The sequence below is a fragment of the Leptonychotes weddellii genome, chromosome 4, assembly GCF_054177405.1.
Source record: "Leptonychotes weddellii isolate Sample4059 chromosome 4, ASM5417740v2, whole genome shotgun sequence".
Lineage (NCBI taxonomy): Eukaryota > Metazoa > Chordata > Mammalia > Carnivora > Phocidae > Leptonychotes > Leptonychotes weddellii.
The window spans coordinates 56982351-57044121 of NC_138372.1; the positions used below are offsets into that span (position 1 = coordinate 56982351).

General features: G+C 38.2%; 1 protein-coding gene and 1 long non-coding RNA gene across 2 annotated transcripts in view; one reads left to right on the forward strand and one right to left on the reverse strand.

Moving 5' to 3' along the window:
• The window catches only part of LOC145721108 (uncharacterized), a 253522-nt gene extending 231326 nt beyond the window's left edge, over nt 1-22196 (reverse strand). Inside the window, exon 1 of the long non-coding RNA XR_014144573.1 lies at nt 21859-22196. This is a non-coding gene — a long non-coding RNA (uncharacterized LOC145721108). The remainder of the gene's footprint in view (nt 1-21858) is intronic.
• A 9507-nt stretch (nt 22197-31703) lies between these two features.
• Nucleotides 31704-56203, forward strand: LHX8 (LIM homeobox 8). The gene is made up of 9 exons (XM_031028490.2): nt 31704-31794; nt 33524-33610; nt 34013-34174; nt 37961-38082; nt 40094-40314; nt 40822-40925; nt 45394-45489; nt 51175-51358; nt 55536-56203. Exons 2-9 carry the CDS (start codon nt 33536-33538, stop codon nt 55610-55612), a joined length of 1041 nt encoding a protein of 346 aa, XP_030884350.1. The 5' UTR covers nt 31704-31794; nt 33524-33535; the 3' UTR covers nt 55613-56203.
• Nucleotides 56204-61771: the final 5568 nt, after the last annotated feature.

Here is a 61771-nt window from a genome sequence, read left to right on the forward strand (position 1 = left end):
ATACACTTGCTAGAAATTACATTTAAAACTACTAAAAACAGTGGTGAAAGAGTAAATCTAAGAGCAAATTTCCAGGTCATAGAATTGATTTGACCAAAATGTTAGAGGAAATCTATTCCTAGTTGTCCAATTAATAAAATAAATTTAAAGACTAATACTTGTTATGTCAAGGGCAGGCAGAGAGAAAAAAAAAGAAAACTAGCCTAGAGGGATTGAGTCCTCTTCTTTTTCTAGCCCCCTTTTAGTTATTTGTGGGAGTCCATTACATCCTAGATTTTGTTTGAGTTTGTCTCAGCTTGCTTCATTCAGTATATTTCCAAGTCCTTCCTTGATAATAATTTTATTCCCCTGTCTGCCTTCTCTTGGCAACAGCTGACCTGGCTATAAGCCCAAAACATGGTAAATGACAAATCACTACCAGATGAATCTCCAAGTTTTACATACAGTGTTTCCTCCAGGCTCAGAACACTTTGAGGCCCAATAAAATTACTGGAATGATTCAGAATCACAGTGAGATCCATTTTTTTGTGGAAATCCTCTAGTTCTGCTAGACAATAAAGCACTAATGAAGAGTCCCATTAATTTTCAAAATCAGAATATAGAAAATAAGTTATGACAGGCCAAGAAAAATTGTAATGGTGACTAGAAAGAAAGTTACTAAACAAATGATATCATGATAAATCCTCAGCGTTTATTTTCCTAAGCAGTTTGGTTTTGATTAAAAAAAAAAATCACTGTAAAAAATTATGCACAATTTTTTATTGAAACAGTAGAAACCAACTTCTCAAAAAAATCACACAATTTGACCATTAAAGTGTTTGTGTATATATATACATATATATATATATATATGGTTATATATATGTTTTAAATATTTGTGATGATACAGCATTGGTATATGATATTACTTTTTAGTTGTTTTTTTTTTTTAAGATTTTATCTATTTATTTGACAGAGAGAGAGAGACAGCAAGAGAGAGAACACAAGCAGGGGGAGTGGGAGAAGGAGAAGCAGGCTTCCCGCTGAGCAGGGAGCCCAATGAGATGTGGGGCTCGATCCCAGGACCCTAGGATCATGACCTGAGCCGAAGGCAGATGCTTAACGACTGAGCCACCCAGGCACCCCACTTTTTAGTTTTTTAATTTATTTTTTCATGATACTACTTTTTAAAGTTTTACTTTTTAAGACATCATTATTGGGTTTATGGATGAGTTTTTAAGGAAAATTTTTCTAGGATGTAATGAATTAAAAATAAATAGAAAATTCAGTCTATAACTGAATCCACAATAAAACCTACCCATTCAAATCACAAGGTAACTCATTTGAATATTTATAATATGTAATTCTTCATTTTTTAGGAATCTTAAGAATCTACCTTTCTCAGTCCCCAACCACAAATTTCAGATTTAAAAATCTTATTTTATTCACATGCCACAAAACTTGTTCTGAAAATAGTTGGAAACCACCTCTTAAATATATGTGATATAATTTGGGGGGAATGTTTATGACATATTAATGGTCATGTATACAAGTAAAAATGGCAAGATTTATCAAAACTGAACACCTATAAAATGCTTTGTAAAAGAATATTTAAAAAAAAGTTATAAATCAATTTGTGGGTGTTTAAAACAATGCTTATTTGCCCTGTGCTTCGCAGATTTGATTTATTCTCAAACTTGATGCTTACAACAGGTTTAGCCTTTGGCAGATCTCAAGAAACCAAATTACTCTATAATTTCCTTCTCACTGAGATACCCTCCTTAAATTTTGGTCTACTGGCAAGATCCTGCCATCAGAAGGCCTAGGTTTTAATCCTTGCCCTTTACTTAACTATGCACATTAAGAATGTTAGTAAGCAGGGGACGCCTGGGTGGCTCAGTCGGTTAAGCGTCTGCCTTCGGCTCAGGTCATGATCCCAGGGTCCTGGGATCGAGTCCCGCATTGGGCTCCGTGCTCCACGGGGAGCCTGCTTCTCCCTCTGCCTCTGTCTCTCTCTCTCTCTCTCTGTCTCTCATGAATAAATAAATAAAATCTTTAAAAAAAAAAAAAATGTTAGTAAGCAGGGCACCTGGGTGGCTCAGTCGGTTAAGTGTCTGCCTTCAGCTCAGGTCATGATCCGAGGGTCCTGGGATGGAGTCCTGTGTCAGGCTCCCTGCTCAGTGGGGAGCCTGCTTCTCCCTCACCTCCCCACTCATGTTCTCTGTCACTATTTCTCTCTCTCTCTCTCTCTCAAATAAATAAAATCTTTAAAAAAACAACAAAAAGAACGTTAGTAAGCAGGAGTCTCAGCTTCTATACCTTGAAAAATGGAAATTTGGTAATGGCTACTTATGATAGCCTATTTAAGAAGGATTATTTTTAGGATAAAAATTGAAGTGAGATTATATATAGGCAAAATGCTGTTTTAAACTACACAGTACTCCATATGATAAGGAGTACTATTCCTCGGACTGTTCTCTCTGGCCTAGCAATATTTATGCTGTACCATCTGTTCCGTTTTCACTCCCCTTTGACAGGAGTCAGTCCAAAATATCATCCTTCTAAATCTTGGGACTCAATTCAATTATGTGATCATAAGAGACCTAGAGCACTAGGTCTGAGAAATGTAGGTGCATTTCTTGGGGCTTTCTAAAATCCCTGCTCCCACCATGTTGTCTAACTTATTAGAAAGCTTCCCCCATTGGAATTAAGGCCTTGGCAGAAGAACTGGAGAGCCCTACTTACAAAAGACTTCTGCAAACAGACCAATTCCGTATCTTCCCTGAAACTATAACTCAGACAAAGCAGATGTGAATTTAAAGTGAATAGGCCTTTTTCCTACAGCCGGAGGAACAAATGTAGGGGGGTTACTGACATTAAAACAACCAAAGGGGCACGTAAAGTGAAACACTGAAGTTTATCCTAGTATCAGTAAAAGAAAAAATCTAGAATTATAATGCCACTCCAACTCTACCCCATCTCCTCTCAAAAACTAGTTTGGCTGTGAGACTAACTCCTGAAAGTTGTCACTTTTTTCTAGGTGAAAGTCTGAAGGAGTTTCAGGGTTTTTTAAAGGTTATCATTTCTTTAATGTCCTACTCACAATGAACAAGCCAAAGATGATATTAAACACAGAAATATCAACCCCTTATCCACGATCTACTATATCCATTGGAAGGAGTGGGGTACATTACAGGGGATGAGCAACTTTCCTAAAGCGACAATCTTTTTTGAAACTTTGCCCAATGTACCAATATCAAGGGAATTTAACTATATTGATTTATGGGGGCAATGTAAAAAGAATAAAACCAAAATAATGCACGCTTTTTAAATTAGTTAAGAAACTGGCTGAAGCATCCTTTCTTTTCTGTCACTATTGATTATTACCAGTTTTAAACTGCAAATTTGCAATGAATGCTCTATTCCTCAGAAAAACAAAACAAAAAATTACTATTGCATGACTGAGATAAACTCCCTTGGCCCTTCCCGATTTGCAAAGTTCTCTTCCTAGCTTCTCCCCATCTTCCTCCTTGGCTTGAAGCCATTGCCTGGGTAAGGGCCAGCCAGGGCTGACACCGAATGAATTCCAGGCAAATTTCATAGGCCAGCCTGACTTTTCCTCCAATACAGAGTACTAGAGTAAATGGTTATAATAACTAAAGCAGCACCATCCACAGGCTCTGAGTGTTTAAGGTTGATGACCCTACAAAATGAAATTTCAGTGAGCTGAAGATGGAAGTAAAAGAAACTTCAAAGGGTCACGTCTAGACAACACCTTCCTGTCTCAGGGAATTGCCTGCAACCTCCACTCAGATGCAGATGAGAGAGAAGGAAAGCCTGTCAATCCTCATTGACCACAGGTAATGGTACAGGGTAATTTCTTCTGATAATGTCACCCAAAAAGGAAATCCTACAGACTAAACCGATTAAGACCTCAAGGGAAATATCATATGAACAAAATTGTTTTTTGTTTTTCACTTTTGGGGGATTATGGGGAGGCAAAAGGGGTTATGGATGGGATTTTTAAAATTTTGACTCAAGTCTTTTTGTGTAGTCGGAAAGAAAATGGAACTAAATTTGAGAAAAATAATATTGTGGTATGTAAAACAAATATGTCTTTTACAAGTTTCCTCATTAGATATTTATGAACTCTTAAATCTTTGGTTCCCTACAATCAGAAACCATGTGCCTTTTTTAAGATAGTTATTACTTTTAAAAGAAATAAAGTTGATTTTGGTAAGATGGGTAATTTAAGTCTAATGTGTGTTTCTGAGATGAGATAGGAAGATATGACTTGTGATTGAACTGGTTTTATGTGAATATATATTTAATATGAACACGTTTATAGTATACATGCATTCATCTATAAACAGAGTGACTAAATAAGCAGGAATATGGAACGCCTGGGTGGCTCAGTCGGTTAAATGCCTGCCTTCAGCTCAGGTCATGATCCCAGAATCCTGGGATCAAGTCCCACATCAGGCTTCTTGCTCAGGAGGGAGACTGCTTCTCCATCTGCCTGCCACTTCCCCCCTGCTTGTGCGCTCTCTCTCTGATAAAAAAATAAATAAAATCATTTTTAAAAAAAGTAGGAACAATTTAATTCTAGTATTTTCAAATTATGAAGTCTTATGTGAGTAGATGTCTTAGCTTATTATGGTACTACATATTTTTATGTGATAATTGATTTTTTAAAAGAAGACAAAAACTTTGTTTTAAATTTTATATTCTCCTTTTGTCCAAATTTCCCTTTTAAAAATAGTTGTGACTATCATATCTAAGTCTTATTTTGCAGAAAAGTACAGTCTCCTGGGAGAACTGTAGAGGTGGCTATTTCACGGTCCTAGGATATCACATGGACAGTACCTACTGCAGTGTCAAACTGAGTGAGAAGAGAGGTCCACCAAAGTCTGTTTTCAAACAAGGCAGGATAGTGTGGGGCCCACCCTGGGAAACAGTTAGGAAAATAGACCCACTTGACTATCTACCATAGGTTGTAGCTAGCTACAGAGTCTGAAAAATGTAGATGACACTGGAACTGTGATGTAGTGAGAAGCATGAATCCATACCATCAGGCACATTTGCTAGCCTTTTTGATCTGGTTTTCGGCTCTTCTTTGAGTATGTTTTAGAACAGTGTGACTCAGGTATCAACATTTTAATAGACCATCAGTTATTTGTTACTAATGAAATTACACACTTAACCTCCCTAATTCAGGTTAAAAGAAGAGCTATCGCCACTGATAAAAGTCTGATTGGAAACTTCAAAGCTGTATTATTTTTAAGTTACTACTTTTCAAGTTATTATTTAAGTTATAATAATATGTTATTAAGTAATTACTTTAAGGTTAACAAATTTTACCCACGAGAAATCTTTTAAAAATTGGCTTATTAAAAATTCCTATTTTCCTGATTATAAAAATTGATGACACATTTTGAAAAAATTTGAAAAATGGAAAAACATTTGAAGAAGAAAATAAAAATCCAACATCTGACACATTTTATTCTATTCTTATTTTCTTTCCATATATTATTTTGCATATGGTTGAGATCATACTTTATATACATTTTTAAACTTAATTATATCACAAAATTTTCTCACTTGAAAATCTCTTCAGAAAAATAACTTTAATAATGATATAATAGACTATTCTAGATATATACTATATCTTAATGATTTACCTATTTTTAACATCTTGCTTGTTCCAAATAGCATGTTTTTAAAAACAACAAAAAAAGTTGCACTCCTTTTACACAAATCTGCATAAATATTTAGGAATATTTCCTCAGGATACATTTCTAGACAGACAGCTGAGGCAAAGGGTATGGATTTTTTTTAAAGTCCCTCCTCCCTAATTTAAAGATAGGCTCTTTGGTCAGTAATAGTAAATAAAAAAGCAGTAGGAAAAAATACCTATAACTTTCCCCCTTGTGCAACCACATTCCTGGCACATTAGCCATATTTCCTTCTAGTCTTTTTTCTTTCATTTTAACATACTTTAAATTATTTTGTATATATACTTTTGTATCTAGCTCTTCTCATCTAATGTATCAGAAGCATTTTCAAATAGCATTAAAATCATTTACACTTATTATTAATGACTGCATTATGCTCCATCATTTGAGTGAAGCATCATTTACACATACCACCTGAGAATGTAGATTATTTACAATTTTTCCTTGTTATAACAAAGGTCATGCCAAACACCTTCGAGTATAAACCTTAGTGAAAATTTTATATTATTTCCTTGCTTAGATTATTTAAAAAGAAATGCTGCCTTATAAACAATTTTAAAGTCTTTTTGCTACATATTATTAAAAGCTGAACCAGTACTCTGAGAAACAAACTGAGGGTTCTAGAGGGGAGGGGGATAGGGGGTTGGGTTAGCCTGGTGATGGGTATTAAAGAGGGCACGTATTGAATGGAGCACTGGGTGTTATATGAAAACAATGAATCATGGAACACTACATCAAAAACTAATGATGTAATGTATGGTGATTAACATAACATAATAAAATAAAATTTAAAAAAAGAAATTAGAAAAAAAAAAGCTGAACCAGCTTTTTCACTCGGCAAGGGTGTAGATGACACTCACCCTCACCAGCCATTAGCATCTTTTACAATTTGCTAATCTAATTTGAGTAATGAATAATCTCATTACTCTGTTATTTATATTTTTTCAGAAACTATTGTGGTTGAAAAATCTTTTCATATGTTTCTTAACCATTTGTAATTCCCCTTTTATAAAATAGTCAAGCTTTTTGCCCATTTATTTATGAGATTTCATATTTATCTGAGTTGTATGAGCTCTTTAAGAACAAAGTTATCAATTTTTTGTCACATTTACTGCAAATTTATTTCATCCTGTTACGAAATTTATTGTTTAAATAATGCACAAGACAATTTTATTTAACATTTCATAGTTTATATATAAATAATACATAAAAATTCTCTGAAATATTTTAAATATTACTAAAATAATATTAAGCAAATTACTCATGCGCATTCTTTTCTAAGAAAAGCTAACTTCCATTTACATGATTATCAACTCTAAATTAGCAGTGTTTAAATTAATAAGGCTTTTCTGGGCACCTGGGTGGCTCAGTTGGTTAAGCTACTGCCTTCGGCTCAGGTCATGATCCTGGAGTCTCAGGATCCCTGCTCAGCAGGGAGTCTGCTTCTCCCTCTGACCCTCCCCCCTCTCATGCTCTCTCTATCTCATTCTCGCTCTCTCAAATAAATAAATAAATCTTTAAAAAAAATTAATAAGGCTTTTCTGAAAGTAGGTTAAGTGTACTACCTATCTTTTGTCACTTTAAAGACCAGGGATGACTGTAAATAAATGATAATTTACATGTTTGTTTGTTTTTCCACATAGGAAAGCCTGTGAATGTAGAGAGATACTACCAAATCTGAACACTCCTACAGGGATTTCTTTTACAGATATTCCTTTACCTTTTTTTTTTTTTTATTTTGGAAATGTTAGATTTGGGTAATCAAATAAAATCAATTTCTGAGGGAAAAAAATAAAAACTACAATAGGAAAAAAAAAGTTAACACTCTTTGTTTCATAATGGAACCCAGATATTATATTCTTTTAATTGAAAAATTCTAGGTGCTTCATAATTGGCCTTTTGATACAAAATGACCTATTCAATTAGCAATTTGTGGTTCTTGGCATTGAGGTCCATAGGACAAACTAGGAAGGAGGATAAAAGTATTTCTATAAGGTAAGAAGAAATGTATATATAGCATCAACTTCAGGTTCTCCATAGCATCCTTAATTATGAAAGCGTAAAATAAGCAAACAAGTTTTCATATAATGATCTTTTTAAGTGGAGAAAAATCTAAACAAATTTGGCAAAGTTCTTCCTTTCATTACATTAAAAGTAGGAAATAAATTTCACAAAAACACTATTTAATTCACTCAAGATTATAAAGAAAGTTATTTTAATCAAAAACATAGATATTAGGTCAATATAGGCATTTATCATGATTCAACTAAATTCTCAAGTAACAGATTGGTTTTCTAGCTTCACAAAAAAAAATACTTTTTTGAATACCTGTACTGAATTGTATTATACATTTTGAAAATTATTTTGTAAATTCTAGAGAGCTAATCAAATTAAGTTATTATTCATTCTTCTTATTTTGATGCTTCTGGGGGGTTAGCAAATTTTGAGTAAAAAATTAAATTTAAAATCTACTTGGGAAAGGAGTTTGAATCATTCATTTTATAAGTAAAATATATTTATTTCATTTTATTAGGAACCAAGCTGGCCAATAAATAAGTTTAACCAAGCATAAGCATTAGAATGCATTAGGTAAAACCTTGCCAAAATAATCCAGATTATATTCAGAAATAAAGCAATTCCAAATTGATTTACATCCTTTTCCTGGTTAAAAAAAAATAAGATGCAAATTAAAGCTAATTCAGATATTCCCTATCAGTAATAAATTAGAGGAAGGGGAATGGTAAAAGGTCAGCACACATATAATCTAATTTCAAGATATGGGTTTCCCTAATTTCTTCATTAAAGATTGGAAAACTTCCATGTTTTTCCCTCAGAAATATGCTCATATATTAACAATTTACTGACTGAAAGCACAGCCATTTTTCTCAACAATGAAATGAACAATATGCATTTTAAGAATCTATACTTTTTCCATTGGATACAACAAAGGAAATAATCTACTTTTATTATTTAAAATGCAACCCAGTCTGCATGTGTGAGATACTGTGTGGGTTTTTTTATTTGTATGTTTAATATTTTAATTTTACAATGAAAATATATATTTGTAGTTAGAAAAATAATATTAATTTTTAATTAGCCCCAAAACATTTTTTTTTCTGATGTAGCTTCATGAAAAGATAAATAAATAAAAGTTTTCTTAACACAACACTACATGTTTATATTTATTAGGGGAGAAAATGTTACTAGTCCTAAAAACGAAGCCATGAAGTCATCATATCTACTGTTATAATTAATCAAATCAAATAGTTAACAAATGACAAATAATCTGGCTCAAAATTATACTTTTTTTAAACAATTACTATAACTAGGGATCCATGTATGGCTTTCTCTTCAAGCATATTTGAATCATCTAAGCACTTCATGATCATTGCTGTTCTTTCCTCCAAAGTAAGTCAAACATAAAACAAATCTATCCGGATTCACATACATACAAGAGCTTTGTGTCTAATGATTTGGATATCATGAAACTGCTGGAGCCATGCCTTTGACAAAACAGATGGAATGCAGCTAAGAAAATAAAAAGTAGTTTCCAACTCTGAATACACTGTTACTTTGTCTAAACATAACTCATTATTTCAAATTATAAAATGTAAAAATATATCTAGTGCTGGCATACCTTATGAAATGCAAAAGAAAACAAAATAACCTAGGCTCTTCATTGCAGTGTCTTTGTAGTTTGATTGAACACATCAATTATTTCAAAATGCCTTTGTCAAGGTTTTTGGGGTTTTGTTTTTCCTTGACACTGGCTTTGAACATTTTGGAGCAGATTCATTACTTATTTGTGGTCACACAGAGGAATTCATGTAAAAGTAATGCCTAAATTGTGACCCAAAATTTTAATGCCAAGATGTTGATAATGACCTATAATCTTCATTAATGAATATGTATTATATTATTTTGTTAACCAGATGTAAATATAGTTAACAAAAGATTAAAAATGTTAACTATCTTTATGATTCCACCTATATTAAATATTATATAATCTTATACAACTTAATTATAATTATTTAAGTATATTGATTATGAGGAATGAAACTGCATATTCTAATAGTTTTTAAAATATAAAGTAGTATTTTAATTTTTATTGTTACTTAAGAAAAGTTTAAATTTAAGAGCATTATTTCCTTAACTGTTTAATATGTTGCTTATCAGGAGAGAAATAAACTGTTATGATTTCTACAAAGTCTTTATTTCCTTTTATTTTTTATTTTTTGCAATTTTATTTTAATAATGACTTCAACAGTCTAAACACAAAATATCCAAAGAAATATATGACTATTCTTAAATGGTTGTTTTAATATCATTTTTTCCACAAAATATTATACTTCGCTAGTTCAGTAACAGATTAATCCTCAAGGCCTTAATACTGTATTTCCCTTAACTATAATAACAGTTTAACAGAGAATAAAGATGTTAGGAAAACAAAAAAAAATACTGAAGCCCCTTACTCTTTCATCTTGAATAAAGGCTCACTTCCCAAATTCTTTATCAAAAATAAAGAATAAGAATGCACTTGGAACAGAGTCGATTAAAATCTACCTTATTTACACTGTGATTCCGGTCAATTATTTTTATATACTCACAGATAATAAATTCAAGATATTACCAACCAATCTTCTAAAAAACACTATAATAATATATTTTCTACAATGTGGTTGTTTTGAAAACTTTTTCCAAATAGAATATCAACTCTTCATTTGGGTAATTTAAATGAAATCTTGGTTATTCCTGCTATCATTTTAATCATTCATAAATCTCTACTTAGCATTTCTCTTTGATAATTTAAGATGTTTTCTGAACAGGATTAAACATTTTCTTGTTTTCCAAGGAGAAGAGGGAAAAAAAACCTGTAAAATTAGAGATGTTTTACTTGAAATTTAAATTTTGCTGAGACTTTGGGCTTAGTGTTCTCTTAAAAATAAAACAAATCAGCCACATTTATCAACAGATACAATAGCAAGGCAGCCAAAATAAGTTATACTTCAGTATTAAGAGTGTTTTTTTATTTCCCCTTTCCCCCAGATGCCTAGAAATCCTTTCTAAAGACAAAATCCTGATTAAACTATAATATCCTAGGTGGATCTAACAGTAACATTGGCTGAAAGATATATAATGGCACTTTACCCATTACACTCTTATTGAACATAAAAGATATAAACCAAGTTCTTATGAACATTTTAAATGCATCAGATACAATATTTACTTGTAAATTGCTAGATTGGTAATGAAGCATTTTCTTACACTTAAAGATTTACAAGGAGAAAAAAAATGAAAGGATACTATAGCTCTAACCTAAAAAGATCAGCAGTAAACATGTTTAAAATTGCATGTACCATACATTAACAGCTTACTTTAAAACCACCAATATTCTGGAAAGTCTCTATTAGTAATTACTAATACATAGGTCATTAGTCAATTACCTATTGCCACCATGACTACTGACCATCAGAGAGACTAAGAGGTTACCAATTGGTAAGCCTTAGATAAGCAAAGTGAAAAGAACCTGAACCAAAAAAAAAAAAAAAGGTGCCAAGTCCAGGAAAGTCCTCTATCTTAATTGTGTGCTCTAGAACTCAGTCCTCATGCTAGAGAACTATAGACTTTTCCACTTAACCCGACCATTAAAGATTTTTCAAAACCAAAGTTCAAGTCAAAAAGAGGCAAACACCTGAAGATAGACATTTCTTGTAAAGTTTCTTAAATGTATTTCCCCCACAATTAAAATAATGAGAAACGTCTAGAGGAATGGAATATATAATTGTTAGAAAGCTTCAACTATCAGAGCTGAAGCATAACTCATTCTAAATTTTTGGCTGGCAAATATCAATAAAATATATTTACCCCCTGGATTTTACCATTTTCAAAAGCGCTCAAGTGGAGTTCTTAATTTCCTCTTGGTTCTATTTAGGGCAGAGGTACATGTTAAGACACATTCACAAAAATAAGAGATTACTATGCTTTACTTTAAAACACAAATGTCCATGACTTTTTTCTCTTTACAACACCAAAATTTATGAACACATCAAAATTTATTTTAATATAGACTTTATTTCTTAAAAACTAGGAGAAAGTAACCAATGAGGAGTGTTTGCGCCATGTAAATCCACAAACTGGAAAACATAAGCAAAACAAGTGAACAGTATCTCAATAGCGAGAGAAGAGGCGATACCCTAAAGCAAACTCCCAAAAGCATTTTGGAGACAGTTTACAGTCTAGCAAAAAAGAAAAACTAAATTCTTTATCAGACACTGAATTAACGACTGAGTTGCATACCCAACAGCTTAAAATTATTTTGTAAAGTAAAAAATGGTGGAGTTGCTGCCTTGATGAAAGTACTGTAGGAAGTACTTTCCTAAAAATGGAAGCTTCAGATGCATCATGATAAACAAGCCAGTTGGGCTATTTATTTTTCTCTGATCTAAACTACTAGATGAGCTAGTAGCCAGAAATAATTGAGAGATGTGGAAAACCTCTTTGCAAAACAGCTTCGTAAATAGCATTTTTGTGCTGAAAGTGAGATAAGTAGTAAATACTTAAAATTAAGGATTCTGAGAGTTACAACTATCAAGCCAGCAACTTCTAGTGTTTATTTGCCTTTGAGGTTTTTTTGGGTTTTTGTTTTGTTTTGTTTTTTTAAATTCTTCCTGCCCCATAGAGTATGAGGTTTTGATACTGTTGTTTGTTTTTTAAACTACACTCATCAACTCCATAGGGTCATGGCCTGTAGGAGGGAAGTAAAATTGCATCTTTTCCCCACTGTATTTCCACATTCTTCAGGATCCGACCATGAATTTATGCATTTATACAACAAATATTTATTGAGTACCTACTACAAATGAGATAAGAAGTAACAAGAAATATGTTTTAATGGACTGTTACCTTTAAAAAATCCACTAAGATTTAAATTAAAAAAATTGCAAGAGTGTTTATAGTTAAACTATCATAACTTGGTTTTGTTTAAAAAAAAAGGTAAAAAAAAATAACTTGGCTTTGTTCTTAATTCTTTTGTTTTTTAAGTATTTGCTTTATTTACTTTGAGATATTGGAGAATTTGCCCATGTCTACTTTCAGGGTTGAATTAAATTTTAAATCCTTAAATACTCAGTAGTAACCTTGAAGAAGAAAAACAAAGAAGTACTTTAAAATTTATTTTGAAGGATGTAACAAAACTCATTTGGACAGAAAAGTTTGGAAGGACTACTTTACACTAGAGAATAGGTTCATAAGTATTTTTCTATTATCATCTATTCCCAAGTATGGGAAAAATTATTTGTAAATTGTTTAATGTCTTCATCAGCAACCTGACTGTAAGCATCAAGGGATCAGGAAGGACTATGCCTGTTCTGTTCATCAGTGTGTCCCCAGTGTCTGTCACAGTGCTTGGCACACAACGGGTACTCAATAAACATATTGATAGAATATCTGCAGGCCATTTTTACCATTCTCTTGCTGCCAGAAGACAAAGTCTAGTGCTGCTCTGCTCATCACTTAGGTTATCTATACTCTATGTTTCTAAAAACAAGTTCTATCTCTCTACTCTCCCCCTTGGGAGAAGAAGAACCTTAGGTGCCACAGCTTTTTCCTTCCCCATAGAAGGGTTTTAGGCTTCACCTTCTTAAGAGCCTGGTGGTGAAGGGAAGACCAGCAATCAGCACAAATCTGGGGGCAGAAATGTAGTTAACCCCTAGGTATGTAAGCTTCTAATTCAAGAGTGTCTGAATCCATTTGCTATTCCACCAGGACTTCCTAATGAGTTTTCTCTCTTTTTTTTTTTAAAGATTTTATTTATTTATTTGACAGAGAAAGACACAGCGAAGAGAGGGAACACAAACGGGGAGTGGGAGAGGGAGAAGCAGACTCCCTGCCGAGCAGGGAGCCTGATGCGGGACTCGATCCTGGGACTCCAGGATCATGACCTGAGCCGAAGGCAGTCGCTTAACCAACTGAGCCACCCAGGCGCCCATGAGGTTTCTCTTAATAGGAAGTCTTTCTGGACCTCATCTTATAAACTCTTTGGAAAACCCCAAGCAGTTGCAAATCCCTAGGTTGCACACTAAGTACCAAAATTAAGTCATTTGAATTTAGATATGAATTACAATAGAAACCACTATCAGACTTCTTCTGTTATGTTCCCTAAGTGCCAATGAGCCCTTATCACTGTGGCTCCTTTTGTTTGTTTGCACTCAGAATGTCCCCCATAATTTATGCTTCTAGAAGTTCGTAGGGTTACCTAAGAATTGTTTATTGCTATACATTTTTTTAGAAATCTCTGATACATTATCTCATTTGATCATCACAACAACCCTATAAGTTAGTCAAAGAAGTTATTATTACCTTCATTTTCTAAATAAAAAACAGGCATAGAAAGGTCACAAGGCTAGCAAGTAGCAGAGCTGAGTCTTTTACCTGCAAGTTCAGATTTTTTTAAAAGATGACCTAATGCAGGGATCCCAAAGTAGCAATCTTCATAAGTATCTTGACACTCAGTTTTTAAAACGAAAATTAATTTGAATGTGCATAAGCAAGGTATGTCACAGGCCTCCCACTCCGTATTGTATTTTATTGGGACCCCTTCCCACTTTCATGTTACTACCTGGTCACTGAAGTTATTTGCATTGAGATCCCATCAAAAAGAATAGCCATTCATTTATTCAATGATCCATCCATTTGTTCATCACAGTACAGCCACTATTTGAAACACTGGGAATCTCAAGTTTCGTAAGACATGGTCGCTGCCCTCAAAAGTTTTCAAGCTAGTGAGGAACTCAGATAAGCCCACCTAAACAACTGGGTAGCAGACAGAGGAATGGACAAAGTGCCAGCCAAGCATGAAGATCAGGTATTTAAATCAGAATGTGGGGATCAGGGGCGCCTGGGTGGCTCAGTTGTTGAGCGTCTGCCTTCGGCTCAGGTCATGATCCCAGGATGCTGGGATCGAGCCCCGCATCGAGCCCTGCATCGAGCCCCGCATCAAGCCCCGCATTGCGCCCTGTATGGAGCCCTGCATAGGGCTCCCTGCTCTGTGGGAAGCCTGCTTCTCCCTCTCCCACTCCCTCTGCTTGTATTCCCTCTCTCGCTATGTCTCTCTCTGTCAAATAAGTAAATAAAATCTTTAAAAAAAAAAAAGAATGTGGGGATCAGATCATGGAAGGTAATCACTGTATGGCTAGTATAAGTCTCCATTATCTCTCTCACTTAGGTTTTCAAGTGGCATTCCAGACTGCAACTTTCAAAATTTAAATTGTGAGTATTTATTAACATTCTGTCATATAGAATGAAAACTACAGACATAGCTTCAGGTTAAGTTCAAATCATTACAGATTTGTGTTAAATTTTGGTAATGATGTTTTAGAGGAGAGCCTAAGGCTACAGTTCTACCATAGATTTAAGAATTTTTAAAATAGATCTTCAAAATACAATGAAAAGACAAATAAGAGACATGCCTTATTTCTGATCAATAAAGAAAAATATATTCAATATTAGTGGCTAGATTAAAGCCACCTCAAATGTTTTATTTAGCACTATGTATACCATTGTGTTCTAAGTACACATGATCTTATACTAAATTTAGGGAAGGTAAAAAGCCACATAACCAAAATTTACCTAAAAGGAACATATCCAGTTTTCTGTGTATTATTACCTAATACTTGCTAAGTTTCTGGATGTAGAAAAACTAAAATATATTTTTAAAACTATTTGTTAATTTGTTAAAAGGGCTCTGGCTCAACCACAACATGAAAACTGTTTAGATTTCACATGTCTTGGAATTTTTACCAAAAACCTTAATTCAGTCAAAGATTGTCATGTGATAGTTTTATATTCAAGTCTTTAAACTCTTAGCTTCAAGAATCAGTATATATAGGGGTGCCTGGGTGGCTCAGTCGTTAAGCGTCTGCCTTCGGCTCAGGTCATGATCCCAGGGTCCTGGGATCGAGCCCCGCATCGGGCTCTCCGCTCGGCTCATACAGCTTCTCCCTCTCCCACTTCCCCTGCTTGTGTTCCCTCTCTCGCTGTGTCTCTCTCTGTCAAATAAATAAATAAAATCTTTAAAAAAAAAAAAGAATCAGTGTATATAAAGAGCTAAAGAATGTGCTGACTGTTCTTTGCTATACACCTTGAACCTTTCTCATATCATTCTGGATGCTCTTGGTTGAACCAAAAATATCTAATTCAAGATAAACCATAGGAGTAATGTAGAGGCACAGGTTACCACAGAAGATGTTTGTCACTCATTTTCTGAGTTCTGCCCCCATTTCTCCTCCCTGTGTCAGTTTCATCCTTAGGTATTTCCTTCATGGCCACAAAATGAATACATTTGCTACATGCTTCCTTGTTTATATCTACAGAAAATAAGGACACTCCAATATCCTAAGGATCAAACAAAATTCCCAAGGATCATTTTGATCAATCTTGTTTCATTCATTCAACAAATTTTATTGATCACCTATTGTATGTCAGGTACTATTCTTGGTACTGGGTATTAGCAACGAACAAAACATACTCCCTATTCTCGTGCAGCTTAAGTTCCTGAAACCATCCCTGAATCAATCACAGTGAGGACTGGTTTACCCCCATTAGTTTGGCACTTGCAGATTTAGGGTTAGGATCAATCCTAATCAAACCACATGGCTACAACACAATGCTGTAAGGAACAGATCTTGGTAAGACAATTGCAATGTTCATCACTTGACCTGGTAATATTTTGGCAATGGATATTGATAATTACTGAGATCAATTAGTACACAATTCTATATGAATTGAAAAAATATATATATATATAGGATTATTTTATATGGAAATAACCTATACCTTGAGGAGAATGGAAGTAATCTTCTGCAGTGGTAAAATGGGTTGCAAATCTCATCCCCAGGATGATGAGACTTCTGTTTTACCCAGCTACTACCGAGATGTTGGCCACCTAAAATAAAACATTAGCCATGCCAGTGTTTTTACCACCATAATCAATGTCAGGAACTATACTGTAAAACTTTTTTAAAAAATGTATTTTTTAGAAAGTAAAATATCATATGCTCCAGACCAAGCCTGCACTGTTCTAGTTCCCCCTTCAGTTTCTTTCATGGCTACAGTCTTCATCCTTGACTGCAGTCCACTGCCTAAGGAGGCCTGAATGGAGAACGGCCAGATTCATTATAACTACCAGAAAAACAAACAAAAAATGCATGTCATATTCATGATGGGTGATAAGTCTTCTTGAAATAAAGGACACAAAGAAGAATATGTTGAGCTTATTAACAAATGACCTATCAGATCATGTTACCAGTTTTTAGCTCTGCCTTATCTGCATCATTAGCAGGGTGTATTTACACCAAACTCTAAGGCTGAATCACCAAAAATAAGATGCCAGAGCTATAACATTAGGAGAATCACATTCAGCTGTGGACATCAATTAAACAAGCTAGCAACTACCCAACTTGATGAATATGGTTGCTTAAAGAAAAATCACCTCCAGTTTGGAAGGAAATGCTTGAGGAGAAGACAGCGTTTAAGTTAGGTTTTAAAGACTGAGAGAGGAGCACTGGAAGAATGATGCCTGTTTGGGAATAATCTCATTTTGTCAGACCTGGATTCATATGCTTGGCTGGAGTCAGCTAACTTTTCTTAAGATAATTCTGCCTAGCTTTGGAGAAGAACTGCTGCTGGTGAGAGATCAGAGTTTAGTCTCAGCAAATAAACTATGATACAATGGTACTCTTAAACAGAGGTATAACCTGAAGAAAAATTTCCCTCTGGAGGACAGTCATAACTAAGATTTCAAAGCTGTTTTGAGAAAAGCTCTTGAAAATCTGTGAGCAGTGATTTACCATTAAAAACTAGAAAGATTTTCAATGATAAGTTACTCTTATGACCCTTATTCCCCCCACCCCCCAAAAAAACAAAAAACAAAACTGGTGAGACTGGGGCTCAGAAAGTTAAGTGATTTGCCCAAGGTCATCATACAGCTAAAAATCAAAGGAGCTGAAAGTGAACTATAGGCTGTAAGAGCTTTCACTTCTGCTGGAGTGGAAGCAAGGGATTGAGGAAAATGGAAAGAATCAGAAATGAAATGTGCAACAATACCCAGTAGGAATCAACTGGTCACATAAACAGATCTGTGATTATGGCAAAATGAGATGCAATATCCTCAAAAGGAAAGCATAATGCAGACTTATTCCAAAAACCATGATTAAACAGAAGACAATTAAAATACAATGTCTCTTCAAGGGTAAAAGACATTCAATTAATTCAATCATATGATTGCTCCTTTCTCTCCTGATATTTTTCATCAATGTATATAAAAGAAGAAAATTATACTCTAAAAATTAATCTCTAAAAGTATTAGAGAGAGTAATTAAATTTAACTTGGCTTTAATTCTTGTAAGTGCTAAAGAAACTTTAAATCTCCATTTTTTACTCTAAATTCCCAACAAACCTTTTTATAAACAAAACTTTTTAAAAAGTCTGCTAAACAGTTACTCCCCAATTTGTGTGAAAAAATAAACCCAGCCTTGTAGTTTTAAGATAATTAATTCTCAAAGCTAGCAAATATATGTTGGAAAAATAACAAATTGACTTAAATGATAGTCTTTATAGAGTTCTCCTTTCCTTTCCCAATCACCTATAAAAGTTTATAGAGATGAAAATATAAAATTATTTTGTCGGAGAGGGAAGTGGTAAGAGGAAAAGAACTACTTTAGATTTTAGAATTAAACAAACTAAAAAATATTTCTAGCTCAAAACAGTGTCCCACCACTATTCTTTCAGCAGATTCTACAACAGACCCAAGAAATAATTGTGATGCAAGACTCAAAATAATTGAGCAGATGTTTCAGGAACAGGAAGTTAATACTGTCCCCTTCCTATACCTGAAAATGTACAGAATATATAAGTTATCTCAGAAGCCATACAGCCTTCTGGGGATAGTTCACTTTTGTTCATTTCATTCCACACAAATATGTTTAAATTTTTTTTTTTAAAGATTTTATTTATTTATTTGAGAGAGAGAGAATGAGAGAGAGCACATGAGAGGGGGGAGGGTCAGAGGGAGAAGTAGACTCCCTGCCAAGCAGGGAGCCCGATGCGGGACTCGATCCAGAGACTCCAGGATCATGACCTGAGCCGAAGGCAGTCGCTCAACCAACTGAGCCACCCAGGCGCCCCTGTTTAAAATTTTTTAAACATATACAAAGTGTTGTGATGAGATCATCTACTTTACCAATTCAGAGCCCAAGGAGTAGATAGAGATCATTATAGAATTGCAGGGATGAGCTAGTTGTATTTTTGTCAGTCTCCTTAATGGATTGAAAATTTTCTGAGAGCAAGGACCACCCATGTCTTACTCTTCTTTATATCCCCAGCACTGGTACTTTGTCGGTGTTTGATAAATTGAACGCACAAAGATGCATACAGTGTTCTTTCAATAATTATTAACATTCATTTTGAGATCATCTCCCTTTTATACTGATGTAACTGCAAAAAAATTTTAAGAAAATACATCTAGTTAATTATTCTTCTAATCCCAGGTTTTATATGAGTATAACTATGAACTAAATATGTGTAGGAACAGGCATCAGACCTTAAAGAAGCACATAGAAAATTGGTGGTGCAACACTCCAAATTGACTAAATCAGGTTTGTTATTTTATCCAATAAATAGTATAAGCAGATTAATTGGAACCAGACATGTGAAGATTCATAAGGGTTTTTTTTGTAACATCAGTTATTAAAAACAAAATTTATAGGTTACATTTCAGCACATCTAACTTAATAGTTTAAGGAAAACATAGATCTTGATAAATAATTTTCTAGAAGTGTATGTAGGCAGAAATGTTATGAGAATGGTTCCCTTTTCTGCAACCAGATTTATCTCACAGTAACAAAGTACTGAATTCCAAGTCTTACATAAATAATGCCAATTACCTATATCACCACAGATATATTTTATATACAAATTAAATACCCCAAAACAAAGATTTGTTTTCCTATAGAAACAACTAGAAAGAGACTATACACCTCTAAGCAGTTACTTTTAATCATAGCCTCTGCAATAAAAGCAGTCTGTCCAGGTAACAACTGAAAGAATGTGCAACCTGTTTGGGGCAGATTTCAATCAAAGGAAACTTCTTTGTCAATTGAAGAATACTGATTTCCCAGAATGAATGTCAGAAGCTTATTAACCCAAATGCCAAGCCATATATTTCTGGGCTTATAACTAAAATATCATGTGAAACTATTTTTAAGGCTTTACACCAGGATATACACTTTGGATATAAACAAAATAGGTAATGTATCAACAGGAATGTTACATTTTAGAAAAGATTTTGAAAACATGCAGCCAGATTCACTTTTTCAAGCCAATTCCAGTCTTGTAGTGGTGCCATTATTAGCTATATATGCTTAGCCACCAAATTTGATACTTGAATATTTTTTGAATTGTCACAAATAGCTCTACTTTTAAGGAGTTCAGAAGTGGGTAACATTGCCTGTTAGCTTTTGAAAACACTGTGTAAAACCTGTATGAGTGGTCACAGGATAAAAAGAAAAAAATACCATTTTAGTTAGGCTCAATGATTAAGTTTATCTGCATGCGTTACACTTAATATATTTTTGATACAGTTACATTACAATGTTATTCTACTTTATTATTTAAACCAGTTTATACTCTTGGGAATAGTGTCAAGAACACAAATTCCTAGATTTAATATATGTAGTGAAACATATACAAATACATAAATCATCAAAACTATACATTAACTCTCAATAGCCACTGTGTTCAAATGTGTGTATGTGTGTGTGTGTGTGTGTGTGTGTGTGTGTGTGGCAGTTGTTTATTTGGGTGATTATTTGATTTTAATTTAATAGTTTTGTTTCCAAATACTTTTATTTTTAACATCTTTACTGTTTTAATATTGTTCTTCCTAACCAACATTTAGCTAAACTGCTGTTGACCTGCATAAATGTGTTTCTGATGTCTGTCAGCAAGTATAAAAGCATAATTTCATTAAAGTGTATTATATATGCTCAGGACTGAGAGAACATTATAAAATGTAGAAGTTTGGCTAAAGTTCAACAGGGCATCAAATAGCACTGGCAAGAACTTTCTTAAACAGATGGTGTAAAATCTTGCTAACACAATAGTGTGTACTTAACATAGGAACAATATCAGAAACAGATGTGCCGCAAATGACCAAAGTACCAAACAGAAACAATAAACATGGATATATATTAAAAACGATGCCCTTGCCAACTGAAAAAAAAAAAAGAAAAGAAAAGAGAAAGAAAAACACTGAACAAATGCATTTCCTTGTCAAATAAGAAATGCTACCGATATTTTTCCACACCAAGGCTGGCACACACATATTTTTCGCTTTGGCTTCCCCTTATGCATTGATATTTTATCTCTGTCAGGGTGGCCAAAATTAAGAACATAATTTTATTAGACACATTTAAAAAACTAATCATGTTAAAAGAAAATAAGAGAAATTTAGCAGATCTGTGGGCTTCGAGCCATCATTTGAAACTGAAAATATTCTCATCAGTCGAGAAATCTCTTTCTCTCTCCCCCTTCCACACACACACACACACACACACACACCTTTTAGAAGAGTGTATACAAGTGCCTGGTCAGTTAAAATTATTTGCCCAAGCGTTACACAACAGTATTAAAAGTACTAAGGGCCAAGCGACTACGACTGGCACAGAAACTAAAGCCAAGTAGAAGAAACTCGAATCCCTGCAGAGGCCATCTGAGGCTGTAAGCGTTTCCCCGCTGGGCTCAGGTCAGGCCTAGCGCCCCTAGGCCCTGGCTCTCCAGGGCCCGGCATGCCTGAGTAAACTCCGCTCCTGGAGGAAGACTAGTCCACCAGGCGACCTGGAATCCGCAGCAGGTCTCAGACCCGTGTGTCTCCCGCTCCAGCCTTCATTCCCCCGACTGGGCATCCTCAGCCTGTCCACTTTACTGAACAGCTCAGACACACCTTGTTCTGGCCTAGTCAGGCCTTGCCCCATTACTTTCTTTGTTGTTGGCTTGGGTTTTTGGCTTTACCTTTTCATTTAACAGCTTTCTGTGGGGTACTAGGATAAACACTCCGGGACTTTTGAAGAGTTGAGCAAGAGTTACCTACCTATTTACGGGCAGATACGGCTGAGGGGAAGGAGGGCTTGGGCCTTGGGTCTCCTCCAGACGCTGACTTTCTCAGGAAAGAAAAGTCCTAACATCCTCTGGAAGCTAGATGAGACGAATGTTTCGCATTTGAAACCTAAGCCTCCGCCCTAGGGTCGCCCACCGAAAAGGGCGCGAGGAGGCCAGTGGGCAAACCCACCAGGACGAGGAGCCTGCCTCAGAGCCCGGCCTGGGGTAGACATTCTGGCGCTCAGAGCCGCGGCCACCCTCCTCCCCGAGTTTGGGTTAGTGAGGTGGGGGTTCACGCAGGGTCCCCGCCTGCCTTTCCGACCAGAGCACGTTTCTGGGCGTTTGCCCTTTGCCGCGCGCTGCGCCCACACGCCTCGGCGCCTCCCGGAGTGCACCGCGCGGCGGGGACGTTCCCGGCTTGTCCCCGGCTGCAGCCTGGCTGGGACTGCGACCCAGAGGGCTGAAGGGCAGAGTCCTGAACGCCGTCAGGACCTGCGTGGGGAGGTCGCCTCCAAAGCCCGCCCGCGGGGAATGGCCTCACACCCACAGGAGACAGCCTGCAGGCCTCCGCCTCGGGCTGGGGAGTTACCAAGGAAATACAACAATATTTATGACCAGCAGGCGATGAGAACGTGTTTTCCCAGCACGCGATCTACCCCCATCCTCCTTCAACTTCTCAGCCCTCTAGTCCGTTTTCCCCGCGGGCTCCACACGTGTGTCCGAGCCTTACATAATTGACCACGAGCGGAGGTCAGGTCCCTCCAGCCGAGCCCCCCCTTCCCCCCCACTCCCGCTCCTAAGAGAATTCCAGCTTCCAGGACTCCAGGAGAAAGGGAGGAGCCACACATCCAACCAGCCAGGAGAGGGGACTTCACTTTATACTCTGCAAGGTTCACACAATATCCTTTATATAAAACTCAGTGGTTAAGACCTTGGAATAGGTTTACATCCGTACCGTCTTTAATTTGCCCAACAACCTGGCCCTCTGTATGAGCTTTAGGTTCCCCATCTGTGAATTGGGCATAGGAATATATACCTCATAGATAATTGTGAGGAATATACGTTACAACATATTTGAAATCTGGGCGATGTGAAACAATAAATGGTATTTCTTATTATAAAAGGGTAGTACTTGCATGCACATATTCATCTCTAAAAATGCAAAGTCTTTTTAGGAAAAAAGATAGCTGCAAGGGGAGCAGTGTAAATAATCAGATATTATGACTTTGTTTACTAACTGCTTCTTTCCCCCACCCCGACCTTTAAAAGATTTACGTGGGCTGATGCAGATATTTTTTTAATACTGGAGGTTTTTTCCCACAATATCTGTAAAATTAATTATTGAGCCAGGGCAGAAGTATTCTGAAAGCAGGAGGAGGAGGAGGAAACCTTGAAAAGAGACCATGTGTATTAAAAGCCTCCAAGAAACTGCTGCCCATTGTGTCCAGTGACTTTGAAACTCAATAATAAAGGCAAACTATAAAGCGCTGAGGCAGATAAAGGCATTATTCCTGAAAGATGGTGCAACATGAAGGCAGCCTTTTAAAAAATGCCCCTCTGAGTCCCTCCAGAGGAAGGGGTGGCACTCAAAGGAAATTGTCGGGATTACACTCTTTTGAAATGATTTTTGACACATTGGTATGCCTATGTCGCAGCTGTGACTCAGTTTGCAAACTGTTGTGGTGTGTCTGGCAAGAGACTCAAGTGTTCCCTTTCTCGCTGTCTCTCTCTCTCTCTCTGTGTATCAAATAAATAAATTAAAAAAAAAGTCTTCAAGATAAAGTCCTAGCGTTTTCCTCCCTTAGTGTCCAGGTAAATTCAAGACCAAGGGGGCTGGTGCAACCATCTCAGGTCGAGAGACCTCTTCCAGCCCTTTTCCAGGACTCTGGGCTAGTTTCTGAGTCCTGGGGCTACTGTTCCTGCTCAGGACCTGTTCCTGCTTGAAACAGGCTGGGTCTGGGGAGAGACTAGGCCAAGCCACCCAGGCACCCAAGACACATGGTTATGATCGCACAGAGACTGGATCTGTCCTGTTTAAGACTCCATCTACAGCCTACATGTCTTCTCCATGTTCTTCTGCCTTGTTGCTGACTGAAAACAGGTATGCATCTCCTTTCCAGGCCAGGGAAGTCTGAGAGCACCAGTATCTGGCTCCGCATGACCTCAGCTCCCATCCTGACTGTCCACCCAGGCCCCCTTCTGATTCTGGGGCAAGCCCAAACTTATGCTGACTTATGTCGGGACAACACGCACAGCATTCCCATGTGTGCAATCAAAATGGGGCCATGGAAGCTTACCCGGCCACTTTCACAATATTCAGAACTTTGCACAAACTGACAGGAGTCAGGGTGTCATGGAGACTTCTGAGGTTCAACACGTTCCTACTCTGACTCCCAATAGCCTCCTCTATAACTGAGGTTCAGACCTGGATGGTCTCTTAGGCACCCAGAGTAGGTTTCCAATTTAATTGAAACATTAAGGTCTGAAGGACCCTCATGAAGGGTCAAAATGAACCATTGTGCCAGAAGATCCAATGGAGGCTGCAAGTCCCTCGCCCTAAAAGAAAAGCGAAGACCAGGAATTCCTTTAATTTAAATTAGCAGGATCTCCATGCCCTTCCTTGCCTCACTCTTCTATGTGACTAAAAAATTTGAGTTCTGAACAAGAAAGTGCCAATGTGAAGAAGTAGCAAGCTCAAACCAAAAATACACAGAAAGGCTTGAAACCCTCTGTACCTGCCAGCACATACTGTCTTTCGTTCAAAAAGCCATCCTTTATTGCCCAGTGCCAGGCACTGAGCTAGGTTCCAGAGTCAGGAACAGCACAAGGTTCCTGCTTCCAGGGTCCTCGCAGCCTGCGGGAAGATCTGGTGGGGTCAACTTTATTCACCCATTTGTGTCTGGGAAAACTATTTCCCAAGACTTCTCTGAAGTGGCAAGAGAGGGTGCTGCGAGATGACCTGTGAACAGCCAGGGCTGGGCACCACGGCCTCTGCCAGACTCCATGCAGTGACCCGAACTTTGGTCCAAGCCAAAGGAAAGTTCCAGAAGTGAGCGTGGGCCTTTGCAGCACAGGAGATACGGAGAGCGGTGTTCACTTGTTTAATCCAGGCTTTGATCCACTCGCTGATGATTAGTCATTGGATTCTGTAATTTGCAAGAAGAGAGAGATTTTACCGCCAAGTTAAAGGCTCCGTTGGCTCCCTTTCCCCCTTTGTGGCTGGTTTGAGGCTCCAAATCCTTCTACGCTACGCAACCTCATTGAGGTAGGAAGGGGGCGCTCTTTCCCACGGGATACCAGATGCTTTGCATCTGGGGAAAGCCTGAAGCTCCGCTGGATGCCGGTGCCAGCAAGAGGCCTGTAGCTGGACTACCTGTGCTGGAGCTGCAACCCAGATCAACTGGACTATATAAAGACCCATCTTGAGATGGGTAAATGAATCCATTAATTGAAGGTGTCTGTTTTTGAACTGACCGCAAATAGGGCAACACTGGGGAATGGTTAAAAGGTGGCCTTGAGTCTGGCCTCTGGGCTTGAATTCCAACCCACTTTGGTGATATGGCCTCAGGCAAGTTACTGAAGTAGGGTTTTACACCTCAGCGCCGGTGGGGCATTTGACAGGTAATAAGCAACAACTATGATTACTGCCACTTTCACAATATTCAGAAGTTTGCACAAACTGACAGGAGTCAGGGTGCCAAGCATTTAAATGTGCCAGATTAACCCGCAAATGTTAAACAAGTGACAAAAGAGGAGGAAGATTTTTCATTGTGCCTCCATGGGACAAATTGCCATAGTAGAGTGGCTCCCAGTTGCCAGCTCTTCTCCAGAGTCTCTGCAGCTCTGGGAGGCTTATCTGGCATTGGCAACCGGATCTGTTGAACGCCCAGAAATAGCCGACTGGAAGCCAGGTCGGTGCTGAGGAAGAGCACTGGTCTGTCTCCTTCACCTGGGGAATGAGAGCTTTGTTGACACCTCTGCATCTAGACCTCTCAGCGCAGCACAGAAGGGCGCAGGCAGAGCCTACGATTGAGAATCTACTGCGCATCGGTGAACACATTTCAACATCATCAGTGCTGTCATCTCCATTTTCTGGATGAGAAAACCGAGGTGTTAAGTTGTTAAATTGCTCTGAAATCCATTACAGGTTTAACTAATTTCAAAATCTCATACTCGTACTCATAACAAGATGCCTAGCTTCTTAAACCTTGAGTTCCCATGAAGGCAGACAGGCAGTCAGGCTTGTAGGTAAGAAGGAAAGGAGGGAGGGAGAGGGGAAGGAGAGGAAGGAAAGGAGGAAAACATTGCCAAAGTTACAAGAACCAGTCTCCTGAAGCAGAAACCATATAAAAAGTTTTTTTAACTTTTTAAAAAATATCATGTTTCAAGATTATTCCGAAGATTTCCCCCCCCTCCTTTTTTTTTAAAGCATCATTTTACAGGATACATCGATGGGTAAAGAAACGACGGGATGTGTTAGTGTTGCCGGGAAGATGTTGTTGCCGAGATTGTGGGCTGGGAGACCCGAGTTTGCATGGGACACACTCACACCGGCTAAAAACGAGAGCTGTGTGTTCCCTTATCAAAACCGGATTGAAGCCTGAGAATAGGAGGCTCACACAACTCCCCACCACCACCACCCCTCCCCACTCCACCCGACAAACACTCTCAGGCGCCCATGTTTCTACACTCAGATCAACTTTGCCTTTTTTGCCTCCCTGTCCGGGTTTTAGTGCGCCTCTCGGGGATCCCTGGGGAAGAGGAGGGTGGAGGAGGGGAAGTCTGTGGGGCTAGGGTTCCCGTCCTCCTTCTAGATTAGTGAGTTCCACTCTAGATCCGCCCTGTGAGCCTAGTAGGATGTGTAGGAAAACCCAGGGCGGGGGAATTGGGGGTTAGAGAACTGTTGGGTTTTGAGTTGTTCTCCCCCCCCCCCACCTCCTAGTTCGGTTTTTACAGAGTTGTGTGGGCCGAGGTCTGTAGAAACAGGTTAGAATCAGGTTTCCCCTGGTCCTGCCGCTTTGCTTATTCTGAACGATAAAATGCATATAAAATTAGCAGCTGTAAACCACAAGTGTGCTTAAGGCGAAGATTGTGGGCTTGGAATGTCACAATGGGTAAATAATGTAGTGGACTTTCGCGCTTTGCGCAGTAGCATTTAGTCTGGAGCGTCCCCAGACTGCGTCTTGACTAATTTCGGGCTCCCTAGGGCTCCTAATTCTATCACTCGTATTACCCGTCCTATCAGGCGAGAAACGCTTTCCCTCTCTCCTTCCGCAGAGGACTGGGCAAGTTTACTCGCGTTCTTGGGGGACAAGCGCACCCGCTGAAAAGAGACACGGACTCCACATGCACAGCCCTCTGGGGCTCAGAACGTGGTTTTCGGTTGTTGGGTCTCTAGAACCGCTGGAGACCGCTGGCCCCAACAGGCGCGCACGACTCCAGCTAGCGCAACAGACGCCCGGCCGGCCCGGCGGCTTAGCCCAGGCGCTCCCTGCGCACCAGTGCGTTCCCGGCTGTCCCACGCGGAGCCCGGTAGCCTCGCCCGGAAGTTTAGTGAGCCTAGGCTCGGCCCGCAGTTGGGCAGAGACCAGGAGGTCCCAGACGGAGGTCCTTGCCACCTTTGGGCGTCCTCCACTGCCGTGAATAAACACGCCCCTTCTTTTCCCTCAGAAACTGAGAAGGAGCCTGGGACCGGTAAGTCCCAAGGTGAGCGCGTTTCCCGCTGCGCGATCTCTGTGGGGTGACGCGGGTCTTAGCTGCGCAAGTTGGTGGGAGAAAGTCTCTGGAAGCTATCTCCTTCAGTCTCTTTCCAAATTAGTATTAATAATGATTAGACGGGGTGGGCAAAAATCAAAGGACACACTCCTACCCCTGAACCAAGTGTGACTTTCGCAGCTTCAGGGCGAGTTTTTACCTTCATGGGTAAAGAAGTTGCCACAAGAATCAGCCAGAAGCAGCGCTTTCTTACCGGCGCGGAGGTCTCCCCTGCCTCACGCTGCGACAGGGCTCCGGGCCGGCCCCCAGCGCGGGGTCGCTGGACGGGGGAAAGCGTAGAGGTGCCATGGCCGGCACTGGCCCTGCGCCTGAGGCTCGGGAGTCTTGGGCGCGTCTGGTTTAGCCGCGTTTTCGCCCAGGCCCCAGCTGTCCTCGCCCCGGTCCCCACAAGGTCTGACCCGAGCGGGTCCTCGAAGGCTGGTGGAAGGGCCGGGAGCCAGGGCGCGCGCGGATTCAGGAAGCGAGATTCCGGAGGTTGCTTGATTAACGCGGAAACTTCAGGTTAAGTTCCCTCAAACATGTGGTTACTCACCGCGAGGAGCTCAGAGGCAAAGGGTTCAATAGTCAAGTTGGTGGGGACTTTCCCTACTTAAAGTAATAATTTGCTAATTCGGATCTATTGCTTTTAAATATCGAGTTCCAGAGACCTTTGTCAATGAAGTCTTAATTTCATCCTACTGATGAAGGATGTTTATAAACGGCTCCTGTGGAGGAAGCCGAGTGTGAAAATATCAGTTTTATGCCTTTTGATAAGAATTACCGAGGTGGAAGGCTTATTAGGCGATTACAAATTTCGCAGCTGCTCGCAGCCCAATTAGGCAGCTCTTCGCGGTGAGTGGAAACTAAAGGGGTCAGAGCGGGTTGGTGTTCCCGCTCTCCATCCCTGGACCTTCAATCAAGGCCTGGCCCCAGGGGACCCAGACCCCTTCCCTGACCCCCTCCGGCTTTCGGGAGACACACCCAGCGCCTCCCAACTTGCCAGGGCGTCCTCCCAAGTCTCTCTGGGTTTCTTCCTCGGGCCTTGCAAAGAGCCTTTGCAGTCCAGGGGTGTTGGTTAGTCCCCTGGGTGGGCTTATGGTCTCTTGATTTTCATTTAAGGAGAGATGGCCATCTAGAAATTTCAAGTTAGTAGGTAGGAATCGACCCAACGCGGGTGATTCCTCTCCCACCTGCAGAAACACAAGATGATGTTTTTTGGTATGTCCTCCTTCGACCAAAATTGGTTTCAATTGGAGTTTGGGCTAAAAACTCTTATTAGAAAGACAAAAAGAGCCCTGATTTTTAGCACAGGAACCCAACTCTGCGAAGTAGCGGGCGAACTTTTCCTTTGCCCTAGCGGAGGAGGAGCGTGAGTAAGAGGTGTGACGCGAGCTCCAAGAAGCCGGGCCACGTTCAGGTGTTCACCCCTGACAAAGGGTCAGGAGGTCCTTGGGCCCAGCACCAACAGGACGCTCAGCCCCAACATTCACAGCAAATACCTGCACACCCCCCTCCTCCCACCTCCGCACACGACCGCAGCCAAAGGCTTACAACGCCGAGGACACAGAAACAGACTCACCGGCCAGGAGGCCTACAGAGCAAGGCTGTGTGCGCACAATCACACCCCGGGAAAAGGTCCGCGTCCGGCAGTGCGTCAGCAGTAAAGCGAACGCCAGACCAGTCTTTTAGGTCTTCTGAGGTCTGACGACCATTCTTCCTCCCCATGCCCAGAAGCCAGTAAAAATGATCATTTCCTTCACTGATGCAGAGATAGGGGCTCTTAGATTAAGATTAGTATTTTGAAAACCTGATTGAGAGCCGAGCCGACTGATTAGGCGAGGGTGGGTGGAAAGACCGCATAAACGCCCGCGCCCCCGCCCTACTTCCCCAAACAGCTCCCGCGCTCTCCGGATCTCCAAACGACCCGAGCGATTAATTCTCCCGGAGAGTAGCCAAGCAGGACCCCCAGATTCATTTTGCAGACCCTAATGAATAGTAACTAAATCTCTGAACTGGACCTTTATTTATTTTTTTTTAATTCCACTTTCAATCCTGCTGTCTATGAACACCCCGATAGAGCCAATGTTCTGACGACTCTCTTTCCATTCGGAAAACACATCTTGAGACCGATGCTATTTCATGGAAAATGCATTATGTGGATTTTCCCCCCAATACTAATTTTTGCACTTGATGAAAACCACAAGACTTTCTGTTCTCCACGCACAGGTTAGCTTTTTTAGGAGAATTAGGTCCGCCCCAAGCCTTCAGTTCTGTAAGAGGGCACAGATCCCAGCGTCCTCTACCCCCCACTTCATAAATTTAAGCGAGATCTCCCAGAAAGGACCAGAAGGGGGATGGCTAATATTAACCTGTGCGCAGCTGCGCGAAAAGGAAAACAATGGCATTAGGAAAATGCTCTGGGGACCCTCGTGTTTATGGGAGAAAAATGTACTTGAGGAAAAACTAAATTTGCAGTCGTTGCTCAGTCCCAGACTGTTATACAGGCTCACTTCATTACAGGAAGGCTACCTATCTCTGCCCATTGCCCCTCCTCTAGTCTGCTGTTGACTTGTCTGGGCGAGAGCCCTTCGATCTTACTCTTCTAGACAAACAAGGCAAGGAGATACGAATATAGAAGATTATATATAGATAGATATGTAGATACATATATCCGTTTAATTGGAATATCACATGATTTTACTAAAGGCCTTTAGGAAACAGACTCCCAGGTATTCTTAAATTTTTTGCTTTGTTTCGTTTCTTAAAAAAGGGAAAATTGGAAATAAAAATATTGTTAGTCTCTTACTAAATTCCCCTTTACACACTAAATAATGAAGTAAAATTTGCACCATAAAGAAGCTATTTAAACAAACATACCCTCCAATCCTCATCAAAATTACGGTATTCTGAGAACACCACCCCCCTCCCTCCACAAACCCACAGCCAACATTTGAGGCAGGAACTGGCCCCTTCTAGGGCTTAAATTTTGTCTAGGACGAGATGAAAGAGCAATACTATTAGCAACATACTTTTTTCTTTCTTGTAGCCTTGATTTCAAATCTAGTCGCAAATCATAAGCTTTTGTGCTGCTCAGATGTTCCTTCTTTATCTTAATGAGAAAACTTTTCGCAAAGGGAGCGGGAACCGCTAGATAAGTCAGCCCCCAGGCTGCCAGGGAGCGGTCGAGTTCCTTGGCTAGACAGGAGAGCTACGTGTTTCAGGAGAATGACTAAAAAGTTTAAGTCACTCAGACCTCCGCTTCCCCTTCTGCTTGCTGCAGAAAGAGATGTAACCTGAATCTTTGTTTAGGTTTTGGTTGGGGAGCGAGAATTAAAAAGCCACGGCAAATGCAGAGAGCAGATTTTTTTTTTTTTTAAGTCAAAAGTTAACAGGCCATTCCCAGTGTTGTTTTTTTCCCCCCTCTTTAATACTAAATCTGGAGTAAGTTGGCTTGCTCTGATAAAGATCTTAACATGTACAGAAGGCGGGTTTTCCTTAAGGAGGTGAGGCTATTCCTCCAGGAGAAGACTCCCCCTGCACACACACCCCCTTCCCTCCCTTTATGTAAGGTTCCACCCTCTGGAAAACAAAACTTTTTTTTCCTTTTCCTGGAGGGACAGACCTCAGTGAAGTTGGGATAAGAATCTTAAGAACAGTCCGCCAGAGTGGTAACGGCCACAGCGGCCTCTTTGGACGAAGACTTGCTTGTAGCATTCTTCCTCTTCTCGGTGTCAGCTTTTCTTAGTGCTTTGGCGCAGGGGAGGGGGGAAGATCGGCAGACCCGGACGGCCGCTGACCCTCTGGAGTTGGTATGCGATAAGCAGCCCTAGCAGTGCCATGTATTGGAAAAGCGATCAGATGTTTGTGTGTAAACTAGAAGAAAAGGACGTGCCGGAGCTGGCAGTTCCCCCTGAGAAGGTGAGCGAGCCGACGCCTGGCCAGACGAGCTGAATTGCACTTTCCTTGAAACGCGAGCTGTTCGGGCTCCTAAACAAGGTTCAGAAATTACCTGTAACGGCCTCATCTTCAGACCTGGCAATTTTTTTTTTTCTTATTACGTAGTAGCGTTAGTCAGTAATCATTGCCTCCCCTCCCCACAAGCTCACTTAACCTGAGGCATGGAGACTGTAATTTGGGAGACGAAGCCTCGAGCCTAAGGCGTTCTCGGGTACATGTGAGTCGTGCTTTTGTTCTATTTGCCGTGTGGTGATCGTGGCGTGGGGAAGAGCGAGTCGGGAGGTCGGGGCGGCTGTCGGGGTGGGACCAGAGGCTCGGCTCCTTGCGTCCAGCCGCTCGCGGGCGCGCCTCTGGCCGCTGGACGACTCGCGGCGCCGCGGGCCCACGGTGAGACAGAGGGAGTCATGGCTCCTGGAAGGCCTCGGGGGATCCCAGGGCGGGCCAGGAGGGCCATTTCACTTAAAATACCAAAAATAAGAACAGGGCAAAACCCAGGGCAAACGAGTCACACCTTTCGTCCAGTAGATGGGGAAAACTGACAAGCGCTCACCTCACTCCGGAGGCAGGACCCGTTGGTGTCTCGCGTTTTAAGTTTGAAAATCATCTGCAGCCTGTTTGAGCGCCTCAGAGGGACCCGCTTTGGGTACCGCTGACTTTGTCGGACGTTGGCGGGGAATACCCAGCGAAAGCCGTACTTTTCTGCTTAAACTCTCTTTGTGTCTGAGAGGATGAGGCCTCCGAGCGGCGGCGCTGGGGCCAGCCTAGGGAGCGCACCCGAGGGTCCCCGCTGAGGGCCGGGCAGGGAGGGGGTCTCCCGGGTTCGGACGGTGTCTCGCCTGGCGCAGCCGGAAGTAGGGAGGTGAAGAGTCAGAAACGCAGGTGTGGGCCGCTCGAGTTCCGCACCCCTGCCCTCAAACTGGAGTTTTTGTAAACGAGGGCAGAAAAAGCCTAGAGAGGCTGCGTTTTCGTTTAAGAACAAAACTACAGCAAAGGCTTGGAAACACTTGAGTAATGCGCGCTGTTGCTTTAAAACATTTTGACCGAGGTTGGGTGAGTTTTAATGGCACAAATTAAATTCAGCTGGATATTTTCCATTATTCGTCCCGCTTTTTGCGCTGGTTAAAAATAATCCTTTAGTAGCTCAAATGTTGACTTACTGAGCTATAAGTGGCAATTTATACCTTAAAGAAACGAGTGTAAATCACTCGCAGCTCTAATTGCTGTAAGTTTACGAAAGAGCTGCTGGCTTGGTTTAATCTGAAGCATTTTCATTCAAATTGTCATCGGAACAAACACCAGGCTTCTTAAATCCCGCTGTAATTAGCTTTCAAGTATCCTATTAAACCTCTTCACCTTTTGGGCTATCCAATTCAAAAAGCTCCCTTTTAAAAATATATGTGTCTTGCTCTTTTAATTGAGGTTATTAAAGAAATCAAGTTTCTTCCCTCACCCCCTCCTCAATCCTCTTTTCTTCTCTCCCACTCGCCCCCCCGCCCCCGCCCCTTGCACCCGCTTTAGCCTGGTGATCCCGGCTCCGTCGTGATTGACGTCTAGAAAGAAAATGCTTTGTGCTGGGATGATTGTTATTAACTTGTTACCCCCGGCAGGGGGGCGGGGAACCGACTTGCTCCGGTGAGCGCTAGGGACCTGCGGCCCCGAGAGCTCCGCAGCGCGCCGGGCGAGCCCTCAGCGCTGCGGTGGCCGCCTTGCCACGCGCTCGGGCTGCGCCGCCGTGGCCGGCGGCTGACAAGGGAGGCTGCGCTCCCGCCCGCTTGCCCGCGGCGCCGGGGCCCTGGAGCCCTGACGGCTGCACGCGCGGCCTGGCGCGCTGGGGGCCTTCATTAGCCCGCTCCGCGTGCCAGAAGCCGAGGCTCAGGGCTGAGCGTGCCGGCTCTGAACTTCTGCTCTCCGTTTTTTCCCCATTTTCCCCTCCTCCCACCCCGCAGTGCCAGGGGCTCATGTCGGAGGAGTGCGGGCGGATTGCAGCCCTGGCGGCCGCGAGGACTCGGAAAGGCGCCGGGGAAGAGGGACTGGTGAGTGGGGAGGGACACGGCAGTTGGCAAGACTGGACGTGTGGAGGCGGCCCAGGACGAAGGGCCGCTGTCCCCGCGCTCCTTCCTGGGCCCAGCTGGCCCCTCGGGGAGCGGGTGGAAGGAGGGCCTGGGGCAGGGCGTGGTGGAAAGCTGAGCCGGCGGGATGGGCTGGGCCGAGCTGTAAGGCTCCCTGGGTCCTTGAGGTCACGGGTCGACAGCCCCAGCGGGTGCGTGGCGGGAGCTTGGACCCGGGGGAGAGAGCGGGAAGCAAGACCTCACGAACTGGGGGTGGCCCGGGGGAAAGGAGGGGAAGGGGGTGGGGGAGTCCCGGTGGTTCCGTGGGTTGAGGAGAGGAGGAGGGGTCTAGAACCGCCTGCGACTGCGCCTCACGGCTTCCTTCAGGTGAGCCCCGAGGGAGCGGGGGACGAGGACTCGTGCTCCTCCTCGGCCCCGCTGTCCCCGTCGTCCTCGCCCCGGTCCATGGCCTCGGGCTCTGTCTGCCCCCCTGGCAAGTGTGTGTGCAACAGCTGCGGCCTGGAGATCGTGGACAAGTACCTTCTCAAGGTAGGGTGGAGCCGCGAGGCCCAAGGGGAGCGGGGTTACCAGGGAACTTTGGGAAAAGAGAAAAGTTTTTTTCCCCCTCTTTTCCTTTCGAGTTCTCGTGCAGGTTGTAGGCTTTCTCAGCAAAACAGCCCAGTCCAGGGCAAATCGAAAGAGTGGGAGAAGAAATCGTAGAATCTCCCACGTTATTGCAAAACAGCTTGTGTATATGACACGTCGTGGTCTAGAAGAGCCGATACCCCGGGGGTGGTTGTACTAGAGTCAGCCACCGACTTGTAGAGAAGCAAAAGTGGGTTAATCCTTTTACTCATTTTGGAACAGGGTCCTGCGTGATTATTTTTACCGAGCCTGGGTAATGGTCCCTCCACCCCCAATAACACCCCTACACCTGCCTGCTTCTAAGAGTTCCTGGTCAGTATATGTTGGCTGATTCCCCTTTGCGGTGTCTCCGTTGGTAAGGACCACTGTAAAGTGCCTTAAAGGGTCTTTCTGGACAGGATTTTTACATAGTTTTATGTTTAGTAACAGTCACTTGAGGCTTTTCCAAAGTAAAAGTTTATAGGACCATGTACATAAAAACCATTTTCAGTACCTCCTCCCTCTTACTAATATTTGAAGGCCACCCAATGCTTATTTAATGTCCTCTCCAGTGCTTGTGAAAAAATGGAAATCCATATAAAGTTAGACCCCCCATCCCCCCACCCCCCAAAAAAAGGAAGGCAGGAGAGAAAGAAGGCAGGAAGGGAAGCAAAAAGAAAGAAGAAAGATAGATGGATGCCTGGGATGAAGTGCTAGTTTGAGAATTGACTGTTAATCTGTTTCACTTCTCTCAAAATACTGTGCGGGAATTTTGGAGTAGAAATTCTGGCAGGCCACAGTTAACCATGTCACTGAGTGCAGGGTCATGGTCCCATGTGTCTTAATCCTAATACCGTGGGTTTTCAACTTCAACAGCTCTTTAAAACAACTATTTAAAATAATGATCTCTCCTACACTGAATTAGTAGCAAACCAGTACACTTTCTATTCCCTCCTCATCAATCTCCCCCCACCCCCTCCCCCCATTTTTTCAGAAGGATTAATTATGGAGAGCATGAGTTCAAAAGGCACGTTATTGGGCTTTTTTAAATTTAAATTTCTACCTCAATGTATAAAGCTGTTTAATCTGTAAAGTGGGAATAACACCTTATAGATACAACCCAGATAAAGCGCCAAAAGAAGTTTTGGTGAAAAATTGAAAAGTAACTAAATTAATTTTAATTGGGGATTGAGTCTTAAAGCTGGCCAATTAACATGGCTCTCTCTTTAAATCTACATTTTTAAGATACCCTGTTTTTAGACCTGAGCTTTTTTGGATATCTCAAAATCATCTTTTGGATCAAAACTAGTTTGTTATTTTCAGTGAGCTCTCTCAATAATTAACATAATCTTTAAGAATGTTTCTAAATGGGTCTATAAAGGCTTTAATACTTCATACCAGAGAGGATTTAGAAAAAAAAGCATTATAAAATGACAACACACGTCTGAAGTAAATATTGTTTCTAGTATTCACTTTTATATGTTAAAAATACATTTGTATATTATATTTACTTACATAAAATACCTAAGTTATCTAAATAACTTACATAAAGCTATTTGTTGTAGGACTGTTGTCCTGCCAGTGAAGTCTTCTATGTACAGTCTTATTCTGTCCATTTTTGTACATATTAGTGTATTAGTATATTAGCTCTAAAGTTTGACATTATATGATTATATAAAAACTGAGTTTTTTTTTTTTTGAGTAATTATTCTAAAAGAGAAGTTTAAATTCAATTTGAGTCACTGGTGAAAAATAATTGTTAGACCTAGTAGAGTATTTGAGGGTACAACTGTTTAATATAGAAAATATAGAAACCATTTAATATAGAAAAACATCATCTCATGAGACAAGTAAAATTGAGTTAAAAAAGTAGGAGAGGAATTAGATGTGTCTTTTACCTCATCTAATATTTCAGTGCCCTGTTTGGATGGTTTTTCTGGCTTGGTCCCATATACATATACAAATTGGATCAATAACAGCCATCAGGAAAGGTCTATATTCTCTAGAATTTTCTCTCTTTACCTTACTTTCCTCCCTGGAAAAGAAATGGAAGATGAACATTCTTTTCTTTTTAAAGTAAACTTTAAAAAAGGGTGACAAACCAGGCATTAGGTTTGGTTTTAGGGAGGTAGAAGATAGCCATGACTCTGCTCTGAAGCCTGAATCTATACTTGCTTGGAGAGAGGAAAAAGAAGAGCCTGGATAAGATCAAAATGTAGAAGTTCCTATGCATTGGAATGCTAAAGGAAGCCTGTATTTTTAAACTTTAATTGTCCCATGTTAGGAAAAAAATAGAAGGAAAATACATATTTATTTCTAGGATAGTATTAACCATTGTTAATATTTTTTATTCTGATTTCCTTTGTTTGTTTCTTCCAAGTTTTCCTATGTAGTAAGCAAAACTTAAAATTTAAAAAATTTCACCAAAATGATACTCTTCATTAATGCTTTGGAAAGAGGCCTATAACTGCAATTAGAAGCAAGTGAAACTTTTTCCTTCAGCTTCAAAGTATCTTTCATATTTTGTATCACAAACATTTTGAAAAAACATTTTTGAACAGTAGTGCTAATCTGAATCATTGGACAGATAGGACTTTTGCTACACTATTTCATAATAAAGGCTATTTCACAATTTACCCTTTTCACAACTTCCTAATTACTATTTTAGACATTAGATCCATTTGTAGGGTGTAACTGGTGTTTTTGCATCATTGCTGTTCTCTTATATGAAATGAAATTATGCTTAATTGGTTAAACATAAACTCAATTCTTGTATCCATTTAACAAGAGCAAACGTTGGGAGCCTGTGTTATAAGCAAGTTCAATCCAATACACATCTTCATTCTTGAAGGCTGAAGTTGTGGTGATTATAGTATTATGGCAACAGTTTAAGGTGAGGGTTGTTATGATTTGTTCCCTGAATTGACAATATTTCATGTTCCTATTTAGAAAATATAAAGTGTTGTGATTTATTAGACACTGTTTTATGCCTTATTACTTGGAATATAAATGGCAAACAGTGCTTGGGTGCCTTTTTAGAACCACTTATAATCAGATCAATTTTTTTCTCCAATAGCCAAATCATTAGTTAGGGTTCCAATAATTTACTCCTTGATTTTATTATTTAATGTTAGAAGGTAGCCATATCAACATTTAAATCTACCTTAGCTATTTCTGTTTGGTAAGGGAAATGGATTGCCTGGCTTCTTTATAAGGGTAAGTATTTTACAAAGCTGCTTTTTCACTTTCTTTCTCTGTCACTTCAACTAGTGTAACATTTATAATTGTTTGGTCAAAAAATAGATTGAGAAGGTATGTGGCTTGACTTCTTTAGCTACCAGGTTTCCTGGTGGGAAGAATTTGGTGAAAGAAAAAATAAAACAAGCCTGTATGTAGGACTTTAAAGTGACCAAAATTTTCCGTATTCATAGAAGTTCGATTTCAAAAAGAAAAAAAAAGCACACACCCTGAATTCTTCAAAGGAATAAACAATTTAACACACAGTGTAAAATATGCTATTGTGATTTTCCTGGTTGAGGTCTGAAAGGGAATATATCTAGACACATATTTGTGTAAATTACACCTTTTAGATAGAAACATTCAGCGCATATGTTAAAATATTAAGGAGCCAGTTTTTAAAATTGCTTAGTGTACAAAACCAATGAACGATACTGTGAGTGCGGTATTAAAATTGCTTCTTTTCCATTACAGGTGAATGACCTGTGCTGGCATGTTCGGTGTCTCTCCTGCAGTGTCTGCAGGACCTCCTTAGGAAGGCATACCAGCTGTTATATTAAAGACAAAGACATTTTCTGCAAACTTGATTATTTCAGGTACACTGTGGAACATTTTTTAGTAGACACTCCAAGATAATACGCAAAGAGAATTTTGTAAACAAGCTTTCTTGTCCAGTTTTATGTATGGAAACCCAGTTTTTCTTATATAATGGATTTCAAAATGAGAATGCTTCACATTTTTGAGGTATAACTTATATCAAAACAAATACAATAAGCATGTTTATGTGTTCTAGGAATTCAGTATACAAAAACTAATTTAAAATAATTATTTCCTCTTTGGGAATGAAAGGTTTAGATATTAAAAACAGGGAAACTTCTCGCTGTGCATAGGTCAAGTATAAAATATAAGATGACTTATTGTGACAAAGTCCGTTATTTGCAGGGGATGCTAAGATGAAATGAAATAATTATGGTGGGAAAAATCAAGGTTTTGTTAAGTGTTTACCAGTTTACTATAGAATGATCCCTAGTTATACCTACAAAATGTCAGCAGTTTGGAGAATGTGTTAAACGATATAATTTAGAGGATTCCAGTATCAGAAATACACCAAGTCTGATTATTCTATCCAAAAAGCCTGTTTCTTTTTTGTCTGTTCTTTGATCTTTGTTTTGTGAGATTGTATTGGCCCAAGATATTAAATGTAACATCTTTTCTGCGATCTCTTTATAAATTGTTTAAATGCACTGTTTCTTCTAGGATATAATTCTTAATAGATAGCTGTCTAGAAATTGAAATTATTCCTAAGCATGACTTTTAAAATTACCATATTTTTTTCTTTATTTGAATTTCCAAATGAAGAAAAATGTTCACCATGAAATTGGGAAATTACTACTATATAATGAAGTTTATAATACTAATTATGTTGTTTATACTCAGTTTCAAAAACTGGTTTCAGAGAGTTTAGTGATTGATTTGAATAAAATTGCTAATTAAAAGCATTTCATAAAACCCAGACCCTTTATTTTATAAAGTCACAGAATTTTGTAATTACCAAAAACATATATTTCTCATCAGGTTTACTCTCCATTTCTTCAAAAATGATAGCAATTTGCCTCCTTTTTGATTTAAGATATGCAAATATTAATTTTTTTATGATAATTTAAAGCTTTTTGAAAGATTTAGTTTCAGCAAGTTATTGAAAGTCTAGTTCTTCAGGATTTTTTTATACTTCATATTATATTCTGAAATTTAGTTTTAGGATTCACTTTTTCAGATTAACTTAAACAAAACTGGCAATACCTCTAAAGATATGCTAATGAATAGAAACAGACACATATCTGGTTTGATGTAGATATGCAAGGCCATGACTGTGATTATGATAGGACACATAGCAAAGAATGTCCAGTTACTCAGAGCAGGAGAAAAAAAAAAATTTACATCTGGCATTTTGTTACATTTAACCTGCATTTAATGTCCAGGTTGGTCTCTGAAAGTTTTAGATAATGTATCTCCCCCTCCTGTGACTAGCAATGCAATAGCTTATTCACCAATGGAAACATATCTGAGTTTTCATTCCTCACTCTCAGGGTGAACAGTTTCTGTTCTACCCATTCTTTGATAATATCAATTTTAAATGTTTAAATATTTTAACTTAAAAAATGATATTTAAAACATTTTTTAATTATCTCAATTTGGTTTTAAGAAGTCATTATATTTTTACTGTGCTTTTGCACTTTCAGGTTTCAATCTGGAGTATATGTATGTTTGTATCTTGAATCTCTAGGAATTTATAAATGTGTTGATATTTGTTACAAAAGGGATATTGAAACTCATATTGCATTTATTTTAAAAGAAAAAATCCAGTCTTCCTTTAAAGTAACAATGAGAAGTTTTTGTTTTATAAACTGATTTGAACTATGGCCCTATCTTAAGTCTTGATTGCTTACCATATTGACTTTCAGAAAAATAATTGATGCCTGTTTCATTTTCAAAAGATGTAAATACTTAGGTTAATGCAATGAGTAATATAATGTATTAGTTTACTCAGGCTGATGAGTATCTCACCAAATATTAAAATCTTCACCTCCTGCTCTTCTGTTTATATAGAAGGTATGGAACTCGCTGCTCTCGTTGTGGGAGGCATATCCATTCTACTGACTGGGTCCGGAGGGCCAAGGGGAATGTCTATCACTTGGCATGCTTTGCCTGCTTTTCTTGCAAAAGGCAACTTTCCACGGGAGAGGAGTTTGCTTTGGTGGAAGAGAAAGTCCTCTGCAGAGTGCATTATGACTGTATGCTGGATAATTTAAAAAGAGAAGTGGAAAATGGTAAATATATACTTAAAATACTTTGGAGTCTTTTGGGACAGTGAATACAGGGAATAAAAATGATTTTTCCTTAGGTCATTTTAATGCATTATTTTGTGCAGTGTAGTTGTGGTAAAACTCATTAAGCATTCTACTGTTAGTGATGATCTCCATGTGTTTATATGCAGGAAAAGCCATGGCATGTGTATTAGCCTTGTACCATATTCTCAGGCAGCAGCCTTGAATTTAAGGCTGTGTTTTGCTTTTTGTAACCAGTTGTTTTCCTGTATTTGCCTTCTTAGGATGAACCTTAGATGTATGCTCTTCTAACTTTTTGCACTTTTGAGTAAATATACAAGCCTATATATTGTTTCCACAGAATATTTCTAGTGTGTTTTAAAACTTAACTGACAGATTTGGGCAATCTACAATTTCACACGAAGCCAAGAGATACAAGAAACATATTATTACTTGATCAGCGGACCCATTTGAGTTACCAACATGTATGCTGTTGTTTTTTAAATTCAGGCAATGGGATTAGTGTTGAAGGTGCCCTCCTCACAGAGCAAGATGTTAATCATCCAAAACCAGCAAAAAGAGCTCGGACCAGCTTTACAGCAGATCAGCTCCAGGTAGACATGACAATGAATTTATGATTTTTGAAGTCCCTCCTGACCAAAACAAACAACACAAACAAAAAAATCCCCCAACTCCCCTGCCCCCTCCCCCAAACACCCAAAACAATTTCATGCTGCCTAAGAACATTTTCATATTTTCAAAAAAGTTAGCCTGTGCGTTTAATGAATACTAACTTGGTGATTGTATGAAAATATACTTATAGCCCTAAAATGTTTGTCAGTATTTCCAGAGTCATGACCTGGTATGAACTAGTCATTCAAGCTTTATTTCCCTGGGATTTATTGGTATTAACGTCAAAGTGCAAACAAAATATTGATCAGTCCTGACTTTCTGATAAAATCAGTTTAACCAAGGCATTTATTTACATTACTACCTATAATGGGGATAGAAGACAAAATATTTTAAGACTATTAACAGAAAGAGACATACAGTATGTGGGCCTATGGGACACTAATGTGTTCACCTTTTTAACAAATTATAATGAGCCTCTTAATGGCTAAGTTTGTATAATTTTCTGTATAGGAAAGAATTGAATATGCCTTACCATAAACAACAGGAATCTAGTTATTGACTCCACAACCAAGTAAACCTTTTCGTGTTTTTAAAAGGGATAGAGGGAGCTAATTCTATAGTTTGATGCTGAAGGTTGATTATGTCCCCTGAAAGAGGAGGTATTATTTCAGTTTAGTTGCCCTAAATATAATTGTTATAAGTTCAACTCATGTCAGTTGTCAAAAAAATAATTAATTACTCATTGCTTTATCTTTAAGTCTACACATATAATGATTCTTTTTGACATTTTTTCAGATAAAGAAATCACGTTTTCTAAAAGATTAATGTGGATGAGGTATTTGTTTTATGGTAAGGTAAAGTAACATTTATTGAGCGCCTACCATGTACTACTGGGTGCTTTACACATAGGATGTATCTTAGCTCAAACTTTAAAGGACATTATACAACGTTAGCAATTGAGTAAAAGTAATATTCTGAAAATCACATATGGTATCAAAGACTTGCCAGTGTTTAAGATAAATACAGTAAAAGGGTTTTAAGAGAGAATTTTTATTTGGGAGAATGATTAAGAAAGAAACCTTAATGTGATACAAATATTTCAAGGGAACTTAGATCACATAAAGCCTAAATTAGAAGATATGAATAGCTGTGGGAGACCTGGCAGCAAAATACTAGTAGCTAAAAGATGTCTGAGTTAAAATAGAATTTCTAATATAAATATATTGTTTTTAAAATGGGCTGTTTCCATGAAGGGCTGGCTATAGTTTTAATAATTATAAGGCTGACAGTAAAAGTTTATGTGAAATTAAAGTTATTAAAATTATAATAGTGAAAACTTGAAACAACTTCAGGTAGATATACAATTTCATATAGGAAAATAATTACAGGTACTAATTAAATAAAGAGGGAATAATATTTGTGAAAGTTATGCTATGCTAGGCATTTATCTACATTCTCTCCTTTAATTCTTAACAATAATTCCTTGATGTAGGTAGCCTCATCCAAGAGGTGCAGGAACTCCCCTCAAGGCAGACTACCAAGGGAATAGCAGAGAAGAGATTTGGAAACTTCCCCAATCCTCTGGTGTTTTCATTTTGCTTGGCCACCAGATCCTGAGTGAAATAAAAGCTCCACTTAATGGCAGCAGCAGCTAAAACAAGAGTGAGATTCCAAATCTTGCATAAGTTTTTAAAGATTTATATTGGAACCACAGGTTTTAAAAAATGAAAATAGAAAAAAATGAAAATAGAAGTGATATGCCTTCAAAGCATATACTCATTTTTTTCAGTATTTATTAGTATCTGTCTTAAGCCAGGGATGGCTGAAACAAATGAGACACAATCTTTGCCCTCAAGTGTTTCTTTATACCTGAGGAATCTGGAAAACATAGCTGTAAATTTTTTAAAAACTTAAATCATTATATTTTGCTAGAACCTCTAATAAATCAGACAATGTACCCTCATTGTCAAATTGTCCTTTCAGGAAACTGGTATATTCAAATAGTACTTGAATTCAGCAGAATAACAAAATGTTACAGGTGATCAATAAGTCAAGACTGTTCATGAACTACTGCTTTGGACAGAGGAGAGTTAACATGGGAAGAATAAACAAGATAATTTCCCAAAATTATTTAGAAATTTACGGGAAGAAAAAGTTGTTTAAGGTTCACAACAGAATAACATTTTGTGTTGGCAAGAATATTTTAAATATGGTCCCATTTGTAGAAATGGTATTTAAGAAGTTCCTGCCAATGTTGTGGTTTGCATATTGTAGTTGGAAGCTCTTGCTCAATGATTATGAATATAAAACATGCCAAGGTTAGCACCTATTTTAATCCACTTTCAGATTGACTTGGTCAGCTGCTACTATGCAGATACCTGTCATTTCTGGGATTTCCTGGCCTTAAAATGATGAGTGTCTACAAAGGCTCACTCCTTGACCATGTTAAAAAGACCTCAGAAAAGAAGTGGGGTGGGTTTCAACATCATTAGTGACTGAAGAACAATGAAATTAAGTAGAAATTAAAAGGCTTTTTGTGTGTGTGTGAGAGATTAAACATTGATTAGCACATCTTACTTTCCCTTTAGCATATACTGATTCTAAACCATCAGTGTTCATTTAAGCTTTGCTTTATTCTTTGATGAGAAATTGCTTTATTAAGTATAACTTGGTTTCATTATTAAACTTGTGAATTTGAAATGCATTTGTGAAAAAGCATGCTGTTTTTTTGTTTTATAAATTATCAATAATGGCCTAACAAGCAAATTCTTAAATATCTGTTTAGCTTTTCCTCTTGAAAAATTAAAAAAACAAAGACCATTAATTTGCTCATTCTTTTTTCTCTTTGGGATAATACATGCTCAACTACATATGAACACAACTATTTGTACATGACAATATTGAAGTAACACATTTGGAATAAGAAAGGAAGAATGAGGTGAACTGAGTGAAATTATAAACTTTTAGGTCAGTTTTGCCCATTTTTAAAAGGTAAAATACATGCTGTTTACAGTGAGTGTGTGAACAAATATGGTTGGACAGGAAGCCAGGAATACCTTATTCTAGAAGTCACTAATCAGAACTGAAAAAATTATATAATTTGTAAACTTTGTAAGGTTTCCTGGAACAACATTGGTCTTTTTCTCCACACTATCTTCAACTTTTCCTCATGTTGTCAGGGTTCATTGTGTTACAAACCCTTAAGCACATATTATGTGGTGGGAAAGGGTATTAGTTCCTGGGGATATGAAGAATAAGACATTCCCTTTGCCCTCAAGAAGCTTACTTTGCTATGGAGAGCTAGACTTGCCAGTGAATTATTTAGCTGCCTTGTGATGTGTGCAGTGGCAGAAGTCTGTATTAGATGAGAAACACAGTGGAGAATGCAATTAATTTTGCCTATGGAAAATGGTGTTGAGGCCCGTGATGGCTAAGGTCTTTAGGGAGATTGGTTATCCCCATCCCACACCCATAGACATGTACAATTATGTTGGATGACAGACTCCCTCTCCCATTTTTCATAATCCTTTATATTTTATACTACTTCCCTCAGTTGATTGACTTTTAAGTAATAAAATTCAAATATCCCTCTTGATTCCCATGATTTCCTCTTCAGAAAGAATACAAAGCCCTTGGCTTATGCTTTATTCTGGTACTCCCTCCCGCTTTATGCTTCTCCCCTTACCTTGTATTGTAGTTATTGGCATGTCCATATCTTTGTCTCAAAAAGTTGAGACCAGGGACAGTTTTTTCATGTGTCACTGTCTCATGACACTTAGCACAGTGATTCTAATCCAAAGGTTCATATCAAATCACCTGAGAGCTTTTTCAATGTACAGATGTTTAGATCCCAGGAAATTCCTATTCACTGGGCTGATTGATATCTTTTTTTTTTTTTTTAAGATCCCTGATACTGTTTTGCATGGAGCAAGTGCTCAAAACAATTAATGTTGGAGTATGGAATCCATCTGTTGCACTGTATACAATTGCTGATGGATAAAAATTGTAGTATGAGCCTATTTAACTTAGTAGAGGTTGGAGATAAATTTGATAGGATTTTTGTATTTTTAAAAGTTTTCTAATGCAAGAAATTTTTAACAAAGTGGAAGAAATAGTAAATAGACATACCATTTATTCATTTCATTTGTAGAAGAATGGAAGAAGAACAAAGGTGAGCTCATTTTTAGCAGCATAGTTGAGAGACAGGTTTTATGTTGAAATAAATTTTTTTTTGAAAGATCTCAGTGTAGCGACTTGTTTGTAAATTTACAGCATATGCTTTCTTTTCATTTATATGCATTCACCCATATTGATTTTCTAGTAATAAAATACAAGTATCTTATTTTCTTGTGCATGTCTTATCTCTCCTGTCATCAAAATGCAGAAGATTGAGTTTCTTATATTTAGCTATTTACTACCTTTATTTTTTATTTTTTTAAAAAAAAACAGGTTATGCAAGCACAGTTTGCTCAGGACAACAACCCAGATGCACAGACCCTCCAGAAACTGGCAGAAAGGACAGGCTTGAGCAGACGTGTGATACAGGTGATTATTTTAAAGGTTAATCAAGAGATACTAAAAGGTCTACTCTAGGTCTTTATGAATGTGCTGTGTGTGTGTGTGAGAAATATCAAAGCATTAGCTTCCCATTTTAGGTTTACACTCTGTATCAGTTTTTTTTAAACCTGATAATTAGTCTGCTTGGGCTGGGCTATCAATTGTTAAACAACTCTGTGTACAAGTTACTTCATTCAGTGTTCGCAGCAACCCGAATAAGATCCTCAACCTAAAAAAGAGAACTGTGGTTCCAAGCTAGATCTGGTTCCAAAGCCAGTAATTTTTTTCCACTTTTCTGTGATTGTGTGTGTGTGTGTGTGTGTGTGTGTGAGTGAAGGGGGACTTGATGACCTTTGTTAAAGATCCAGGTAGAGGGAGTGGTGTGAACAAAGCTAGGGAAGGATGAATTAGAGCAAATTCATTGAAATGTTAATTTTATATCTGCAAATTGTGAGAGATGAAATTGTTGGAGCTGAACTTATAGGGGCGTGATTATAGAATTCTGTCCTGAGCAGGAGAAAGCCATGGTAGCTGGTGAGCAAATGGCAAGAATTAGGGTTGGAAGAATTAAATTAGAGATATACAGATTAGTTGGGATGCCCAGCAAAGTAGTGATTTTTTTAAGAGACTTAAATGGGGTAGTGACCTCAAATTCATTGAGAAACATTTTATTGTGTGTGTGCTGGTGGCAAAGAGGCAAGAAAAGGACCTGGACACTATAATGGGGAAGGAGAGAGAAGTGAAGGATGACTCTTAAATTTGAAATCAGAGTATCCATAGGAATAGTGCTATTGACAGGAATATTCAAGTCAAAGAAAGATGATTTGTAATTGGGAAGGAGATGAATTTCCTTTTAGCTCTGCCAATCATACAGTGATGGTGGCAGTTGGGCATATAAACAGGTATTTTAAAAGATGAACAGGACTCAAACAAAAAGATCCAATGCCATGAAATTGGGTAAGATCCTTTAGAACGAGATCATAAACAGTAAAAAGAGAAGAATGAACTTTAGGGAGAGGGGAGGGTAAGTGGTGCTATTTGAAAGGGACATAGTAACAGTCAGGATCAAGGAATGAGTCTGGTAGAAAAGCATCATGGAACCCAAAGGAATGTGTACAGGTGGAGCTGGCCAACTGTGTCAAGATCTTATAGAGAAATCAGGGAAATAGAAAATAATTTTAAATAACATTCAAGGTTCAAAAAAGTTTACGGAATTAATGCAAGTAACCATAACCAGCAAGATGAAATTTAGTTGGGGGTTGGGGGGGGAGGAGGTAAAATCCAACTTTGTATATATGTTTTCTTTCTTTTTTTTTTTTTTTTTTAAAGATTTTATTTATTTATTTGACAGAGAGACACAGCGAGAGAGGGAACACAAGCAGGGGGAGTGGGAGAGGGAGAAGCAGGCTTCCCGTGGAGCAGGGAGCCCGATGCGGGGCTCGATCCCAGAACCCTGGGACCATGACCTGAGCCGAAGGCAGACGCTTAACGACTGAGCCACCCAGGCGCCCCTATATGTTTTATTTCTTAAATTGGGTGGCTGATACTTCTTAAATAGGGTGCTCATTCTTCAATTTATTATTATTAAGCCTGAGGCATTTCATAATTAAATCATCTATACAAAGAAGCTGATGGGGAAAAACCTGATGGTACTGCAGCTTCTCTAAAGACTTAGATTCCCAGTAGATTTGTCTGACTGCAGTTTAATGAGGTTCTCTGAGGAGTTGAGTCATACGACCTCAGTGCTTTTCAAATGTCCAGGGTATTGTGTTTATTTCAGAGTGTCAAATTTTATTTATTTATTTTTTTAAAGATTTTATTTATTTGACAGAGACACAGTGAGAGAGGGAACACAAGCAGGGGGAGTGGGAGAGGGAGAAGCAGGCTTCCCACCGAGCAGGGAGCCTGATGTGGAGCTCGATCCCAGGACTCTGGGATCACGACCCGAGCCGAAGGCAGACGCTTAACGACTGAGCCACCCAGGCACCCCTGGAGTGCCAAATTTTAAAAAGGGGTCTAACAAGAAACCAATCTGAACAGACTGCTTCCTTTAGAGTCAGGCTAATAAGGTCATGAAAGAACTAGAAATCATGGGCTAATATTAACAGCAATAGGAATATTTGTCTGGAGATGAGATAGTAAGAGAAGGAATAGTATAAACAGAGTAAGTATCTTTAAATATATATGGAAGGCTGTCCTGCAGATAGCAGAATCAGGTCTTTGGGAATGAAGGAAAAGGCAGATTTCACTCATGATGAAGAACTTTCTCAGCATGAAAGTCTACAAAAATGACATGGGCTGCCATTGGAGGTAGTGAGTTTCGGGAGCCTGGAAATGGAGCTTCCTTTGTCGAGGTGGTACAGACTCAATGGGTTGAGGGTTCCTTCTAATCTAAGAGTCTGTACGTTCAATGACAATGACTGCTCCAGCTAAGTCAATTCATGACTATTATAAGTACTAGAACTTGGAGAATATATTGTTGGATGGTGGTTTTTAATATGTGAAGATTGAATTTAAATATTTTTGAGAGGATAGCAAAGGAAGGAGTACTAGCGTGCAAATATATATATTATTTGTCTATATATACATTTACTTTATTTCCAAATTTTCATTATCCTAAAAGTGCTGTAATGAATAACACTGTATGTACACCTTGCTCACTTGTTCCTTAGTTTCCATATGATAAATTTCTAGAAGTGGGGTTGTTGAGTCAAAAGATAAAACATTTTTAGGGCCTTTAACTGATTAACTGATAGTACAAAAATCACCTTCCAGAAAGTTCATACCAGTTTATTCTGCCAGGAGCTACATATGCAAGTTCCCTTTTACCAACCCATGCAAATTCTGAATACTGTCATTCTTTTACATCCCTTCCAATTTTGGTAGAAAATCGTTTTTATTTATATTTCTTTGATTATCAATGACCTTTAACATGTTTGCTTATTTTGTAATTTTAGAAATTGTATGTTTTTAGTCCACTTTTCTATTGGGTGGTGCCTTTTCTCTCCATCTTACTGATTTTTATTCTTTTTATCATGTTAAACTTCCATAGTTCATCAGTTTCTTTTCATTTATTTTCTCCATATAGAACTTATATATGTATATTTTAAATACTTTATTTTAAAGAGAGATTGAGCATGATTGGAGGGAGGGGCAGAAAGGAAGGGAGAGGGAAGGGGAAAGAATCTCAAGCAGACTTCTCCCTGAGCGTGGGGTTCCACGTGGAGGTTGATCTAACGACCCTGAGATCATGACCTGAGCCGAAACCAAGATTCAAACGCTTAAGTGACTGAAGCACCCAGGTGCCCCAGAACTTTTATATTTTTATGTATTCCAATCTCTCAATATCTTCTTCTTCTAGCTTTGGCCCTTTTTATGCTTCTTCAGCTAGAGAGTTTATCAGTATTGACTGTTGTTTCCCTTAAATGTTTATGGTTCCAATTATTTACATCTAATTTTTAATTTATCTGGAATTAACTTTTGGGGAGGATATGCAGGAACACTTGTGGGCAGAGGGCTAGCTGTGGAATTAACTTTTGGTTATTAGTGAGATAGGGATTTTACCATTTTTTTCCTCACAAATGATTAGCCAAGTTTCTCTAAATCAGTATTATGCCATGCTTTCCCAATAATTTAAAATTCCATCTTTTTTATACATAAAAATCTGATATTTGGCTCTTTGGGCTTTCTCAGAGATCCATCTTATGGATTAGTCTTTTCTTTTTCAGAATGTCTACATAGCCTGATCTTAGCTTATATAGTTTACAGTTTAGAACTCAAAAAATTTTAAAGTGTGTTGCTCAGAGAAAATTTTAACTCTTCTTGGAGGTTTGCAAAACAAGAAATTTTAAGTCAGTGAGGAGGGTCAAAATGACTTGTATTTGAATTCTGAAGTTGGGTGGCCCTCATGCCAGAAGTTATTTTCTGATGGTCTGGAATTGTCAACTATATTTTTCTGTGCAAGTTACATGACATTTGTGTTTATAAACCTCTCTCTACTTGACTACCTGTTGATGATCTTTCCGAGGAGCTATTTGAATCAGCATTAAGGTAGTTTTTCTGCTGATATGTCATGCCTTTTTCATAATATTTCCAAAGTCTGGATTTTTTTTTTTTTTAAAAAAAACAACTGAGTAGGTTCCATCCAGTATATAATTTATTGGAGATGTAAGATACTTTGGAGAAACTTTGGGAACCATAGTGCCATGTCAGTTAGGTTATACGTAGCCCACTGGGATGCATGTCTTCTGGGTACTGTTAGGGAAAGCGCTGGTGGCTGTAGTTCTCTTTTACAAGTTCAAGAACATGTGAGGATGTCTTCTTGAGTGGGTGAGTGACAGTAGTGACACCTATTATTAAGGAGCCTGTGGAGAGAACTGTGACTGAAGACTTTGGGTTCAGTCCCTGTGTAAGTGTCTAAGAGCCTAATACTCCTGAAATGGAGGAGAAGGCTATGACTCCCCACTCCTTTTCCTTGGTATAGGCCTATGTCTTGTTCCTGAAACCCCTAGAGTTTGTACTTCGCCAGCTCTCTAATTTTGAGTCCCAAGGGCAGGATGTGTCTTTGAAGTCAGGTCAGCTTTTTTGTATAAATCTTTTTGCAGATTCCTTCTGTTCTACATTATTCAGCCCGGATTCTCTTGTGCCATCAAATAACTTCCTACCAGCCTTGGGCGGGGGCTTATGCCCCTGATCTCTCCCTGGCCTTCTCCCCTGACACTAAAATGTTATCTTTATTTCCTTAAACTTTTTATTCCTTCACTTCTCTTTCTCCTCATGACAGACTTATTTGGAGTGATGGCAAATAAGTGCTATGATATTTTAATAGAGCAACACTCTATAGTCAAGTTTTATCTAACAGCAGAGAGTTAAAACACAGGCAGATTAATTACTGGGAGCATTCTGGGCAGCCTAGCCTCACTCATCCTGACCTGGATGCAAAACTATGCTTGCCTTGAATTTGTTTCCTTTATTTCTGTGATAGAGTAGACAACAGGGTGGTTATCTCTTTACATTTTGTGAACTGTTTCACCAGTGGATGTGTTTATATTTTATTCTTCTTAAGTATTACTCATTTTTTCTTATTATAAGCCTGACCTTAACATGCTTCTTAGGGAATAGTCTATGTATTCACTAAGAGAAATTGAACTCGGCAGGTTAAAATGTGATTGGAATAACTGAATCAAGAGGTTTGTAGAAAGCTTTAAGTTCTCAGTAGGGATTTAGTCATTTGGAAAAGGATTTGAAATAAGTCCAGCAGGTGTCTAAGAATACATTTAGTTGGGTTTTTTTATTGTCGTTGTTGTTAAGTTCTGATTTAAAGGGCTTTTTTTCTGTTTTTCTTTTTGTCCCAAATGCCGGTAGTTAAAGCCAAGGAAACTTTTCTGAAATTCTTGAACTTCTTCCCTCCCTTTTATTTTGGAAGATGCTAGGATAGTATAGAATTGGCTTTTAAGTAAATCACCAGATAGTTACGATATGAACAAAGAAAATGACCATTGTTATTTATACAAATGTTTCTCTTCTGTCTACAGAACTGTTTAAAAAGCTTGTTTAGATTTATACCGTGCTCATATCATAAAGAAATTGAGGATTCATTTCTTTGTAAACTGAGTTGATAAGGTACTCAGAGTTGACATGTGACATACCTACATTGCTTTTCTCCTCCCTCAGGTGTGGTTTCAGAATTGTCGAGCACGCCATAAGAAACACGTCAGTCCTAATCACTCCTCCTCTGCCCCAGTCACAGCAGTCCCGCCCTCCAGGCTGTCTCCACCCATGTTAGAAGAAATGGCTTATTCTGCCTATGTGCCCCAAGATGGGACGATGCTAACTGCGCTGCATAGTTACATGGATGGTAGGTATCCCAACCTTTAACAGCTGTTGACCAAGCACAATAACTGATAACTGCTAATATTAGCTGATTGATAGGATTCATATTTTGAAATATTACCTCAGTCGTAGCTGAAAAATTATGTGTGGGGGGTTGCAGTAGGGAGCAGAAATGTCCAAACATTCTTATTTCTGTGACTACATTTTAAGGGACAAGTTTAACACCCACTTCACAGCTAAAATACAAATATTGATAATGACTGTTAGTGCTTGATTTTTTACTTAGGAAAAAAACGTTTTTTGTTGTTTTGTTTTGTTTTCACCTGATATTTAAATAATTTATTTTCCTATGGTCAGAGAAAGTATTCACACTCAGAGTTTTATTTATTTAAAATCAATTAATTAACATACAGTGTATTATTAGTTTCAGAGGTAGAGTTCAGTGATTCATCAGTTGCATATAATACCCATTACATCATGTGTCCTCCTTAATGTCCATCACCCAGTTACCCCATCCCTCCACCCACCTCCCCTCTAGCAACCCTCAGTTTGTTTCCTACAATTAAGAATCTCTTATGGTTTGTCTCCCTCTCTGATTTCGTCTTCTTTTATTTTTTCCTCTCTTCCCCTGTGATCCTGTTTTGTTTCTTAAATTCCACATGAGTGAGATCATATGATAATTGTCTTTCTCTGATTGACTTATTTCGCTTAGCATAATACCCTCTAGTTCCATCCACCTCGTTGCAAATGGCACACTCAGAATTTTAGATCGGAGTTAGTATACTGAGTTTTGTTAAACTTTATTGAAGCAAAACATGCATATAGAAAAGTGCACACATAACAAGTATCCAGCTTGATGAATTATTAAAGTGAGAATATCCATGTAAATACCAGATGAAGTAGAACATAATTAACACCCCAGAAACCTCTTATGTCCCCTTCCAATTATTATCCTCTTCCTCCAGAGTAACGTTGCCTTGACTTCTAAAATCATGTTTTTGTTTTGCCTGTTTTTGAGCTTTATATAAACTGAACCGTATGGAATGTATTCTTGTGTATCTCACTTCTTTCAAGTACATTGTTTGTGAGATTCACTTGTATTTATTGCAAGAATCAGTGATTTGTTTTATTGTTATATGGAATTCCACTGTGGGAATATACCACAATTTAACCATTTTATGGTTGATAAACATTTGTGTTTGAGCATGTTTAGGCTTTTATGAATATGCTGCTATGGACTTTATTTTACATGCCTTTTGATGTACATTAATTCATACTTCTGTTTGGTATGTACCTGGGAGTGGAACTTAGGGTCATAGGCTACCCATACACTCAACTTCAGCTGATTCTGTCAGTTTCCCATAGTGGTTGAACCAGTTAACACTTGGCCCAGCACTATGTGAGAGTTCAAGGTGCTCCACATCCTTGCCAACACTTGGTATGGTGTGATTTCTTTTAACCAGTTTGATGGTTGGGTAGTGCTCATTATTTTAATTTGCTTTTCCCTCATGACTGATGAGATTGAGCATGTTTTCCCCGGGCATTTGTATATCCTTTTTTTTGTGAAGAGCCTATTCATGTCTTTTGTCTGTTGGTCTATTGGCTTGTCCATTTTGTTTTTTCCTTGATTTATCTTAATTCTTACTGTATTTTGCATATAAAAAGTTTTTTGATGATATCTCCTCCTATTCATTGGCTTGCCTTTTTCTACTCTCTTAAGGGTATGTTTTGTTGAGCACAAGTTCCTAATTTTAATGTAGTTCATTTCATCAGTTTTTTTCCTTCATGGACAGTGCTTTCTTTGTGACCTATTCAAGAAATTATTTCTCCTCAAAAATAGTGAACATATTCCTCTTATGTTATCTTCTTGAAACTTATCTGACCTTTGACATTTAGATTTACAGTCCGTCTGGAATTGGATTTTGTATGTAGTATGAGATAGGAAGCAAAACTCTTTTGTTATATTGATAAAAATACCAATTTCCCAGCTGTTTTGTAGTGACACATTTCTCATAAATCAACTGTTTATGTAATGTAGGTGTTAATTTCTGTACACTCTATTTTATTGGACTACTTATTTTCATATTTATACCTAATTGTTTTAATTATTCAAGTTCTACAATTCTTGATATCCAGTAGAAAAAGTCTTCCTACTTTGTTTTTATTTAAGTTTGTATTGCCTATTCTTGACCCTTGCATTTCCATAAATTTTACCAGCTTGTCAATTTCCACCAAAAAATAAATTGAAATTTTGATATAGTCTGTTAGATCACTTTGTAAGAAACTGCCATCTTAATAATATCACCTTCCATCCTATGAACTTTGTCTTTCTATTTATTTAGAGCATCTTTAAGTACTTTTTTATATTCTAGAGTTTTTGGCTCAGTAATCTTGCACATCTAAGGTTCATTCATAAGTGTTTGTTTTAATGCAGTTGTTAATGGTATTTCCTGTGTATGTGGAACTTTAGGTTGGCAGCTATTTTTTTTCCGGCACTTTGAAGGTAAGGTAACACTGGCTTCTGGCTTTCACTGTTTCTATTGTTTAGGATATGGATAGTTAATCTGATGCTACTTATTGTTGAAATCAGCTATTGGTCTTATTCTTGCTCTATTGAAAGTAAATGTTGTTTTATCCCAGCTTTTCTCTTTGTGTTTGGTTTTCAGTTTTATTATAATGATACGCTTCTTGAGTATGTAGTTTGATGTATTTCATTATGGAAAAGTCTCAGTTTTTGTCTCTTCAAATATTGTTTCTGCCCCTTATGAAAAAATTCCATATTTCCCGGCCTTTTGACCTTCCATGCTTTAGTCCAGGTATTTTCTTCTGACCTATCTCCAGGTCACTAAGTACCTAATATGGTTGTAAAACTTACCCACTGAGTTCTTAATTTCAGTTATTGTATCTTCAGTTTTAGAATTTCCATTTCATTCTTTTATATAGTTTTCACTTTTATGCTGAAATCTTCTATTTTTGCCACTTTATTTCTTAATAAAATTGTTATTGTAATACTAAAGTTTATGTCTAATAACTCCAATATTTGGATCTCTTTGTTTTCAGTCATGTCTTCTTATTTCCCTTTTTATTTTTTATTGCACCTCTGATGTTGGGTTGGGTATGAAAAACTCGAAATAATTTGAAGCTCTGAATGGTCTCCACCAGAGAGGATTTGGTTTTGCCTCTGGCAGGAAGTTAGGCTGGGGTAAGATCAACTTAATCCAATCAGCATCAGTCCTCAGGAAGGCTGGTGTATTTCTGGGTCACTACTTGGACTTAGCCTTTTGGGATTCCAGACAACGCTTCTGTTTTGTTGTGTTTGTTTCTGTTGTTTTAAACCAGACCTTCTCTTCGGTGGTCCCTGATCTTTCGTGTTTGTTCTGCATCTCCCAGACAAAGTCTGACTCCTACAAGTCTGCTCAAATTCTCAGCCTCTCACGCATCCCTTTTCTTTTAAAATTGTCACTAATTTTGGGGGGTAGGTGGTGGAAAGTAGCCTCATTTTATTTCCCTTCTCTTCTGGGACTTGCTTTGCAGCTTCTCATTATCTTGGTATCTTTCAGATGCCTTCCAAGAGATTTTCAAAAATTTGGGCCAGCTTTCCTAGTTGCGCTCAGAGGGAGGTTTGGTTTGAAGCATCACAGACCTTGCTGAGAATGGAAACTTCATTTAAAGTTTTGGTTAAATAAAAAACCAGAGCCCTGTACCATTGTTGCGATTATACTAGCATTAAAACTGTGTACGTTCACATGAATGACTACAGTGTTGCCTGAGTCAAACGTGCTTTGATGCATGTTTAGGGAAGAGGTGGTTAAGCATTCATAAAGGAGAATTTGGGGGGGGGTCATCCTATAGACAGCTTTATATGGAAGCTAGCAGCATCTCTGCAGACAAAGCTTTTGTGTGTTCTAGCTGTAGGGTAAAGTGCAGTGAATGGGGTATGGATGGAGGACATTAAAGTGTCAAAAGCTTGTGGCCCCAAAAAAGGTTTTGGGGGTAAACTATTCCTGGATTCTCATTTAATACTGTACTCACTATGCTGAATAAGTTAATGCTTCTGCTGAGGTTAGTGGAATGAGTGTAGCTTGGTGCCCTCAGCTATAATGAGTAATGAAAACGCATTGCCTTGGATTGTTTTTGTTTGTTTTTAAATCAGTTTTATTCAGCCTACAAAACTGATCCACAAATTTCTTTCTATTTTATAGCTCATTCACCAACAACTCTTGGACTCCAGCCCTTGTTACCCCATTCAATGACACAACTGCCAATAAGTCATACCTAATTCCTTTTTTCAGGGATAGAAATGATTAAGGATATAATCTTGTCATTTATTATGTATAAAATACCATTGAAAAGATATTAATGTTAATTTTTTATTTAACACTCAAAGCATTTTCAACATCACTTTGCTTAACCAGGTATGTATCTATAGTTGGCCTGCAAGACACTTTTATTGATTCTTCATTTTTTGTAAAATTTATGTTTACAAGAAGAAAACAGATCAAAACTTTTTTTGTATTGTCTGGAAATAGTTCACTCTAGTGTGTATCTGTTAATTTATTTGTCATCAAAAGAGCACTTTGCCTAAAAGAAAGGACTGACAAGTGTGCAAAATGTTTACAATCCTTTGTGAAATTGTAGTTTATCATTAGTTTGTATCTGTAAGTTATTGTTATAAATATTACCTGTATTTTTTGTTATATACAACTTTATACTTTGAAGCTTGTATCTGTGAATTTGCAACTGAAATTTATTTTGCCAATGTTTTCTGAATGAATTGAATAAAGCTTCTGTTGTAGCATGCCATGCAAACACATTATTGTGTTTGTGGTTGATGAATTATGGCTGTAAATAACACTATAGTTTAATAAGCCCACCACTCTAAGTTTATTAAACATTTTCCATTCTTGTGAAAGTTTCAACCAATTTGTCCTTTTCTGTGTGTGTTTTCAGCATTAAGTCAACGTTAGTCTCAAACATAACAACTCTTAATTTTAGAAAGTCATTTTGTTTTGAGCTGTGTTTTGAGTACATTTTAATAGGAAACTTATTTGTAGATGATTGCACTTACTCAACAAAAGAACACATGAAAACATCTAATTTGGCAAATTATCCCTTTTAAACTAGCTAATAAAATTAATGTGAAAGAAAAGACAGAGCACTTTTCAAAACGACCTTTTTGGGTATCCCAAGTCAGAAATGAAATATGGGCCATGAGAATATATTTCTTCAGGGGTGAAAAAGGAGAACTAAAAGTATTTGGAGTTTATGAGCAATGTTTCTAGAGCAGACTCTTTACTTTTTCTTCCTAGTGAACACTCTTTAGGGATTGTGATTCTGAGAGCTGAAATCTAAACCCCAGGACTTTATCCTTTGTAACAGTGGACGCTTGTCTTGGAATTACAAAAGTAAGTGGTATCACCCTCACTAATTTTTTAATTTAAAGAACTTAATCAGTACTCACTTTTTGTTTTTCATATACAAGTAAGAAAAAAAAAGGTAATGGAAAAAAATATCTTCAGAATCTTAAGTCTTTGTTTAACTTAGCAGATTCACATCTGGCTGAGGACTGGAAGTAATAGTGGAGTATTTGTAATTCTATTCTAGTAATCATAAATGCAACCAGAAAGCAATCACGTGGGTGTAAGTAACTCACTATCTCCCTCAAACCAGAGGCAATAAGCCTAAGTTTCACTATGGGAGAAAGGATGAAAAAAGCTTTTGTTTTGTTTTGTTTTTTTTAAACCTGCTACTCCAGTTAGAATTTTTTTTTTCCCCAAAAACAAAGAATGTAGCCAATAGTCACTCTGTCTGATCTTGTGAGATTGATGCTAATCTCCTTGGGTTTTTGTCTACCTGTCCCAGGCACGGAGTGGTGAGGTCAGCTTTACCTCTACCAGATGTCGAGGAAAGCTCTTGTAGTCTAGCCAAGCTCTGCACTGTTAGCAGCTTATAGCATTTCCCAGCTGGATATAATTGGCATCATTTAGCTTGGAAGGTGCTTGATTGTGTTAGTTCTCCTCTTTTGTTATTTTCCTGTGCTCACCACCCTCTAACTGTTCAGAGAGTTTTTACAAACCACATCACTACACTTTTTAGTTCTGAAGATGAAGCCCAAAGTTGAAGTAAAACTTCCATAACAGAGGTCCAAAGCTGTCAAAGTGAATGAGATTTATATATCCTGCATATAAAGTTAATATTAATAATGCAATGAGATAGATATGAAACATTAACAAAGAATTGAAGTATTTCCATATTAGTAATAGAGTACATATGTAGGCACAGTACTTACTTGCTTGAAATTGGGGGTGATCAAACAACTTTTGTGAGATTTGGAGGAAGACTTTTTATCATTGGATTAGCAAAGACCTGGGTAACAAATAGTTATCTCTTAGGGATTCAGAGATTCATAATCTTTGAGAGAGTAAGGATAACTTTTTGCTATGTAAATCAGTTGAATCACCAATTCCAACATTGAAACTAGAGTCACACTTAATCAGTACCCTTAAGTGAATCTTGTTAGTTGGACATGGTAGCATTAATATTCAGTAGTACTTTTATATTATGCAAATGTCATTCTTAAAATCCCAGATTATTGTAAATTATATCTGTTATAAGTATCCCATAATAAACATTATTAGAATCATAGTTCATGCTTTTAAAAATTGTTATAGGAACTTGAATGCTGGTAGCTATAGTATTTCTTGACTTGGTAAATTATGTATATAATTACTTTAGTAGCATTATGACACTAGATAGTATCTCAGGACTTTGTTATGACATGGACGACTTCACCGCTAAGAAATGCTTCTACTTTATTATTAGAAGTTGTTTGGATTGCAGCACACTAAGTAGCAAAAGTGTATTAGCCCAGGAAAAATTCTTATTGACCCCCACCTCAGGAAGTAAAGGAACTGAAATTAGCACTATTTGATTTTTGCCCTTGTGAAATATAACTAAATTTTTAGAGACATAAATGCATTTGAATTCAAAACACGTTCAGGTACACTAGATCATGTCTTTATAAACATCTGCTTGGATTCAGTCACATAGTTAATACTATTTTATAACCTTCTTTTCCCCTTTAACATAATTATCTTTCTAAGTCAAATATTCACCTACAGTATCATTTTAATTGATACATAGCACTACATTGCTAGGATGAAACAATTTATTAGATATATAGATTGTTTTTAATTGTTCATTATAATGAACATAATCTAACACCATGAGCACTTTTTAGTATGCCCTAAGTGCCTTAGATGTATTTTGTTAAAATAGTCATAGCCACCTCTTGAAACAGGTTCTATTATTATCAGCTTTATTTTACAAATACAGAAATTAAAAGTAATATGTCTAGAATCTCAGTAAGAAATAATAAAATCAGGGTTTGAGTCTAGCAGCTCAGTGATACCAGGTACCATATTATTAACTTCTGTACTTTAAGCACTATTTTAAGTAACACCATGATGAGCATCTCATAGCTACCTTTTTATTTACATCCGTATTTCCCAAGTATAAATTCTTAGAAGTGGAATGGATGTGCATGCAAATTTCAAGACTCTTGAAAATCATTAATTGTCCCCAAAATGCGGCACTAATTTACATCTCCACCGGCAGTATCTGAGGTATTTTCCAGAGCACTGGTCTCTCCTGCCTACCAGTGGAATTAATATCTTAATTTTTCCAATTTGATAGTCAGATAATTTTTAAAGTCTTATATTTCATTTATTTCTTCATATGAAAGTTTACATTTCAGAGAATTAGTTTCTTATAAAAGGGGTAAAGTTAAACACAAGCTACCACTTTTGTGACATTTCTTCCTTTAGGTATTCTGCATACATTCTTTAGGATTTGTTCAGCTGAGGTTTCATTACTTCATATCAAATATTTTACTTTAGTACCTGGCACTCTTTATACTATCATATTTTATCAGCTTTATTGATCATTACATTGGTACCTTTATTTACATGGTCCTGCATACCTTTCTAATGCTTTTCTGTACATCATGTCCCTATTTGACAAATGGGGACCTGAAATTTAAGGAACATTAACATAATGAGGCCTTTGGTTTTAATATGCAAGAGTTCTCCAGAGCACCAGATTATTTTTATAAATCTGTAGCGATCTCAGGAGAATACATTCATGAGTGCTTTCCAGTTGCTTGGGTTTCATAAGCAACTCCAAAGAAGATAGACTTCCAGAGGCTCAGAGGATGTGAAACCCCCTGCAGGAAAGGCTCTTCTCCCTTTTTAAATTGTGTCAACACTTACCAAGGATCTACCTAGAATTTGTAGCTGGTGGGGGCTGAGAGCAGAGTTTAAGGGGTGGACTGTGTGTGTGTGTGTGTGTGTGTGTGTGTGTGTGCTGAGAGCAGAGTTTAAGGGGTGGACAGCATGTGTGTGTGTATGTGTGTGTGTGTGTGTGTGTAGGGGGGAATATCACAGCAAGAGAAAACGTTAAGAAATAAAGGATAGTGAGCCTTGGGAGGGACCTGCTTTCCATTGTATTCCAGTGTGTAATATGGTAAATTTACACTAGATACTCAGTTAATTGAATGAGGTTGAAAGGAAAATAATCAGAATAATACACTTGAACATCCTAAGAAAACTTCAAATTCCAAAAGAGTTTTTCTTAAATTCTCAAAATATCCTTCCTTTTTTCAGCAAATATCTTTTTTATACCTGTGGCATTTTATAGATTTATATACCACTTAGTATGAGATATGGGATACCTGGATTTTAGTGCATTCTTTGACACCAATAAGCTGTATATAAAGGATCCACTAACCTCACTGGAAGCCAGTTTACTGAACAGTAGAAGGAAGATTTTTATGAGGCCAAAGTGAGATGATGAATGAGAAACCTGTAGTAAAAACATGATCTATTAATTTAGGAGGGTGGAGCTAGTGACAGGAGATCAGGCAAGCCCAGGCTGGGCTGTTGGAGCACCGGGAGTCTGGCAAGCACTGCCCTACCCCCAGGCAACCCCAGGAGGACAGTGCTCTATCCATTTCTTTAAATAAAATCAGAGGTGGAGTATCTATGCTGGTAATGAGTTCCATGTTCTCATATGAAGTTCTTCTCTTATCCCGACCTCAGCACAAATGGAAAACATCTATTTGCTTTCCACATAAACTTCCTTCTTGATCTTAAAGAGTTTTTCAGACTAGTAGAGGTGTCACCTTGTGTAATTTGGGTGTAGAAAATCTCTCTATAATTTAGATTGCAGAGGTGATTTGAATGTTTGCAAAAATATTTTTTTAAAACCCAAAGGAGTTATGATGCTATATTTGAAAATGGAAACCATTGTTACAAATTCAATTTCAAAATATTTACTTCCTGGAACCAGGGTGAAGTCTCTAGAGAAACACTACTAGTTATTAGCTCATTTCTTTCAGATGCACTGGAATGAGTCTGCTACTTTGCCGGTATGGTTCTGAACCACAGAATTTCATCTTTGGTTGAAATTCCTCCAAGTGAGACCATGTGCAATTCTCCTAGTTCATCATTTATCTTTCAGAACATGGCCTGGTGCATTTTATGAAAACTGTAAAAACATGTCTTACGAGCCTTGGTGGGCAAGGCTAGCTTCACAGGCTCCTCAGCAGAGCCTGGCACTTGCAGGAGATCAGTAATGGAAGGAAGGTGGGAGAGGGATCAAGAAAATTCTAACAAAGACATGAATCCCATCTTCTGGCAGGCTTGCACTCCTGTTATGATGGAAGGAGAGAGACTGTAGTGGAACTAAGTGAAGGTAGTCAGAGTCTACAGGGAATTCATGGGTTCTGAGGAGCACACTGAGCTCACATAGGGCTGGGAACAAGGTGCCACGTACCAAAGAGGGCGTAGTCCAGGTATTGTTGAGCTGACTCAGGAGCAGGCAGGCCATTTGGCTGCTAAAGTTCTGCTCTAAGAGCAGATTTCTGGCCTCTGTGAAGCATGCGTTTATTCTGATCTGTCATGGACATGTATGGAAACTGCATGGCGGTACCCAGGGTTACAAAAGCCACATTACAGACAAAATCAAAACTGAAAAAACTCTGAAGTGCTATAGTCTGAAGTCCTGGTTTTGCCACACCCCACTGGTGTGATTGTAGGCAAATTATTGAACTGTGCTTTAGTTTTTTCATAAGAAAAACAATAATAATACGCCATTTCCAATTGGTTTTTGTGAAGATGCAGTAATATAATGCCTATAAAGTGCTTAGTAAGATGTCATGGGCATCGTAAAGCCTGAATATTATCTATTAATTATTATTCTTTGGTAATCTAACTTTTTTTTTCTTTTTCTTCTCTTTTTAAAAATTTTTTTATTGTTATGTTAATCACCATACATTACATCATTAGTTTTTGATGTAGTGTTCCATGATTCATTGTTTGTGCATAACACCCAGTGCTCCATGCAGAATGTGCCCTCTTTAATACCCATCACCAGGCTA

Coding starts and splice junctions, on each gene's coding strand:
- LHX8 (XM_031028490.2), top strand. CDS start 33,536: ATGTCGGAGGAGTGCGGGCGGATTGCAGCCCTGGCGGCCGCGAGGACT. Junction 34,175..37,960: donor TGGACAAGTACCTTCTCAAG/GTAGGGTGGAGC, acceptor TTTCCATTACAG/GTGAATGACCTGTGCTGGCA. Junction 45,490..51,174: donor TGAGCAGACGTGTGATACAG/GTGATTATTTTA, acceptor CTCCTCCCTCAG/GTGTGGTTTCAGAATTGTCG.